This window comes from Chamaea fasciata, unplaced genomic scaffold, assembly GCF_029207755.1.
Source record: "Chamaea fasciata isolate MVZ Bird 193981 ecotype frontalis unplaced genomic scaffold, bChaFas1.0.hap1 SCAF_1, whole genome shotgun sequence".
Taxonomy (NCBI): domain Eukaryota; kingdom Metazoa; phylum Chordata; class Aves; order Passeriformes; family Sylviidae; genus Chamaea; species Chamaea fasciata.
In genome coordinates, this window is record NW_027094086.1 from 90,661,992 (window position 1) to 90,734,080 (window position 72,089).

At 39.7% G+C, this 72,089-nt stretch overlaps 2 protein-coding genes and 1 long non-coding RNA gene across 6 annotated transcripts in view; 2 read left to right on the forward strand and 1 right to left on the reverse strand.

Annotated features, from left to right (window-relative positions):
• The first annotated feature begins 10,300 nt into the window (after positions 1–10,300).
• RNF182 (ring finger protein 182) lies at positions 10,301–39,861 on the forward strand. Of its 2 annotated transcripts, none has more exons than XM_066187393.1 (3): positions 10,301–10,386; positions 30,742–30,822; positions 36,230–39,861. In XM_066187393.1, the coding sequence occupies exon 3, from the start codon at positions 36,437–36,439 to the stop codon at positions 37,172–37,174; it is 738 nt and encodes a 245-aa protein (XP_066043490.1). In that variant the 5' UTR covers positions 10,301–10,386; positions 30,742–30,822; positions 36,230–36,436; the 3' UTR covers positions 37,175–39,861. The 2 variants fall into 2 exon arrangements, with proteins under 2 accessions (XP_066043490.1, XP_066042839.1); XM_066186742.1 differs by lacking the exon at positions 10,301–10,386 and adding an exon at positions 20,830–20,876.
• Positions 39,862–67,927: 28,066 nt separating this feature from the next.
• On the reverse strand, positions 67,928–70,903 carry LOC136292485 (uncharacterized). Of its 3 annotated transcripts, XR_010721975.1 has the most exons (4): positions 70,678–70,903; positions 70,341–70,406; positions 69,379–69,500; positions 67,928–68,419 (listed from the first exon to the last, which is right to left on the reverse strand). It is a non-coding gene; the product is annotated as an uncharacterized lncRNA (long non-coding RNA). The 3 variants fall into 3 exon arrangements; XR_010722090.1 differs by lacking the exon at positions 70,341–70,406; XR_010721936.1 differs by lacking the exon at positions 70,678–70,903 and having other exon boundaries at positions 70,341–70,574.
• Positions 70,904–71,164: 261 nt separating this feature from the next.
• The window catches only part of MCUR1 (mitochondrial calcium uniporter regulator 1), a 15,095-nt gene continuing 14,170 nt past the window's right edge, over positions 71,165–72,089 (forward strand). The window contains exon 1 of the mRNA XM_066188999.1: positions 71,165–71,505. Coding sequence (XP_066045096.1) covers positions 71,259–71,505 — 247 coding nt within the window. The 5' untranslated portion in view covers positions 71,165–71,258. The remainder of the gene's footprint in view (positions 71,506–72,089) is intronic.

Here is a 72,089-nt window from a genome sequence, read left to right on the forward strand (position 1 = left end):
CTTGTAGCCGGCCAAAGTGTCTGATGGCACCTACAGGATATGATAAACTTCTTTATTACTCTGTCAAAGTGACAAAGCTGTAAACCCGTGTGATTAAATCAGATTGTTTGTGTACTTGACCCATTCACCTGCATGTTGTCAATTAATCTCCTCTGGAGCTACCTCTAGTATTTCAATCCTCTAAGCTATTTTCAAAGATAGGAACTGTCCTTTAAAATGTATCAATGCATCTCTGGAAATCACTTTCTTTTTTCTTACTAAAATGTGGAATTTCCCTTTAAATTATACTGAATCAGATTTCCAGATTCACAGATCTTAGATATCAGATTGATATCTAAATTAGTATCTTATAATACTCTATAAGCCTGTAGGCCGATTTTCAAAATATGTATTTATAAATGAATCAGGATTTATTCTTACTAGGAATATAAAAATATATATATATACATCCTATCCTATCTAGAATAAGAGTGCCCTAAAAAGGAAAAATAGAATTCACTAATCCTTTTAGGTACTTTATTTCAAGGTACTTTGTGTAATGCCTGTTTTTATTAGTTTTTTCTTTCTTTCAATTAAGCAGTAATTTTATTGTACATTTTTCAAAAAGTGGGGACATGATGGCAAAAGTGGTGGAAATGCAATTATAAAAAATGGTTATGTCTATGACATATTGTCCCTCCTCCTGTTTCTTAATTCTTTCTCTTTCAAGACATCAGCATTTTGAACACACCTGGCATATAAGGCTAAAATAAAAAGACTGGTGTATTGGGACTAACACATTTTTCTGCCACCAGCTAGGCTCTTTGGAAGCTTAGGAAGTGCATTGTCAGTGCCAACTATCCCTACAGCAAAAATGGGAGAATGTGTTGCTTGCTGAGAACCCAGTGGGTTTCCAGCTGGAGCTGGGTAGGACATATGCCACAGCCTTACCCAGTGCTGATATGGCAGAATCAATGTGATTACAGGCAGTGAGAACTCAAGTGTAGGAACTGATAGGTATTACATCATGTGTTCTCTAACTCTTCAGTATAAAACCGTGCAGGGGTCTGTTTCCCCATTCCTTTACCCTGTGAGCATCCCTCCACCTTGACTGTCGTCCACATCAGTAAAACTTTCCCACTGATGATTGAAATGTTCCCTGAAACCTGCAAACCAGTACAGTAATCAAAGCTTATCATATCATAAAAGTGCCATGCATGAAGTTGCAAAAAATAACCTTGTCTCTCCAACCACCCAGTGAAACATCAAACCCATAAGTGACATGTCAGATGCCAAATTACGTTTTCAGATGAGGCATCCTATAATAAATAGTTTTCAGAACTTGCTGTTATTTGTTGTAGTTTGTTAGGTTTTTTCTCAAATAGGGTTAGACATTACTTTGTATAGATTAAAGCATTCTGTGTTCTAAATGAAACTGTTTCACGTTTACAATGCAACAGTTTGCCTGTAATATGGAATGTCATATTCTCTACCAGCAGTTCCAGAGAATCCACAGGGGAAAAAATACCAGATTCAAAACAAAACCAAATGTCCACGTGTCCCATAAGTGTAGATTCCTTATTTTTGACCCACCTAAGGAAGCCACTCCATTCCATTTATTCTCAATAGCTGTATCCATTTCAAAATAAGTTTTGCTTGGCAAAAGAGTTACCACCTTTTCAGGAGTTTGCCTTCTACCAGGTTTACCCAAATTTTATTTGGTAGTGCACCACCAGCTTGGAATGGAATAGCTGTTGGTGGCAATGATACAAGCTCTAGGAGAGATTTGGCTGTTTATGGGTGGTTCTATTTCAAACAGCTACTCTCTTCTTCCTTCCACATTACAAGTCTCCATGTGATTTACAATCCTAAATACAACCCCAGTTACTGAAGATGACTTGGAAAGTAAAACCTCTCTGTGACTGATCTATACTAAACTCTCACCACAAGCCGTAGAAGAGTGAAGACCTAAACCAGTCTTGGGCTTTTATGGATTATACAAATTAAAACAGATTTTATGTTTTGTGCTTATCAGGTAAATTAGAGTGAAGCAAAACTCCAAATTAAATATAGATTGTACCAGTTGAGTTCTTTCAATGATAAATAATATTTGAAAACTTTTTTTTTTTTTCCCCCAATGAAAGCCTGTCTTTCTGAATTGCTTCCCTTTTACTCAAGTTCCCTTCAAATCCTGGAGTTACTTTCTCTTCAAAAAAATTTATGCTGTTTTCATTTTTCACTTTGGGTCTCCAATTGACTTTTACCATAAGATAATTTAAGGTTCGTGGTTTGGGGTTTTTCTACAAGGTAAGCAACATTTCACGCAAGATTTATATTTATTATACACGAAGTTGGTTTTAGGACAGTAATCATTAATTAATGGTAAATCATCAATTCAGATATTGAAGTTACTATTGAGGCTTATAGATCTTAGTGATGCAGGTACATTAATTCAACCTATTCTGCCTGCAGTGGCCTTCTTACTATATGCATCGTTAATTCCTTTGTGTGCAGTTAACCAACAAACAAGAAAATAATATATTCAAAGTAAAGAGAAAGTTGAAAGGAAAAGCTATAGTGTCTTCCTTTGGCTTCTCAATTTTGGGGGCTTTAAAGACAGAAGCTGTAGTGTTTTGTTTTCTTGATTTGTTTTCTTGGTTTGACTTTTTCAAACTTTACAGAATCACAGAATAAACAAGGTTGGAAAAGAGCTTTGGGATCATCTAGTCCAACCTGTGACCTAACATAATGTGAATGCTATCACTGTCATGCCACTGATAGACACAGAATCACATCCCAGAGAAAGCTGAGCTACTACTGGATTGCTGTTTTCTTCCTTACTATTGCTTGGGGCAGGGGTGGGGTATGTAATGGTTCATCAACATTTTTACGAAAATTCATCCTGACTCTAAAAAAGCAATAACAACAAAAAAGAACAAAACATTATATGGATAGTGTTGATGGCAAAAGACTATTGAAATGCAATTGTGACAGTTTTCTATGGTTCCTTTAGCTGTGCTATCACATTTTGTGATGTGGATGGGAAATGTGAAGGGGAACAGACATTGCTGGTACCAAATTGGTGCACAGACTCAATCTGTGAACCAGCAATTGAGGTTTTTTATGTGAGGCAAGAAAAGATGGGCACATTTTTTATCTGTTGAAGTGTAGTATAGTTTGGTGAATCTGCTTGAACAATTCATACTGGTCTAACACACAAATAAGCATTGAAAAAACTGTGACTCCCACGTACTAAACAAAGATCTTGAGCTTGAGGATTTGTTTGGATGATGTAGCTTATAAAAGAGTGAGAAGGTGTCGTGATTTAGGAATGTATTCTCCAATTTAGTATTCCCGCTAAAACCACACTGCCGCTCATTCCCCCTTCCCCTGCCTCTGAATGAAACCACGGATGGCAAAGATCGTGGGTTGAGGTAAGAACAATGTACTGGAAACAGCAATGAAATAAGAAAACAAACAGTAACAGCAACAATATTAATAACAAAAGTTATAAGACAAGAAGATTTATGTGGAAAACCACAATAAATACTGACCAGCTTTTCCCGACCCTGTTTCTCACCCAACCAGAAAAGGACACCCTTCTCCTTGGAAGCAAAAGAGATTCCCTTTGCCCAGTCCCTGGCAATGATGTGAGGTGGTACCAAATAATATTAGGGTCTGGCCATGCCCCTCTCCAGGCTACTGAAAAAAGATTAACCCTGTCCTGGCTGAAACTAGGACAGAATGTTACAGGTGTAGTAGAGCTCTCTCCTGCATCATATTTCACTACCAAATTTAAGCATAATTCAGGTTTATATATAAGTAAATCTCTGTGAGGTAGAAGTACTTTTCAGTTGGCTGAACATCTTGGGATATGAGTGTTTTTGTCACATTGTCATCTTTCCCAAGATATATGAAGTCCCTACTCTTTTTGCCAGGCACATTTAGCATGTTGTTGTACTGAATATGAAAAAAATATATCTAAAATTGGTGAATCTATGTTATTATGGGGAAAAGAACTCTCTTAATGTCTCCAGTTGGGAGTTTTATGTTACGAATGACTGCAAGGCTTGAAGTGAAAATTTTGTTGACTGGAGATTGTAACATATTTTTTTAAAATGGAAACATTCTGCCTCTGAGAAACCTGGCTTCTGTTGGTTTTCACCTAGTAAGTTTGCATGTATTTGAAGAAACACTGAAGGGTCACATATTCAAGCTACCTCTGAGCTGGACTGACTGTGAACCACACAACAAGCTACTAGCATCAATAATCAAGAAGTTTTCGAACTGGAATGAGAGGGTCTACTTAGATCATGGATCATACAAGTACAGATCTACACTTGTCACATGGATGTGTCTCTTGATATCTGAGTCCCTGAAGGGAATGAGTTTAATGCAAATGAGTTTTAAAAGAACATTTTGTGGTTTCCCAGCAATGTTGTCCTGGGCAGACAGTGGAAAAAGAAACACCCAAGTGTGCAGTTGGAGAGGATGTTCACTTGGGCACAAATGAGTGACCGTGGCAGTGGGACATGAGCCTTTCCTGGATAAAAAAAATGAATCTGCCTCTCAAATGAGAACTAGTATCATTTTTTGTCTTAGCTTCTCCCTTTAACCATCAGCAGTAAATATGTCAGAAGAAGCTTCAAGAAATTCAATAATTTGCCTGAGATGAGTTTCTGTTAATGATTCTTTCCCTGTCCCTCTGGCTTTATGATAGGCTTATGCATTGAAATATTAACGTTTTTATCCCTTTACATGTTTTACACAATCTAGTCCTTTCTCCAAATTTAATCTCATGTAACAGTGAATGCTTTCACATTAATAGCTAGTATTTCCTTTCATCACTTACAAATTTATATCTTTTTAATTTCACTGGATGAACTCTTGTTCTTAAATTATGAAAAAAGGCGCCTAGAAATGCATCCTTTGTGCCATTCATTATTTTCTGTAAAGGTCTATCATGTCCTTTCTTCATGCCACCCAGATACAAAATTTTCTCTCTCAGCCTCTAATCATTTGCATTGCCTGTCTCCAGATGATCTCTCTGTCCTCTGTATCTATTTTGCAACTGAGTTCCCAGAACTGAACAAAGCGCTCATGCCCTATCAAATAACCAACCTTTGGGAATTGCAATATTTCCAGACTGATGTTTAATTCCCCACTAGGATTTTGTTTAACAGTGATTTAAATTTAGGATTTTAATCCTAAATTTAAATTTAGGATTTTGTTTAAAGTCCACTGAGCTTTCCACAGTAATGCCAGGATTTTTTTTTTTTTCAGAGCAGTTGTACTCGGTTAAGGCCCCAATAGGTTGTACCAGTTACCTTCTGTGTGGGCTGTATGAGTAACCCAAAATATGCCATCCAGTGTTATGCTAACCCAGCATTAATCCCTTTGTCTGCTGTGGTGCTAATTCAGCTCCTTAGGTTAGGCTTCCTTTTACTGAGGCTTTTCAACGGTAAGGAAAATTAAATAGCAGGGTGCAGTCTGTATGTTGCCACATCATTTGATCCCTTTCCAGATCACTAGTATTCTTAACGAGCCCTTTTAACTCAGGTGTTTCCTCTAGATGGCATGTAGTCACAGGAGGCCACCAGGAGTTCAGATTTGGCATCCACACTGCCCCATAGTGTGAACACAAACACAGTCGGGCTGTGTGTAGTGGCCAAGCCAGGTATTGTCTGGTTCTCAGCAGGCTCCTTCACTGCTTTGTTTTCAGTGGCTCTGGTATCTCAGCGCAGCAGTGCATGGTGAAGGGTGGGCATGAGCCTGGCCATGTCGGAAGTCAGCCACACCACAGTCATATTTGCCTTCTGACAGTTTTGAATGCTCAACAGTGCTTTCTCTCCCACCACAAATTGAGTAGAAGCCTTTATAAACCTCTGATAACAATTTTGTTAAATGGTCAGCTGCAAGTCTGGATGTATGTATATGTATGTGTGTGTATGTGTATGTGTATGTGTATGTGTATGTGTATGTGTATGTGTATGTGTATGTGTATGTGTATATGTATATGTATATGCATATGTATATGTATATGTGGATGTATATGTGTATGTGTATGTGTATGTGTATATGTATATGTATATGTGGATGTATATGTATATGTATATGTATATGTATATGTATATGTATATGTATATGTATATGTATATGTATATGTATACATACTGGATTTTCCTTATACCAGCATCTTCGCAATGGGGTTAAAAAAAATATACACACATACACACACACATATATATACAGAAATAGGAAGGTTGTGAATCTGAGAGTGCCCCAGATACCACAAACCTGGCAACTACAGTGCTCCCTCTCAAGTCCTCCTCACCTCAAAAAACTTTTGTGTCGCTCATCCCTGAAAGCCACTTTGAGCTGCTGCTGCAGTGGCTCTGCTCATCCGGAGCTGCCTCTGAGAAGCAGCTGGCGGAGCTGGGAAAAGCCTGTGTCCTTTTGGCACTCCAGTCCTTCTGTACTGCTGTAGCATTGTGTCCTCAGGACATCCAGGAATCTTAAGCAATGGTTTAAAATATTAATTTCTTCCCAAGGTAAAGAAAAAAAAACACTCTGGAGAAAGCATATTTCCTTTTTACAAAAGACAGAGCATACGAATTTATCCCCTGTTTTTTCATATTTGTGTTCTATTCCTTCCTTCAATTATCACTTCATCTCATTTTCCATGTTCCAAAGTCTCTAATTTCCAAAAGGACTACTAGCCTATAGACACAGAAAAATGGTTTTGCACTGTCTCCTGTCAGAATTATTAGTACAATTATTACATTATTTAAAATTTATATTTCACATATCTAAAAGGCTGCAATTAAATTAGGTCCTACTGCACTTGCCAGTACCCAAATGTGTAACCAATGGCATTTCAGGCCCTCAGGAAAAACATTTAATTCTAAGGTAAACTCCTCAGGGTAGAAATTACCCACATTTTTGTTCTGTGGGAAAACAGAACAAAATTGTTGTTGGTACAGCCTAGAGGCCACACCACAATCCTAATAATGACAGTAGTAATGATAATTAATATTACTATTAAATGTTACTTCAGTTTTACCACAGCTTACTCCTATCTTTTGTTTTTGTATGATGCGATAAGAATGTGTTTCATTCCTTCAGCTAAAGAATTCTATATTCAAAGTTTTGGGGCTGGTTAAGGATACTTTGCTCTGCTTCCAGGGAACAAATAGGCCAATAAAATAAGTATTTTGTGGGATGAATGGTGTTCAGAGTGAGAACAAATGGTGAAAGAGAGAGGACACCATCAAAAGCTTTTCTGCTCCACATGAATGTTCACACTTGTTCAATGTCCCACAATGAATTCCTTCAGTACACCTAGTTACTGGAAAAAATCCACTGCACTGAGAAAGACACACACATCACTGCTGAGTCAGAAGATGGCCATGGTCAGCACACATTTTTTCAGTGTTTGTTTTTGGGAGGTTTGTCACCGTTCTCCAAAGAAGTAGATGCACTTTTTTTTTTTTTTTTTCTTTTTTTTTCCCCTGCCAGAAGGCATTCCAGATGTAGATTTTAAACATATTGTCCTTAAGCCAAATTGGGAGATATAGGGACAAAATGTCAAAATGCAAAGGCAGGACAGCTTACTGTTAAAATGTTACAAACTGCAATTGCTGATTTACTACTGATTTATTGCTGCAATGTAAGGGTTTAATATTTGTATGTTTCATTCCCCTCTCTGTAAGTATAGACTTATTGTGACTGCCAAGCAACAACTTGGCATGGTTGCATGTAGTGCCCTACTCTGTAAATGCCATTGCAAAAGTTAAGTTCCAAATTACATTAATCCAGTTAAAATTTTAGAGTTTAAAAAAAAAAAAACCAAAACCAAAAAACAACCAAAAGACATACAGAAAAAACTCTTTACAAGAGCACAAGAACAGTGAACTGGGTAAAGTTCTGTGCTAAAGAAACAGGTTATATCCTGCAAAAGATCCAGGTGATACAGGTTCATCTTTGTGAGTAAAATATCATTGTAATCTTGACAAGAAAAGTAATCTAGAAGGCATGGATATCTTCCCAATGCTAAGGCATGCCCAATTGAGTTTTCCTGCTAGTCCCTTAAAATATCACGCAATTGTCTCAACTGCCCTTCTGGAAATTCTATTCTTTACCTTCAGCCTAGGGAGGGAAATGTTTAGAAGCCTGCGTGTAAAACTGCATTGAAAATTGAAAGCCCCAGGAACACATGAAATGATATCAGTACTCAAGTGCTTTGTATTAATGAAGACCAGACAGTAAGCATGACTTTCCTATAATTTTTCTGTCCCTTCCTGTGTTTCCACCTGGGAGAAAGTGTTATGAATTTATTTTGTAAGAAAAAATGAATAGGCCTTTTAGCAACAGCATTGCTTTCTTGCTGTCAAAATAAAGACCATTTCTTTGAGCAACGTTTTCGTTGCTCAGCTTTCTTTTCTAAATGCATCTTAAGTTTAAAAAGCATCCTTAGTCTTCCAAAAGATTTTAGAATATTAAATGCTTTCCAGTTTTTACAGAGTTTTTGGTTTTGAGGGTTTTTTAAAAATTATATCTATTATGAATATTGACACTCCATTTTATTAAAAGGATGTGAGCATTCTTTTATCTCAGGTAAAATAGGCAGAATTTTTCCTGTGCTATGAGATCCAGGATGTTGCAGATCTTTCACTTCTCTAATGTTACTCTTTCCTCCTCAAAGCAAGCAAATTCCCTATAAGGTAAAACAAACAAGCAAACAAAAAATAAGTTCTGCTATGCTCTGACTGGATTTATATTACTTTATTTTTCTTCTTTTTTTAACTCTTGAATTGGTATTTAGCATGCAAATTAGGTAGATAAATACGTGGTGAGCCCCTGTCTTTCATACCCAAACTTCTCTCTCCCTCATTTGTGCCACCATTGTCATTGGGCTGTGTGATGGCCTGCCAGCAGCTCTGCTGTAAGCTGGGCTGCTTTGTGAAGAGCTCCTGTGGGGGTCTTTCTTGTCTTTGGCAAACCCTTCCTAAAGAGTATTTTCTGCAGTGTGCCAGCAGCTCTTGGCACAGATTCATCAGCTCTCAGTGACTTGCAGTGCGGATACTTAATAGTCATCCCCTGTAGCTTGGCAGTAGCTGAGATGGATAATGCAGCCTCCAAGTTGCTCCTTGCATGTTAGGTTTCTTCTGTGTGGCAAACTTGGAAAGTCCAATTTAATCAATATAAACCAGGGAAAGAGAAAAGGGGAGATCCATCTTGCACTTCACAGGATATTTTATCAACTTTACTATTGTTGAGAGAACAAGAATGTTTCGGGCAGAGGAATTTTCAGAAGAGGATAGATCCAACAAGCCGATACTGCCGACTCCTCAGTGCAGGAGGAGGAAAGGAAGAAGAATGAAGGAACTCCCTCAGCTTTTGTCAGTCAAGTCAAACAGAGAGGATGTGAAGATGGGCATCTCTGACACACCTTAGGCTGTTGCTGTAGGAAAACATACCACTCCCCAGACTCAGGATAACCCTAAATTTCAAAAAAGTCAGGACACAATGATAACTCCCACACACCTGGCTGCTTCACCCTAATCCACTCTCAGCCTTTCCCTCCTCTTCCTTCCAATCACCCATGCTTCCCTTCCTGTTTACGGCACACAGGACAAGCTCTTCAGTTCCTCAACCCTTAGGGCCTGCTGCATCATACTAAATGCTCTGCAGAAAAACCCCGTGGCACCCTTGGAGTGTGAGCTGCCATCCAGAGCAGTCCCAGCAGCAAGTTCCCACACAAAAGCAGTTCATCACCTGAGGATGTGGAGCTAAGCCACTTTCACAAAATGAAAAACTGTTGCTAAAAAGTTTTGTTCTGGCTTCCTGGGGTTTTTGTGGTGATGCTCTGGGACCAAGCAATCTGCAAAGGCAGGAGAGCAAGAGCAAGAGTGCAGGTCACTTTCCATGGTTATTTCATGTCATGGCTGCTCCCTGGGTCCCTGGTGCCCTCGGATCCCTTCTCGTAGTGTGAGTGTACCTCTGTGTGTGTTTTGGGGAGAAGTCTCCCTGAGGAGCCGGGGCTGGAACGGGGATGCTCTGAGCCGAGAGACAACATCCTAGTGCGAGGATGCAGTCGAGGTGAGGGCGGCGAGGCGCCCTCCCAACCTCCGGCCGGGCTGGGCGGTGCCGGGGGCTGGCAGCAGGCGGAGGAGGAGGAAAAGGCCAGGATATTCCTGAATGAACGGCTCGCTCCTCACCCCACACCTCCGCCCGGCTCCCGCCTCCCTCCCGCCACTCGCCGGTGTCTCTTCGAGGCGCAGCCAGTTTCTATAGCGACGGCGCTGATCGCGGCTCTTCCGAGTAGTAACAAAGCCGCCCGCCCGCCCGCTGCCGCGCCGGGGCTGCGGGGGGAAGCGGCTGCCGCTCCCGAGGACACCCCGACAGGTACGGAGCGAGCGAGGGGATGCCCGGCCGCCGCCGCCCGCCCCGGCCAGGGGCTGCTGCCGCCGGGGGCCGCCTGCAGCAGGGACAGGGGCTCCCCGCGGGTCCAGCGGCGGCCGCCGGGGAGATGGGGAGGCGTCCGTCCGTCCGTCCGTCCGTCCGTCCGTCCTTCCGTGCGCTCGCGCCTGTGGCGGGCGATGGACAGTGGGGAGGGCTGCGGGAGGGCTGCCGCAGGTGCGCCCCGGGTGCCCTTTCTCTACTTGTCCCCGGCGCGGCCGCGGGCACCGAGACGGGGCGGCTGCCCCCGGTACCCCCGGTACTGCCCTGCCGGGGCGGCGGAGGCACGGGCGGGCTCCGCGCCCCGGGTGGCAACCGGTGGGCTTGGCTCGCCCCTCTCCGCCGCGGACAGCGCTGCTCCTCGTCTCTTACGGTTACCCCTTCATAGTAATACGGATAATTTCGCTGCTGTTGTTGTTATAAAAAGAAAAAAAAAAAAAAAAAAGACCCCCCCGGAAATTTTGGGGTTGCAGAGTTTCGTTTCTTCAGCTTTATGAAGCAATGATGGATAGGGCAATAGCCTTAAAATGCACTACTTTCTTTTTTAAAAAAAATCTAAAGGCTTGGTGTTGTAGAGTAAACAAGACAATTACTGCTTGTTTTTAGGAGTAAGTGTACCGAAAGGTTTTAGGTAAAACGAGTCCGTAGCTTTCCGAGTCAGAAGGCGAAGATGGTAGAGGTAATAAACCATTGCTTATCTCGGGCAGCCAAGGTTAGGCAAAATAAGCCGTCTTCACCTCCTGAGATACTAATGTCAGAGAGTGGATGGGAAGGTCATTGGCAGGTCATTAGCCCGAGCAGTGCTTGTGGTGACTCTAATCAATAACATCCGAATGGTAGTGGCTGTGTGAATAGACATGGATTTCTGCAGAAGTTTAAAATTCAAAGGAACTTCCTGATGATAAGAGAAGGCTGACCCCGTGTGATGAGGTCCTAGGGAGCAGTCATTGCGGTTCATTGCTGATTGATTTAGGAAATAAACGAGATCCCGGGCCAAAGCAAAATTGTGCTGTGACATGTATACATCCAGCAGCCCGTTCAAGATGGGAATCTTCCTGGCTGTGAACAAGGGGAAAAAGGGAAATAGTACGTGAGATGAGGACACTGTGACTGAGGACATAGTTATTGAGTAGGTGGAAAAGAACTGACGTTTTAACTAATGTGTAATTTGAATATCAGATTATTTGAGATTGAAAACACTATCAGAACTCAAAGGTGAAGCATTGACTGGAAGAAGTTTGAGAAGTATATAAATGAAATGCTGAGTGAAGAGTGGAGTTACCAATACCATTAAGCAAATGATGTGAAAACAGTAGAAAGAGAGGATACAGCTCTTCAGCAATCATGAATACAAGTAGAAAAGAAAATGGAGACAGGCTTCTCTTGCAAGAGATGTATCAATAAAATGAAGTTTTTAATGAGTGTTGATCAAGTTTAAACTTTCCTCAATATACCATTTAAATAAGTAATATCATAACAATATGTGGAGTGGAATTCTAGTTTTTTTAGAAACCTCAGTCACAAAAAAAAAAAAGTGGAATTTCTTAGATATGTTGATTGCAGTGGTTTGCCTGGTGTTTATAAGTGCTTGTCCTTCTCTTCTTTCAAAACTGTCACAACAGTTGCTATGTTGAAAGAGTTATAACCTTCTGGATGACCTCTGTTTCTGTTTTTCATGCAACACTAGAAAGCAAAGTCTTGAGCTTATAAAATGTGTAAAAATGTAGACCTCAGGTCAGCTAAGCATGATGGAAAATAGCATTTCAAGACCACACTGTGGACTATCTGAAATTAAATGAACTTGCAGGAAATAAAAGGTCAGCTGTGTGTAATAAGGGCCTGGATACTTCTACCCCCTTGGCTGCATGGCAGAGAATGACAAGCATCAGAACTCAATATCTTGCCTTAGAAGTGAAAGGGACAAGCAAAATATTTATGGTTATGCTGCCTTGTGGCATTTTAGTCCCAAAATTGTTCCTTGTGGATTAATTGCAAACTCCACTAGACAAAGTTTATCAGCAGAAAAAATGTAGTAGTTGAGGCAGTACCAGGAAAAATGCAGTAGTTCAGTATAGATAATACACCCAATAATATAGCCTGACATGCATAAGGGCTTCTAGTGGTCAACAGTTCTAGCAATCAGATCACAGTCTCTCAGACTGTTGTTTCACATCTTTCTGGTGCTTCTCAGTCCAGACTAGGTTTATGGGAAGCCTGTTGTCAAATTTTCTTGAAAGCATCATCTAAAGCTGTGCACTCTGTGCATTAATATAAAGCCACTGCAGAAGTCTGCTTGCCACTATTCCTTTTGCTGTGTTCAGTCTGAACATTTTTATCTATATCCTGGTTCAATGACTTGCCGTTAAATATTTTTTCTGGAGATGTACATATGCTTGCTGTAGCCAGCAACTCTTTCAAGTATACAGGGACACTTATCACCTGCTGCCTGGAGGCTGTGATTTCAGTCCTCCCAGCAAGGTTGCTAAGGAGTACTAGGGATCCTTGGAGAGCAAAGCTCAGGAAATTCTCCTGTGGCCTTTGCACACACTGTGTGCTGAAGCACTGCCTGTCCGACATAAACTACTGTTCTAACAGTAATGTAGTATGGCCAGATATGTACCTTATATATCACACTGTAACATAAGATAATTGTGACTTTCTAGTAAAAACAAAATATCTGCAAGTCTGAAAGTGCTGTAATAAGCTGCAAAGAGCTCAGGCTGCTTCAAAATGTACCTGAGGTTTAAAATTCATTTACAAAAACAAATCAAGTGCAAGATGTGCAGCCTTTAACCTACTACAGCTCTACACTTTTTAAAACTAAATCCTCTGTGTTTCGTTCAAATTGTTTTTTCCTGCAGAGATGATGCAGCACAGCATTTTAGGCATAATAAATGCCATAATTCAACATACCTTTTCTTTTCCCATTTTATCTTTTCCACCATCAATGAGTGAACACATACATTCAGGAGAAGTTGAAATAACTCAGCAGCACTTTAAGTTTAGTCCAGGTAGCATGAAAACCTGAGATGTTCCAGCTTCTCTAAAGCATTGAGCAGAGACTTCAAATCCATTTAGGTTCTGTCTGGTCTCTCTTGCTATCTCCAAGAAATTAAGCCAAAGTGTTACAAAGCAGTAGTTCTCTGAAAGACTCAGGCTCACAAGTGTTTTGTAGATATATATTGCATTTTGAAAGTAACATCTATAAAGATCACCACCATTGATGGTAGTTCACAAACGGGAGAAAAAAATAGGGACAGATTGTCTTAAATCTCAGCTTTCCCCAAGCTTGGGGAATTGCCCAAGTTGTTTGCAGCAAGGCAGCCTTGTAGAAAAAAGAGGTGTGATAGTCTGGTTTTGAGAATAACTGTAAGGAAACCTGGCAGTGTATGGGGCTGTAATGAGGAAGAAGGTGGGGGCTGATGTGCAGCCCATGGTGTAGACGTAGCCCTGGAGTCAACAGGCATGGTGGGAGAGTACCTGGGACTCGTATGAGGAGTCAGGTTGAGACGGGACTTGGACTGGGACAGGCTGGTGGAGACCCAGCCAGAAAGATCTGATACTAGACTGTGCATCAGTTCCTCCCAGCGGATGGCCCAGCTCAGGGCTGAAGGCTTCTTTTAGACTCCCTTTTGAAAGCCTTCAAGGCTGTATTGGCAATATCCACGGCAGAAGGTGTTGGTCAGGAAACCCAAACCTTTCCATAATATTTTCAGGACAGGTGTTGTTCCAGGCAGGGGAACTGATCTTGGCAGGCAGCGTATGGCAAAGAAAGAAAACTCCCATTTTAGATTGATAGCCAGTCTGTACTCAGGCAGGAGATGTTCTCCTGTAAACAGAAAGAAAATATTCCCCCCTTATTAACTCACAAGCTGATCAGAGTCTGCTTGAAAAAGCATCTGACCTTGAAGCTTCTGCTGTGGAACAGCTTCTTGTGGAAATATGGCTTGACCGCTGAGGAGCTACACTGCAGGTGTTTACCAAGAACCTGCAGATGCCATTTGCCTCCCAATCCATGATGGGGAACCTGGAGTATTTCCACAGAAGTATTCTCTGTTAAAAAACAACATGCTTAAAACTCAAACTGATACTGGCTTTCCATTCTTTAAACAATTCCTACAAGTAACTCTCAAAAAAAGCTTTAAAAGGCTTACCAATGCTTCTACCAATATTGAAAATATTTATTTTATTTAGGTAGAATTTTATAAACATCTTAAACATAAATTTTGAGTAGTGTTTGAATCACCAGGTGGAGTGTTGTATAACATGTATGTAATGAGGGCTTTTATCTTCCTGTATCTTTCAGTTCACTGAATTACACTTCTATGCTGTTGAAGTGACAGCTAAATGAAAGTCAAAAAAATAAACAGTGGTGTGTTTGGTGCCAGGTTCAAATAGTACAATGACTGAATTGCAGGGCCACAGATTATACAATGAGAATAAACCAAAAAAATTCACTAAATAACTGCTGACTATACTGCGAACTTAGTGAAGCTTCCTGTGGAAGAAAATGATGAGTTATTGTATGACTAAAACTGTATTGTAATATATATATTCAGTGGAATGCTGATGTTTTGTCATGCTCCAGTACTTGGATTTGCCTTCAGTATATTACAGATATTTTACTGTGTCCACTGAATCAAACAGCACTTTTGTAGCTGATGCTTATTCCTGTAATCAAGTTTCCTCTCATTCTCTGACAAACTACACAGATTGGGCTCTTTTAATCTTTCCCTTGAAGGAGATTTATTCAGCTCCTGAATATTTTTTTGTGACTATCTCACTGTTCCTGTGAGAAACTGTTCAAAATCCTATATAGATTGTGAACATTGTGACTGTGCAAAACAGTTTAGTTTGACTCTCACCACAGCCCGAAAGGTAATGGTATCTCAGCTGTGTTTCCCTAATCACCTAAACCCTGTTGCTAAAATTCATGTTGCAAAGATCTCACACTCAGATCATTTGTCTCTGTGACTTCTCTATGTCTCTGCTCATTACAGGGGTAGTAGATGACCTTTAAAGGTACATTTCAACCAAAACTGTTCCAATCTATGATTCTGTATTCTCAGTGCAAATTAGGTATCCAGCTTACCTGAGTCGTCACAGCTTTTTCTACAGTAATCTGATACACTAACAATGCAGGTAGCAAGTATTTAAATGTTAAGGAGCTTTTTTTTGTGTGTTAATTCCTCATTTTATTTGTATCACTTGAACAAAGCTCTTAGGTGGAAGTGCTCTCTGTGCTTTTCAAGATTTTTATGTATTTCTCCTTTCTTCTCTGCCATCAGCATGGCAGATCTAGAGTTGTCTTTTCATTCTAATAGGCCTCTGAGATAAGTCCCTGATGTTTGTCCTATTAAATTCAAGGTCAACACCGTGAATAATACTTGTTAAGCAAATGGAAATGAAATATGAACTTACTCATCAGATCTATCTAAAAAGACCATAAAGGGAGAGCATCTTCTGACAATATTTACACTCAGGATGATAGGCATGGGTAGGTGCTCATTTAAAGATCAGCTAACAATGAAAAAATTCATTTCTGGCCCTCTCTGTCTTCTGAAAATTAGGAACAAGTATCTATCCAGTAATATAAAAACTGCCCTCTTTATATTGTAAGTTTTTCTTAGCCTGAAATATCAACCTTAACCTTAAAATGCCATGTCTTCCATTGGACAAAGAGAGAACAGAAAGCATACCAAGGATGAATCATCTGGTTTTGTTATCAGTCATTCAGACCCTTTGGTGATGGATGGGTGAATAGATTGAGCTTAGAGCTGTAAGCCAGCTTGGCAGCTGGCAGGTAAGTCCCTGGAAGTTCACCAAAATGCTTTCTCAAACACCACATTTCTGTTTTACCTGTGGCATTTAGTCAAATCATATCCTAGACTATAAAGTATCCTCTTAAGTCAATAGGATCACACTTAATCATACATCTTCTTTCAGTGGAACTTAAACATATAGAGGTTGTACGTGTGCTCTGGTAGGGATCTGAAGAAGGTTGCTTTTTTGGATGGGGAAATAGAGAAACAGCTCTTACAAGGCTTGGAAAGAGCAAGTCAGAACTGAAAATGAACGCCGTGCAGGTGATGTAAAGGTGAAGTAACAATATTGCATATTGACAAATCTCACAAAAATCCTAAATCAACTAAGTTGCCAGTAAATTTTGTGTCATTTGTTTCTAAAGGATTAATGAAACTTTCTTACATGATGACTGCTTTGCCCAACTATGCCACTTGACAGGCAAGTTAAAAGCATTTTATAAGCCTGGAATGGAGAAGCATTGAGTGGAGTGGTATCTCCCTTCCTACTCCTGGTATACCTCCCAAGACATCTTGTTCCTAAGTAGTGTGCTGTGCTAATGGCAGCATTTGCATTAACAAGATTCTTTTTATGCATTTATTGTAACATGGCCAAAACATCTGCTTCATGCTGAAGTGTGGTTTTCAGACTCTAAGGATAGTTCTCTGTGTGTTCATCAGTGTAAATGTAAGGCTTCAGTAATGCATATTGACACAGATTTATTAAAATACGAATTTTCATTGACTTTGCAACCGAGAGGAGGGAGGAATGGCAAAAAAACACATAGAAACTTTCTGGGGTGGCTCTCTTAAATGCAGTTTTGACATTCAGATATGGCTATGAATAGATTGAACAGCCTTCTGAACTTTATGCCCTTTTAAAAATTAAGTGGCCTGCCTATTTTCTGTTTCAGTAAAATAAAATTATTCATGAAGAGAAATGTCAGTTGTGTCAGTCTTATAATTAATTTTCAATTTTAATAACATTAACAGGATGCTTCACTCACTACTTATCATTTATACAGATAGTATAAATGACATGTAGTGCATGTGTGTGTTTGAAATTCGGTAGGTATCTTGAGAGGGTAACAGCTTTTCTTTAGTCCTAGAACACACACACGTGCATGTACACACATTTATGCGTGGTACCTTCTCAAGACAGCTAGACTATTTTAAATTATGCAAATATATGGACATGTATATTTCTATTTGCCAGACAGACCAAGGGTATAAATTGACATAACAGATACAGGTGTGGAATTCTCTGCATTCAGTGATGCAGATTACTTTACAAACACATTCATCCCTGTAACCTTTTGTTTGCCTTTTGCTCAAGGAAGAGAAACAATTTCACACAGTATGATCTGTAAAGTGCAGCTGTGGACATAATTCTATGCAGGTGTCCAAACCAGAATTATCTATCCACTGACTGTAAAATAGTAACTTATAATAAAAAATCCTACTGCATATTTCATACCTCCTCCTTTTTACTGTAATCATGCTGCACTTCTTTCATTAGCAGTATTACGTCTTTACGCTTAACTTTTCCCCTCTTTATTCCACTTACAGTCTTGTCTGTCTGCATGCAAGAAAGCCAACCTCATTGGAACAGAGATTTTTTTTTTAAGTTGTTTCATAGTGTTACCCTATATGTTTTATTTTGCTGCTCACACGTGAGCAATGTTAACCGAAGCACAGATAAAGAGCAAAAAGAGGTATGAAATAATACTATGAGAAATAGTAAATACTGGGAAATAAAAAATATACAATGATCAGCACATGGCTGTCTGTATTGAAAAGTAAGGCTCATTTCACTCCATTACTGGTGGCCCAGAGATCCTTTGATCATGTTAGAAGAGTTGCATTTGTCTGGGAATGTTTGGAGGTTTGATATGGGTCGACTTCTACCAACACTTGCTTATAAGTTTGTATATTCATAAAACTTAAAATTCAAATGTGTATGTGTGTGTTATAGTAATGCACATAGCTGATAGATTAGATTCATTATTTGCTGTTAAAACATTAGCAATAACTTTCAAGGCAAGACACAGTAACACAAATTTTGCTGGGCAAAATATAGTGTCTAAACAGATGGAAGTGCAATAAGTAGGGTATGTCAGAAAATTCCAAAGGAGGAGATGGTAGTATTTGGCATCAGTTTTGAGTTGCAGTGGATTGGAGTGGTTTGCTGTGTGTTGTGGGGGTTTTTGTTTGTTTTGGCTTGTGCTTTTTTATGGTGGGGAAGATGGATGATAAAGATCTTTCAGGAAGAAATATTAATTACAAGTGGGATTTCTGCACTGGCATGTGGATGAGAGGAAATTTCTGCCCTGGCAGTATGCCTGTTAAAATACCTAATTTTGCACTACCAGACACACTGCAATGCTTATATCAAATTTTCTAGAGAATACACTGAAGGAGTATGAAGCACTCGGACAATGGGCAAAGCCTGAAAGACTTGTAGAAAAAAAAATCAAACTGAACCCATAAATTGCAAGATCATATTGTCCTGAGAGAAGAAACAAATCTTGGGAAAGCAATTTCATTCAGCATTCATAGCACTAAGCAGGTCCAGTTCCTGTGCTGCCAGCTCTAGGACTGACGTCATCTGTCCACCATGACATACTGGGCCACTCAGACTGGCACACAAATACTGAGCAGCTGCCTCACACAAACCCAGTTGCATATATCTAGCAAAAGAAAGACTCTAGTCAGATATATGAATGGTTATTCACCCATCTGCAAAAAGAAATGCAGTGTGCTAGGCAGCAAACAGCAAGCATCATACGTTCACTGATGAGCAAAGTGATAATGGGGAAACCACAGGGAATTGTGTTGATAGGAAATGGGTAAATATTGGGGGTCTGTTCAGCTCAATCCACTGGTTCCAGGGAGGACACTTGACAAAGCTCACATCCTGCATACAGCTCCAGATGTCCATGAAACCTGGGGGGGGGTTCCCTCTGATTTTTCTGTCTGCTGCAAGTCTGAGAGAAAAGGAACTGAAGCCCTGGGTCTCTGCTCTGCTTCTCCAGAGTGCCAGCTGCCCTGGAAAGACTGAAGTTAAGTTTTTGTGTTCCTGCAGCTGGCATTTAGGCTCTGGGATATGACAGGCAAGATATGCACAGGTCACACCAGTTTTTGGGTTTCTTTCTGTTACACTGGAACCAAAAAGGGCCATTGTTAAGGAATAGACAGTACAGAAACATCTTTGATCCCCTGCCTAGACTGAGTGAATTAGCTAAATGGTGAATATCTCACACTGTGCAATCATTATTGTTCATCATTGTGACAGGCCGGAAAGAGCAAACATAATAATTAATATTCAGCATTGTGATAATGCCATTGTGTCCCAGCTTTAAATTGTTCAAACAAAGCTTCTCTTTTATTTAACTCCCTAATAATTCTGTTAAATCTTCCTTTTCTTCAGTCTTGAATCAACTTTTCAATAGAGACATCTTGTATCCTCTGGTGAAGTGGGCTTAAAGGTGGGGAATGTCTGTGTGTGTCACTCCCTTTCAAGCAGTCACTGTAGAGCACAGCTATGACTGAATTATTTTCTTCAAATATCAGATAAAATTATCCAGCTAAACATGGTTTTACATGTACATATTGTATATGTACAATGTATTGTATATTGTATATATGTAGATTAAAGTGTTAATATATTATTGTAATGTTTAAAGAAATATATTGAGCTACTTTACATGGAATCATAGAATGGTTTGGATTGGAGGGGACTTCAGAGATCGTATAGTTCCAACCCTTCTGCCAAGGTCAGGGGCATTGTCCACTAGACCAGGTGGTTCAAAGCCCCATCCAACCTGGCCTTGAATTTCTACTTATTTTTTTCTGTATTTTCAGAAATGCAGTGTTTTATTCCGGTTGAACAGCAGTCACTAGCAACAATAGTCTATCTAATATGGTCTCTTTTATGAAATGCTCATAGTGCTCATTTTCAATGTGAAAATTGCAATTTCAGCTTTTATCTATGCATTTTCCTGAATATATCATAATGGATTTATAAGTATGGAAGCATAGTGTGTAAAACAACAAACTCCCTCCATTGTAACACTTGCTGGAGTGTCAGATCTGCTTTTGAAAATCAGACTACTCAAAGACATAATAAATTATAAAGAAAAATACCTGAAAATGTGAATGTTCTTGTTAAAATATATGCATATAAATTTTATCTTTATTTGATAGTGGAGTTTTCAAGGGTGGGTGAAATAAAAGTACATTCCTCACTGTGAGTCACTGCCCGGGGGCTTTGAGAACCCTCCAGCATCAGGAGGGTTCATAGAGCTCAAATGGACAAAGGGCTTAAAAGGCCCTTCAGACCTGTTTCTACTTTTGTTGAGAATTGTAGTGGGCACCTTGGTGAGAATGGGATTTAATGGGTGTAGAAGCGAGAAGGGCCGTGAAAATGGCCCCCAGATGAGGTCATCAAGATAACAGCACACAGCTATGTGATCTTCCAAGGACACCCACTTGGGGAGACAGGTCAGTCAGTAAAGCCTGATGACTCACAGCAGTGGGTGGGAAGAATAAATTGTTTGCTGTTGCCTAAAGACAACAGAAATGCACAACCAGCAGTAGCACGTGTTTGCCAACCCAACAAGAAAGGAGGATGAGGCAAGTCCTGTTCACCATGTCATTGCAAGGACTGTATTATAATTGTATCTCCATTATCAATGCTGAACAGGCTTTTGGTTACCTATGTCTCAGTGCTTGTGAGTGCAAGGATTGGAGTGTGATCAGCACCCTCCCATTCTGTAAGATCTCACATTGAGCTCTTCTAAGTTCTTGGTACACAGTGCTGCAATTTCGAGACTTTTCAGGGTGTGAGGTTTAAGCCAGTTGATTTCCAGAGGTTCCTTCCAATGTAAACTGTTCTGTAATTCTGTCACTTGAGAGCAGGAGTATGTTCCATGAACTTCACTGCACAGGTGACAAGATTAGTATAGTATAGTTTTATGGTAATTTCTTGAATCTTACACTTTTATCTTTGTTTGTTTGAACTAACCATGTTTTGTTTTTTTAAAAAATGGGTTTGAGTCACCTAGGTACAAAAAAAAAAAAAAGCATTTCTGAGCATAAAAGTTAGTTTCAAAATAATCTTGCACTTGAAAAAAAATTCATTCAGAGTATCTTTCTGATCAGAAGGCTGTAAACCTCTGAACTTCAGGGACCTGGGATTGAAATGTCATCTTTGTTGTTGGCTGAGACAGGATCAATCACAAACAATGAGGATTATGTACCCACTTAAAAAAAAATACAGTGCCCAGACTGAACTCTCCAATTTGCAGACCTCATCTTGTCGTATTCTTTATGGTGCTAAGCTGATTGTATGAGGCTGGAGCCACAAGTAATCTCTCTCATTCAGCTCTGCTGCAATGTTGCTGGACATACAGAATGAAAGCATGTTACTCAAAATCATGCACATGTGTCAGCTCTAGTGCAGGCCAGGAGTTGTGCATTTGGTTTGCTACTTGTCTGACAAAATACGATTTCTTTAAAACCCTGAAGAATCTGTTGTGAACCCCACCAGCCTTTACCCTTAGTAGAATTCTCTGTTAAATGAACTGAGCCATTTGTCATGGTGGTGGTCTGACAATTCAAGGAGTAAATGTACAACTAAATAAAACAGCTTTCTCCTGAACTTTGCTATTTCACTGTAGCTGTTTTACTGGTATTTTCAGTATCAAAATGAATGCTACGTTTTGATCCCAAATACTTTTGTGTTCTATCATTCTATTACTATTTAACCTATTCATTCTCATCAGTGTGGTGGTAACAGAAGGTGTATTTCATCACTCCATTTCTTTTCATATTCAGATTACTACCAAATTTTTGTATCATCTCTTCTTGTAAAACACACATTTTCCTCACCTCCCACCTCTGTCTGTGCCTTAATACTTTCTTAATTTGATTTCTGTCACTTGTAACATACACTTTGTAACCTACACTTTCCTAGCTGATTTGACACTTCCATTGCTTCCCTTCGTCTTACCTAGCCCCCTTGTACCTCTTTGTGGCCATCTTCCTAAAGTGTATAGTTCTGCTTCTTTGAAATCCCCCACAGATTCACCTGGTGTTGTCTATCAAACTTGGTTTTACTCCACTCAGTCCTTCTCCCCCTGTACATGCTTCCTGCTGTGTTTCCTTAGCATGCTAAGTTAGAAAGCTGTTTCCTAAATTTTCTTCGCTTGCACTTAGCCATCTCTGTCCACTTCCTACAGCAAAGTCTTTCCAATTCATCATACTGCTGCTCTCTTTTCTCTGATTCACAACTCTCCTCTGTAAGGATCCCAAGACCCTCAGGTAAGAATCACAATGGATTTTGTTCTGTGATCAGTTTCACTCAGGCAACATCAGTAACACAATGGAATTGGGCCCAGTGGCTTTGTACAAGTATAAGCAAGAGAGAAAAGATAATGAGCATTTACTTTGAAGGTCCTTTCTTCCTCCATTTAAATCTTGCGCTTAATGATGTGGTTTTTAAGGTGTTGCTGTAAGATGCCTTATAGGCTTTAAAGACAATTATAATGTGTAGTGCTTTAGTTTGTTTCTCTTAAGTAGCTGAGGTAAAATCTTCTGGTGTGAAATGGTTAAGGATTGTTATGGATGGCGAGTGGGATCTCAAGTTCTTTCACAACCACTGGTGTAATAATTCAGTGGTTCCACCTGGTATCTTCACAGAATATAAGACACTTCTGAGACTGCAGTGTCTCATTTGGACGTGATACTGAGTCTGTGTATCAAATACTTCATTCACATAATGTTCAATCAGAAAGTCCTTCAGACTTGATATCCTGCCAATGGGGCTGCCACAATCCGTGTATTCATAAACAGTGTCCTTGAGATCTTGTCTGCTCCTTTCTGCACAACCCAGTGTATTAAAAGAACTTTATCATTTTGGGGAAGGGAACAGTATCCTGTGGTTTTTATGAATGGCTAGATGCCATCATAGTTGTTTACTGATGATGTTCCCTGGTTGGAGTTACATATTATGAAGCACAGTTGTTTCCAAGATTTAATAATGTGACAATTAAATTTATTTTCTTTTTCTGTAGCAGACCCAAGGAGAAATTAATGGTTGCTTGTGTCAGTTTTCTAATCAATTCAGTATGACTTTTGCCTTAGCAGAGATTACAGATTTAGGAACTGAATAAATGAGGCAGTAACAAATGTTAGAAATGTCAAAAAGGTGTCCTATGAAATAGCAATCAAGAAGAACATACAGTAGTAGTTTAATTCTATCAACTTTCTCCCTGTTACCCAAATAAATAAGTATTTTGCCTGAGAAAGGCCTGCATGTGCATCCTAAGAAAATGTTTGCTTCCAAGATATAATTCCTGCTGTCATTTTATAAGGTAAACTCAGTGACAAGTTTTGACAAAAAAATCCCTCAAGTAAAGTTTTTCTTAACACATCTTTAGAGCTTCAGGCTACCATAAGGAAAGCAAGAGGAAAACTACTCTTTTTTTCTCAAACAAAGGGATTTTTAAGACAAGCCGATGTGATTTGTTGACTTATTTTTAAGTGTTGCATCTTCTTTGGTTGAATCACTCTTGATTTACACAAGAGGATCTTTGTCTAATGAATTATCCATGTGCCGTGTTGCCATTTTTCTTACCCAAAGACTTGTGATCATTCTGACCGAAAAGGAGAGAATGCTTTTCTTGCTGTAGGGTACCATAAATGCATCTCTGAAAATGCTGTGCAGAGCTTTTGATTTTATGCAATTCAGTGGGATCATTGAAAGCTAGATATTTGGGCATAGACAGCATGATATACCACCGCCTTTTGCTGTGGACAAGGAGTGATTCATTAATAAGACAAAATGGGCACTAGGGCTGTCTAGTGAATCTACTTAACATAAAATTCACTATTGAAGCAGCTGCTTTTCCTTCAGTCCACCTCAGTCTTGTGATCTGCCCATACAGCAGTGTTCTGTGAAGCCCAATCAGAAACAGGATTGTCTCGGGTGAAAAATCATGAAAATTCAAGTTTTTCAAGCCTTCTACTGCAAGTCTTGTCACTTCAAACACACAAGGTGTTTATGGGCAGGAAAAAACTTTGGAAGGCATCTGTATGGAGGAGCGCTGACAGACATTGTGTGAATAGCAACATTTGCATAAACTTTTTAGTAAGTGGAGATGAAAGTCTCCATTTTCCATGGTTACTGGATATCCTCAGATATCCAGTTCAAACAGACATATCTGAGAATGAAAAGTACAACTTTTGCAGTCTTTTAGGGTATCTCCTATCACATTTCAAAGTGCAGTCTTCTGTAGCTTAACACTCTACAGTGATGGCTTACAGATAGGCAAGATATACTGGCACAGGCTGTAGACAAAGCTTAACATATTAGCACAGGATGATAGAGTGTGAAATGGTACATAAGGTTGGCTGATTCTCCTACAAGCCAGATTAATTCAGCTCATCCATGGCTACGTGCTATTATAGCTAGGTTGGCTCCAGTATGAATCCAGCTCAATTATATCAACACTGCGCTGCAGTGTAAAGTGTAGATGTACTCACTGTTGCAAAATATATCCACCACAATTACTGAGAAATGCCCCTCAGAGTGCACTTTCTTTGGGTGCACTTTCTGAAAGAGTCCTCCAGAAGCAGAGAAGGACAAACATGAACTCAGAAGCTCTCAAGTAATATTGCAGTCATTTGACTCTGGAGCAGAATTGGATTTTAATCAATTTCACGGAGAGTTCTTTCTGTCAAGAAACCAAGCCCAAGGAAAAAGGTATATTTTAATTTGCTGCAAATTATGTGGTTGGTGTTTGCAGCAATGTGAAAAAGTCAGATTCCCAGTGGATGCTGCCTTTTGCACCAATTATTCGTGCAAAAGTCGGTAACTTTCATAAACTTTGGTTTAGTAGGCTAACAAACAGCAATGTTCTGTCCTGGTTCTTCAAACATGGGGCTTTCAGTGAAAAAGTAATAGCAAAAATAAAGACTAATGCTTCTTAGCTTTTGAATAGAGAATACATCTATGTAGGATTCTTTTCCTAGGTCTTCAGTCTTTGCCGATTATATGCATTCAGCACAACGGAAATGAAAAACAGTGAAATATGTTATCCCCTAATGTCTAGGTAATTAGTTCACTTCCTAGCACGTCTTTCTAGTATCACTTTTTAGAAAAGAGACTTACACAGTGGAACATTCAGAAGCCTTATATTCACTTGCTTAAGTGAACGCAGAGCAGAGGAGATTCATTATTTAAAATAGTTTAAAGAAAGCTGTCATTTAAAACATCTGGTATTTTAAAGTGTTCCTGGTTATGTTTCTGTTCTGTCAAAAAAATATTTTCTTACTTAGTGGAAGGTATGAAATGTTTTTAATTTCCTACATTAGTCCATAAGCCTTAGCCAAGCTGCTCAATTGTGATATTATATAGAAAACTTGATATCCCTGGGAATACTTGCTGAAGAGCTGCTGTGCTGATGTTGGGATTTTTATTACACTAAGTACATTCATAACCTGTTAGTATTCTTCTTTCTAGTCTTGTAGTACATGTTGCAAAACACTTAAAACTAAAATCCCCATTGATTATTACCAGTTAAGAAAATACCAATACCTGGTCTCAGTTCTTAATTTACACTAAACTAAATTTATAGGTTAATAGGGGAGTGTTATGGCTCTCTATGAACTGTGTTGCTTTTTAAACCTTTAGAGTTACATTTTATGTACTTTCTCACTGTTTTGTGTGTGGGTTAGTTGGGGTTTTTTTCTAATTGGTTTAATATACAAGCTGTGTTTCTGAATATGTCTTGATTACTTCCAAAATTTCTGAAGCAATGCTTTCCTCTCATGCATTTTGTATTTTGAATATGCTCGACAGGCAGACTTCAAACTTGTTCATTCCGTTTAACCTTTCAACCACTGTAGTTGCAAATGACATCAAAATGCCGTAGCTCTGCTCAAAGAAGAGACAGTTGCATACCCTTCATTGAGTTTGTGAGACTTAACCAGTGTAACTCTTTTGAATGATGGGAAATTTGTCAAGTCCAAGCTGCCCTTGTCCCAGAATAGAATTATGCAGCTCTTGCTGAAACACATTTCCTCAGTGCAGATTTTCCGATTTTTGCAGGTTCATATTGATCTGATTCAGACCTGATTGGATTATCTGCTGCTGTGGCAGTGTATTTCTATCAGAAACACATGGGAGGGAGATACACTGCATTCTTAACTGGATTCTGATACATCCCATGAATAAATTGCAGCTTCTTTCTTCTCCTCTTATCCAGTCCAAAGGGCACTGTATATAGAGTCTCAGCCCATAAGGTTTCTGCCCTTCGCTTGAAATATTCTAGCAGCACTTCAACTTTTTCACTGATGGTTCAGAATGGGTAAAAAAATTACCACATTTCACTGCTAAATAACAGTTAAAGCTGAGCAATTCATATCAGTCCCCCTGAAGTTTAATTGCTTTATAAGCATTAATCTGAGTTAAGTCTCACCAGCAGAACACTCCAGTGATTCTGACATTGGTAGTGTAGCAATTTATGGAGCTCTGACAGTCCCCAATCATCCCCAGTAGCTACAAAGATACTTCCAGGCTAATAGTTAAAGCTGCTCTTGTTTCACATGTTTCCTATATTCCTTAAAAGAATAGAATAAAAGCTCTCTGTATCATTTGACACAAATTAATTTCACTCCTTCCGTCTGCTTTTTCAATGCCTGCAGTTTTATTTCATGTACCTGCATCTAGAATGGTGGGTGTGCATGCAGTAACTGCTCTTTGCATGTTGTGTATAAATCAGGTCAAATGGAATTTTTCTACAAACCTTTTGAAAGAGGGCAGTACCTGTTGCTGTCAAAATAATGTCTCCTTACTGACACTTGTCTGTTAGGATTGTTCATTTCCCATGAATGCAGTTGAAGACATACAACTTTACTGCATGTCAACCACATCTACGAAATACTGTACTTGTATAGCATCTGAGGGTTTTTGTGCTTGCTCTTTTTCAAATAAGATTTTTTTAAAAAAAATTCTTAGTTACACTGAAATTCTAGTGATGATAACTATGTTATAATAATAATAATAATAAAAATAATAATAATAATGTCAGTTGAGGTGGGCTTATATGCCAACTTTGCTCTATTGCTAAAATAAGAATAATCTTTATCCCAGAAATAACGGGTTTTAGGTGTGTGCTTTAGGGGAATGAAATTAAATATTAAAATTACACTTTATGAATCCAGTTTATAGTGTTGTTTCCTCATACCCCTCACTTTTCAAGCTATTGGGACTATTTGCAGCATCAGCTGGATCAGACTTTAGTTGCCAGTGTTTCAAAAAGTACATGATGATAGAAGACCAGGTCTGAAAATGTTGTTTGCAAATGGAAGTCTGTATTGGATTTGCATTATTTTGATGTAGAGTTTTCAAATATTCTTGTGACTGAAATAACTGCAGTTGTTTTTTACTATTTCCTTTCTGCACAGGGTAAGATGCAAATTCTGATCAGTAGTTACAGCAGAAAACCTTGTATGAAAACTAAATTTATGTAAAAAATACATAAAATCCAGTATCAGTACTGCCCTGTGTAATATCCACCCTTTTTATTTCCTGTTTGCATTATTGACATAAAATAGGCAATATAGTAAAATCTTTGTATGTAGTCATATCCTCAAAAATGTCTGAAACGGAATATACTAAGTTAAACATACTTGTATTAGGTGGATTTTTCTTAATTACAATAGAAAAAGCTTATTTTTCTATTCTGGGATTGTTTTCAGCTCCATTAGGACAAAGCTAATGCCACACTTACTTTCTATTAAATCTTTTGAAGGTTAATTGGAACTTATTATAATGCATTAAAATTATTCCCCTATGTGGAGAGAAATTTTTCACTGAATGATGTAATAGAGATAAATTTTCTGTCATTTTGTCTCACCTGGTCTCTCCCAAATTATGTAACATAGAAAATATGTGTGAAAAGAGAGAATTCTGTTATCTTTTGGGGATGTTACATTTTGAGTATGTCACAATATATCTTCTATTAGAAGCAATTTTTATTTCAAAAGCAGAAGTTATTTTCTTGTATTTCTGGACTTATTTTAATTACTTTCATTTAAGCATAGAGTAGCAAGCAGAGCAAGGATGTAGAATTCTATGGTGCTCTCTTCAAGTGTTCTGAAACTTAATACAAAATCGTATTGGCTTTTAATAGTGTCTAATATAAAGATAAATGCTAGACATATCTGTGGACCATATGATTAAATATTTATGCCTACATTAAGAAATACTGGGAAGCTTTTTATTTATTTATAATTTTGTATCTTTTCAAGTCATATTCTAGAACCAATGTCCTACAGACTGTTCAACTCTCAGAAGAGCTCCTAAAGGGCACAAGCACTAAAGCAGAGGAGCAGAACTCTACCTTATTTGATAAAGCTACCAAAATCCACCCCTACTACCAAAGAGGATAATGTCTAACCTTTCCCTGTAATAGTAGTAAGGTCATGAGTTCTGTTGTGACACACAAATTTTAACTGAGTAGATTGCTTTCTGGTTTCAGAGTTATAAAGGAAAAGCCATTAGCAGTGAGAAAACTGTGCAAGAGAAAATGCCTAACAGCCCAAGTAAGCAGGTTGTGAAAGAATTAAAAATAATTTTAAAGGAATTAATTCTGTTTAACTAGCATATTTCCAAAATTAAGTGTTACCATTTTAGATACAAATTTCAAGCAATCTCTTTTTACTTATCAATTTAATCTAATTAAGCCAGTTTAAATCAAGACAGCTAATAAAAGCTCAGATCCTTTGTCCTTTATTACTTTTATTCTTAAACAGCTACAAAGCAGCCCACAACCGTATGTCACATTGAGTAGTCACTTGGCATATTACTATATAAATAGCTCATGAATTCTATATGAGGGAAAAATTCTTCTTAAGAGATATTGGAAGAGGTTTTGTTTTTGTCTACAAGCCTAAATAATAAAACATTTTTTTCTACACCACAGTTGCAGGATTCATATCAATACTGTAGTAGCCTGTAGCTAGAAAGTACGTAATTGAGAATAGTAGGGTTTCAATAAGGGATTTACTTTGTTTTCATACCATTTTCCACTACTACCTGACACATAATGTGAGTTACTGGAATAAGAAAAAAGTATTCCAAATGATATTGTTAGTAAGAAATAGAGTCTGATGATTTCTGAATATGTACAGGCAAAGGATGCAAAAAGAGCCTGTGTCAAACACCGAATTAAGTGAACACTGTTACATTAAAATCTCCCTGCTAACTTAACAGGATGGGGAGGAGGAATAATAATAATAAAAAAGACTGTTTATTTTCTTTTTTTTCTAGTATGAGATGGCACATTAATATTACATTACTTGTCATACTATATAATTGGAGACCATGAATTCCATTTTAAATATGAAAAACTATAATTTTCTGTGTCTTGATTTTTGTGCAGGGTTGTAGAGGATTGAAAGAGATCAAGCAAAGACCTAAATATTGCAACAGTAACTTCTGATAAGAATGCTTCTCTTTCATATTAGTCTCAGCAGTCAGTAATGCACAACTTTTTACTGTATATGTTGTGGGGTTTCTCTTTCATGCATAGTTATTGGAGGAATAACCTCATTACCTATGCTGTTGAAAACTAAGCTTTTGTGAAAAGAATGGAGGCATTTTTCATAGCAGTTTACACAGCTGACCATAAGCCAAGCATGGATCAGTACATCACATTCTGTAACTCCTGTGCAAAGTCTCGCATTGATCGGAGTTGACAGGGAAATGCCCATTGTTAAAACCCATCCACTGTTAGCAGAAATGTGGCATGAAACAGGTTGAACATGTGATAGCTGCTGGCACTTTGAACGTTGTCTATTCAAATGCCAGATTAGTAAAGCACTTTGGGGTGGGGTTTTTTGCACTGGGCTTAGCACAAACTGGAAAAATCTAGTGCAATGGTCATTTCCTGCTGAGTCAGAATGCAGCAAAGCTCCTCCAACAGGAATGCAGTGGCCCACAGGAGATGGTTGCTTTCTGATCTGCGCTGAGGAAGAGACTACACTGTGTTTGGAAACTTAGAAATGATCAAAGAGCTTCTGTGACATTTGTGAAGGAAAGTATTTCAATATGTTTTTACAACTCTTCTTTCAGAACACAGTTTATCTCTTCGGATGCTCTGCCTTTAGGTTGGGTTTTTTTAGTGAATTGCTAACATTTGTGACTATGTGGTTGCTAGAAGAGATAGCACTTCAGAGTGTTTAGCACATAATATTGAAAGAGGCTTAAAATCAACAACAGATCTGTAAAGATAACTGGATTATGTTACAGAAATAATTTTAGTAAATGAGATTTACCCAATATATTTCTCTAAACAGAAATCTCAACATATGGCTATTTCTATCCAAACTAGAGGAGTTGGACTCCTTCCTCTCTTACAGAGAAAATAGACTGAAAATTCTCCCAGCTGTATTCCTTGTCTACTAATTTTGTTTCCCTCCTTTCTACCAGTTTTTGCCCATGTGGAGAAGAAAAGGCATTTCTTGTGTTCCCTGCAAGTGAACCCTTGCAAGAAGTTCTTTTTCATGGAAAGTAAGTTTCTCTGTATTTATTTATCTATCTATATTTTTTTCCTTATCTTCTTTCCTAAATATGCTTAGCTTGTATTTAAAGGAAACTTAAAAACCTTTGAAAATATCACACGTTGAGTAGGTCCATGGATGATATCTTATGGAAATTGCTGAGCTCATATATTAATTTTAGGTTATATGTGAAATATTGGCAAATTCCCTAAAAAAAAAAAAAAAAAAGTGAGAGATGAATGATAAAAGGTTGGTTTGACGAACTGGGCAAAGATGATCTTCCATTAGGGAAGAGAGGCACAAGTTTCCCATCTACTTTGCCCTGTCAGCATGACTGAGCTCCAATACTGAGAGTTTCATCTACAAGTAATTGCTTCTGGCCTCTCGTAAGAACACTTTGTCTACACAGTGTTTGATAGATGAGTGCAAAGAAGGGCCATAAGATGTTGCACAGCCCATTCACCTTTCTTTCCACGCCTGGAAAGAAAGTCTGCAGCTCCAGAGCAGTGATGAGTACAAAACCGATCAATGGCCAGTGGCCTGTTTGGGCTCATGATCCACTGCACTCTGTCTGGCTATGTGGGGTCATAGATAAGAGCTTGCTATTATTAACTCAGTCTGGTCCTGTGGGTCACCTCCTCTCGCCATCAAGGGAGGTTATTCCCCCTCATTCTGGGTTTGCCCTCCAGCAGTCACATGGAGCACTGGAGGGACTGCTTGTGTCTTCTGCCTTCCAGAGGATGCCTCTCTTCAGCTTTTAGTAAAAGTTTCAAGTAGAGGAGTTCATGAGGTAGAGGACAGGTGGCACTAGGTTGGAAAGAGAGGGAGTCAGAGCTCAAGCAGCAACAAGAATGATGGATTGACTCCTGTGATGCTTAGTCAGGACTCTTACAAAAGGCAAGTGCTTGTCATAGGATAACAGATGTGCTTGTTCTTGAATAAATTGCAGTGGGTACTGTCATCATTGGACGTGTCAAGTAGTTTATATTTTGTTCAGAAAGCTGCTATGTGCTACATAATACTCATGGGTATGAAATGTTCTGCAATTGCATTGTGCTGATCCCATCAGATGGATTCTGTGGAAGGCAGGATAGCAGGATTCTAGGTTTTGTAAAAATTAATTCATATGTTAAATAAAAGAATTGTTATCTAGGAGACCTGTGTATCTATGAAAACAATTGTTAACTTGATTCTTTATTCAGTAAGAGATAAAGCTTTTCAAACAGATCACACAGAGTGAGTTCAGGATAACAAAACATTGAATCATAGAGCAGTTTGTTTTAGAAAGAATCTCCAGGAAAATCCAGTTCCTTTTGCTTAAAGCAGGGCTCAGTTCCAAGGTAGAATGGCCTGACCAGGGTTGTATCCAGTCAAGGATATCTGTAAGGTTGCATGTTTCTTTTACATCTGTCTTGAAGCGTGTTTAGTGTTTGAGTACCTTGTGTACTATTTGTTTTTTCTAATCTGTAATTGAAATTTCCTGAGCTACAACTTGTGTCTCTTGGTATCAAACAAGCAGGTGAGACAAGTCTAAGTTCAGGTGAAAAACTGGATGTAAGAAGCAGTTTAAAGTCATGACAAATACCAGAATTAATAAAAATACACACAGTACTTTAGAAATAGACATGGGACTTCACTTTGATCTCCAGTCACTACAAATTTTGTGCTTGAAGTGAAAGAGGTTAGATTCATCATGACTGCCCCTGAATTTTAAGGTCAGAAAAAACATGTGGGTTGCAGCTCAATATTTAAAATAGCCCAAATATTAATGGAGCACATAATAGGGACATACCTTCTCGTGGCATCATAGAAAAATGTGTCTCAAAGAGGAGGACAAAACATGGAACATATAGACACAATCTCTTTTTTTTCTGCATAATGTTGCTTTTAACACTCAAAAAGTAGAAGTATATGAATTGTAATACTTTAGGTGAGGGAGCAGGATTCAGAGGGGCAGTAGTTAACCTCTTCCTTTCTTCAATTTCTTATCCTGCCTGCTTTCAGTAAATACTCACCTGGGAAGCATGCAAAAGACCAGACAGAAAATCACTGATATAGAGCAGAATTTCCTTGAAGAAGTAGCTGGCCATATTTCTCAATAAATGCTTCATTTTCTCAAGAAATAGGAATAATTTGAAGCCAACTTTCTTTAAAAGCCTCGGTTTCCATATATTTTTAATAAGTCTCTAATCAGAGAACTTTTTAGTGTATGTGATATATATAATAGAAGCGCATCTTTAATTAAACCCCAAAAAGTAGCAGTTCCCAGGAGAGAAAAAAAAAGAGCAGGAAAGTGGATACTGAGAGGGAAAATTTTCCATAAGAAATCAGGAAAGCAAAAAAGAGAGAGGAAGCATCTAAAACCACCATAGAGCTGAGAGGGTAAAAAATGCATGAAAAGCATTTATAGGAACTAGTGATTAAATTTTAATTTTCAGAGGAAAGGATGTATAAATTACAAATAGTAATAAGCAGTATTCACACTAAAACATGTAAGGAGAAATCCAACATCAAAAGTTAGCTGAAGAAAATACAATCAATAATGTTTTATTATAGACAGACATTTTTTTCAGAGGCTCTGTGAAGTGAGAAAGATGGTGAAAGTTGCTCTTTCTTGTACTATAGATAATATTCAAAAAAGTTTGAAAAAAATTTGTAGAATAGCTCATGACGCAAACTACAATAGGAGGATCACTGTGCTCTGGAAATTGAGCTAATGATCCCACTTTAGCAACTGGGACATTGCTAGTCCCAGAGACTTGTTATTCCTTGTATTAATGTCAAATTTTGGCACTTAAAGGAAGTGGAAAACACATTCAGTTTGAAAACTGGTTCAGGGGGAGGTGATCCATGTCTGAATAGAATTGGTTGGAAAGTGTGTTGGGCTTTGTAAAAAGCCTGGAAATATTAATTAGGAGGATAAACACTAAAATATCAAGGTTTTTCGAGTTGGAAGTTTTCAGAAAAAGGTTATGATTTTCCGTGAGAAGAAGACACATACTTTGGAAGATTTTTGGTTAATCAGGAATCTAGTTTTATGTTGTAGGATGTTGTTTGCCAGCAGATCACTAACAGTACCTTGTTAGTAATCTTAATCCACCTCAGGTACAGAAGGTAAATGATACCCAAGATGTGGAAGCTCAAAACCATCGCTTTTTTGTTTGGCTTCTTAATTTTACAGCAGTTCTTTGCCTTCCTCTAGGCTGGCATTTCACTTTCTTTGGTGCATTTTGTGGTTTGTTCATCCTTTGGAAAGTTAGCATCTCGTGACATTTATATCTACCTAAAAGTCATCTAGAAGAAGATATTTGGAATGAAATAAAAAGAGTAGTAGAATTTAATAAGGAAGCACACAGTGTAACGAAGGATGAAGGATGAATTGTAAGTTCTGTAAAAGATGTTCCTTTCGTGTCTTAGAAGATGTCTTGCTTGTACACTTTGAAAACTGTGGATGGTCTTATGTTTGCTTTGCCGGATGCAACATGCCACAGATATATCCACAGCACAAATACTAAAAACAACAGTAAGGCAGAGATGAAAACCTTTAGAGCACTAAAGACATTAATTGGAAGAGGCAGGAAAGGAGTTATTGAAGCAATTGAATGGGAAGGAGGCCATGTCTGTAATAATTCTTAGAGAAATACGGGCGGTTTTTTTCACTATGTTGTCATGGTATTTTGTTACTGCATTGTCTGATGTTTACATCTTTGTTTTAAAATCCTGGAGGTGAGTTTTACAAATTACGTTGCTAGAGAAGTTATATATCCACCTCTCTCATATCTCTCCATCTTCTCCTGGATATGCAGAAATGGAAAATACTTAAAGCACAGTAAGAACAAGAGGCCCGTGAAAGAGACTTCACTGATGGTTGGCAGGTAAAATGTATTGACAGAAGGAACATATTGCTTAAATGAGTGGCTTCCTGCCTTGTCCTCATAAAAAAAAGAAGAAGAATCTGAATGCTAGGAGTGAGTAATAACTTCCCAATGGAAAGGGAGAGAAATCACACATTTACTAAAACAAGTAGTCAAGAAATAACTTTCTTGAAATAGGCCACTTTTCATATTCAGTGTGCCTGACACTTATTGATAATGCAAGAGGCAGCTGGATACAAGTGCTGACTTTGCCCATCATTTGACTGTGGCCAATTCCTTGCTACTCTAGCAATGAAGGGATGAGTTTGAAAACCAGAAAAATGCAGCTCTGCCCTCATTTCTGTGAGCAAGCATGCGCTTGAATCTGGAAGAAGTTTTTATCTTCTGGCAGATAAGCGCTGGTTTTGTAAATGCTGGTTAGTGATTCCCAGAGCACATACTCCTGGTTAACGCTTTGTTTATTATACATGCACTGTTTCCTGAAGTCATGTTACAAAATGTGACAAGACATTTGTTTAAGTGAGGCAGATGAGTGTGGTGGCAAAACTGCTGTGCAGAGTGGCAGTGCAGCAGGGCAAGCGTGCCACGGAGCTCTCCTTAGCTGAGGTGTGAAACAGCTGTCACAGCCATGACACCCTTAAAAACCAGAGCATCTGCTGAATGCCCTTGGAAGACACATTAGCCTTCACCCCAGCAGCCCCATATTGAAGGACACATTTGTTGCAAGCTAAAGACCTCTTATTTTTGTAATTGTGTGTCCAGCAGCTAGGTGGAGAAAAAGAAATGGGCTGCTCCACCAACAGAAAAATTAACAAAGCCTAATCCAGATTTGACCTAGGTTCGCCACATTACTCCTTGCAATAACCCTGTACCTCTTTCATACCCATTCCACTCCCCCAAACTTTTTATTTCCCCAGAGTTTCACCAGCTTCCCCCTGGGTTGCCCTCCTCTCTGGCTGAGCTACAGGCAGCATGCTGCCTGTTCAGAGCAGAGGCTGGTGTGTGCTGACCACCCATTGCCCTCCAGGATAACTGGAGAAATATCTCTACCCAATTGCCAGGGTTTATTTCTTTTTAGCAACTTAATTATCTTCAGTACTGTGGCCCCTCTGCTGATTTGTTTGAAATTGGACAGCAGGTTCACAACTTACCAGGAAAGACCAAGAAGTCCAGGTGTCAAGTCTCATTTCCTTGGGAAACCAGAGTTTAAATAAATGGTCACAGATGAGTGATTAGATTGCAGCTTCTGCTGAAAACTTCATGGGTTGAGCCACTCAGAGTTCAACTCTAAAATAAATCCATGCAGCATGATCCTAAGTTTCATCAGCATGACTGTTATACAGGCCTTGTATGCCACAGAAAAAAGCTACCTTAGAGGTAGTTTTAGCAAAGGAAGCTGAGTTATAAAATGCAGAACTTGAGCATTTCATTTGCTAAAGCTTTCCCTCTCTGTTTTCCTCTTTCCCTTTTCTTTTCCCCTTCCCCTTTCCTTTCCTGTTTTTACTTTTGCTTTCAACAAAAATTCCACTTTGGCTTTTTCAGATGGATGCCTGGCTCGAAGTAAAGGACATGCAGTGCGCAATCCCTTGCAGAAGCTGAAAATGGATGATGTGTACTGATGCTATTCAATGATGTCATCTCCTCTTTTTCTGTTTGAGATGGGTGATAGGAAAATGTTCTAAAATAAGACTGAGTGACCTCTTCATCCCTTGACTTCTCTTTCCACAAGCCTAAAAACCATCTAAAGAAATGACCACCCAGCTACCAGAGGAGTCCGTGGAGACGCAGAGCTCAGATGAGCTCGAGTGCAAGATCTGTTACAACCGCTATAACCTGCGGCAGAGAAAACCCAAAGTGCTGGAGTGTTGTCACAGAGTGTGTGCCAAATGCCTTTGCAAGATCATAGACTTTGGTGATTCCCCGCAAGGAGTCATAGTGTGCCCATTCTGCAGGTTTGAAACGTGCCTGCCAGATGATGAGGTTGGTAGTCTTCCTGATGACAACAACATCCTTCTGAATTTAGCTTGTGGGGGAAAGGGAAAGAAGTGCCTACCAGACAACCCAACAGAACTGTTGCTGACTCCCAAAAGGCTGGCATCTCTGGTTAGCCCTTCCCACACCTCTTCTAATTGCCTGGTTATAACAATCATGGAAGTACAAAGAGAAAGTCCCCAGACTCTGAACTCAACACCCGTGGTGGAATTTTACAGGCCTACAAGTTTTGACTCTGTTGCAACTGTGTCCCACAACTGGACAGTGTGGAACTGCACATCTTTGCTCTTCCAGACCTCGATTCGGGTGCTAGTGTGGTTGCTAGGGTTGCTCTACTTTAGCTCCTTGCCTTTAGGGATTTATTTACTGGTATCCAAGAAAGTCACCCTTGGGGTTGTCTTTGTAAGCCTTGTTCCTTCGAGCCTTGTTATTCTCATGATTTATGGCTTTTGCCAGTGTGTTTGCCATGAAGTTCTAGACTGCATGTCATCCTGATAACAAATGCAGTAAAATAAGGTGTATTACCAGATGTGTAGCATAGTTGATTTATCCTGGTTTTGTATTCTTTGTATTCTTATTTATTCTTATTGTCCATCCCACTAAATGGAAGCAGTGGCCCTAGTTACATGGTCCCTTTTTTCCAACTGAATTTGACCCTCCTCACCCTGAGCTTTTTTTGAGCTAATAATTGAAAATAGAAAATACATGTTAATTTTGAAGGGCTGAATTTTAGAAAGGGGTAAAGCAAAATCGCCAAACTTGATGCCTGCTGCTGCTGCTACCGCTACCGTTCAGATGAGTAGAACTTTGCTTTCTGTTGGCTTGATCAAGTCAGTTCAGGCTGTAGGATTCACCCAAGAAGAAATTACTGCAGCAGACACCTTCCAGATGCAAGTACTGCATCTCTTCACCCAACGCAGCTCATGCTCTGAAATACCTGTTATTATAATCCATCAACATTTATAGCAAATTAAATCACTCTATTAGTTAATATTATAAGAAGAATAAAGCTACCTTTTTTTTTTTTTTAGTTCTTATTATAGCAAAAATACTTGTGGGAGGCCAACTTTTTTTTTTTTTTTGAATGTTAAAAACTTGTCTCCAGAACACTTTCCCCAAAGAGAAGCCCATTTTTTCTTGTCACACAGTTGCAGCTCACTGCTAATGAGTACTTCTGGGGACCCAGCCCTGTGTTTGCTGTTCTCCAGGTGCACTTATTTCAGTGTATGCACCTTAAGCTTCCCTCTGAGGGTTCAGAGCTCTGCAGATTTCTGTGCCTATGTTCTGTTATGTTTACCCTCTCTGCCAGCATTTCCACCACCACTGGTGATATTTCCAAGCCACCAATCCTTCCTAATGGATGACCAACCTCATGCACAAGTATTCTGTGGTAGCTGTGCTGGAGAATTTGGCTTATGTGACTTTAGCTGTCAAGACAGACTTTTACTCCCAACCATTAGGAAACAGATCTTCAATCACTAATACAAATTCAAGAAAAAAAATTCTGAAATGGTTAACTAGCATTTTGTTTGGTTGGTTTTTTGGGGCTGGGGTTTTGTTTGTTTTTTTGTTCTGAGTTCACAGAATGAGCATTGTAAGGAGATACTGTGACTTTGGGAAGGTTTCTGTTTAAGGCATAGTCCTTCAAAATGTTTAATACTCTGAACTCTGCCTGTCACCACTGTGAGTTGATGGCAATCTAGATGTGGCAATTAGCATGTCTCCGTTGGTGGAGCTTGGAGGAATTACTGATACTTTACCATTCCACAAATAGAACCAGGCCCTGTAAGGCTTACTTGTTTGTTGCATGGTTTAGGCTACTTTAAGAACTACAGGAAGAACACAAAAATAAGTAATATTTAATGTTTATGTGTATAACTAGGTCTAGAAACACCACAGCTGCAAACTGGTTTTCTTGTGCACATCAGGGTGGAGTTGAGCAGTGCAAGCCTGGTTTTTGAGTCTGGCACAAGATTTAGTCATTTCAGGGCAGTGTAAAAGGGAGAGGGGTTTGTTGCATGAAAATTGAATGTATGGCCTAACAGTATACTCTTAGAGCAAACAGACTTTGGTAAGAATGAAAAAAATGACAGTGGGAAAAGCAGAGCCTGTCAAGAGGATTTGAAGTTAAAGCTGGTTCAGTTTTTGTGGATAGCACAGGTGGTATCTTCAGTTTTATTCCTATTGCAAAGAGAGAAAATGTGGAAATGTAAAGGTCCTGCTTTTCTTGACACTCATTTTATTATAGTGCATATATATGTGTGTGTATGTACATATAGACACATATGTAAGAAGAAAACTTATAGTGAAATTATAGTTTTCAAGTGTATGGAGTTATGGAGCTATGTATTGAATGATTAAAGGAAATGTTTCAGACTTTTCTGTAATGACAATAATTATACCTAAAATATTTTCAGAATTGCTAGAAAATACTATTCCTAAGTAATTGTTTTTAATGTTTGTGATAAAGCACATGTAGTTAGAAGAGGAATCATCTCCAGTCAAGGTTTGACTTGTCTATGAACTCATAAATTTTAAGTATCCAACAACAATCATGTGAAAAAAAAAAAGAAAAACAGAAACCTATGTGGGTTTATAGAACTTCATAACTTTTGGAAAGATGTATTTGTAGTGTTAAGGGTTTATATGTTTTAGGATTTGTTCAATTTGTCTGAATATAGTGTCTCTAATAAAGGGCTAACAGAGGATATAGGTATTACAAATGTGTGATATATATGAATTACCTCTGCACAACGTGTTCTACAGTGCTACCTGTTGTCTTTTCCTTTTGATTTTCAGCTGATTATCTTAGTGCCAGCACCAGGTATTTTGTACTCTGTTTTAAAACAGAGCCTAATTGTAGCAAAATTACAGTGGTATCAATTACACATCACAGCACAAATTAATACACCTGTTGTTGTACTTCTCTACTTTTCAGATTGCCAGCCCATTAAATTTATGTTGTTATTTCAGGCTGTGCTGCAATACAAACCCACTCAAAGATGCAAGCCTGCAAAAGCATATTGATTGTACAGCTATGCTGCCACTCAGCCAGAGCACGCTATTGCAGCTTTGGGGTCATAAAATATCTATATGACTTGCAATATGGCCATTGAGAATTGCTGGGAGATAAATCTCAATTATTTGTGGAGAAGAATTTTTGCTGTGTGACTGAGACTAGAAGAACTTCAGATATTACTCTTTCCTTATTTTTATTCTCTACCATCCTTTATACTTTGAACTGAAAACTCTTGTGTCCTCTGCAGTGGAATAACTGCACTGAAATTCATGTAAATGGGGCTAAAATCAAGACTTGCATACTTCTCTGCCTGCTTTTCCTTCCTTTTCTCTTACTGTTTTTCTCTCCTTGGAAAGTAATGGCTCCTGGGATTGTAAAATACTGCCTGCACACCAAGGCAATTCCCTTTCAGTGGGATTTATTCCTGCTATGCCCAGACATGACTCAACCAAGTACAAAGTGCTAGAAATTCATTACTACAGGATTAATTTAGTCCAAATGAGATTTTTTTGTTTTGTTTTTAATTCCTGCTTATCCTATGGATGCAGACTGTATCCTCAACAGCTGCTCATTTACTGTATGTTATCGTGGTATCCCCTGAGGGCTGGGGCAGGATGATGCAGGAGCAGCTGCTGGGCACAGCTTAGGAAGGTTGTGCTGAGCTGTACCATCCTGTGAGCAGGACTCAGTGAGGGATGAAGCTCTGCAGGTGTGACTTGAGCCCAGAGCTCAAAGGGGAATTAACAGAGTGTGGGTTAACGGAGTCTGTGAGTTCTTACATAGGATGTGGGGCTGGGGTTGGGCTGACTGAGAAGCTGAGCAAAGCAGAGAGGGGGTTTTGTCTGTGCCTGGGACAAAGGGACTGTGTTTTGAATAAATATTTTGAGGTAGAGCTGCTGCAAACAGTTTAACATTTTTCATACTGACCCTTCTGGGGTTTAAAATTAATTTGGTAGTTAAATTAATTCACTACTGTTATTACAGTAAAGTACATTTACTTCCCAAATGGCAAAGTGTTGAACTTCATTCTAATTTAAACAGATCCTTAGATTTGGGCATACTCCCACTGTTACGTTAACTATTTAAAGCTACAGGACTGGCCAAAGTAAGGGCTTTGATGTCTTTGATTTAGTTGCATTGTGAGCTTTGGTAGATCCTGCTATATTGATTATAGGCCCACAAAACCGTATATGCTAATATAAAATGCTTAAAATAGGCAAACTCTTGTCCTGATAACATCACTGGCAAACTTCAGGGTTGCCAGTATTTTACAATGTACCTGAAAATAGACTCTTCCAAAGAGACTTGATTACCTGAAGATACAGATACCTGAAGGTACAGATAAGTTGGTCAGCTGTGATGCTGATAACGCCAAGGTCATGGCTTTGATCCCTTTATGGACCATTCACTTAAAAGTTGGACTCGATAATTCTTGTGGGTCCCTTCCAAATCAAAGAATTCTCTGATTCTGCGGAGTCCAGCAGCACACAGTCAGATAGACAAGCTCAGAACAGGAAAACACAGCTTTCCACCTAAGTGGCTGCACTTCAACCCGAGGAAGAGGAACTGAGGAGGTTCACAGGAAGGTGGATGATGTTTCTGAATGAGTTCCTTGTTATTGGGTACAGGGTCATTGTTTTTCTTAATTTTAGCCAGTCCTAATGGTAGATTCAACTCACTATTCCTCTTACATTTCTGCTCCCTCTCATGAAACAAGTCTACGTGAAACTGTGGATAAACAGTATTTTGAAATGAAGCAATCTTTTCTACTACACTGAGTTTGCAGCCCAGTCCAGCACAGCAAGGCTAATACTGAAAATATGGCAAATTGCAGACAGGATGCAAGAGTGAACAGGGTAAATGGCAGCATGTTGTTAAAACAGTTTTGATGTCAAAGCAAGGAAAACATGGCTATAACCTGCCTTGTCTTGGCTGATTCAAAATTACTAAGAGGTTGTCCTAAGCCTGAGGGCCACCATGGCTCAACACCCATCCCTGCATCACCTCTGGGACAGTTCACTTCAACTGTGCATCTTCATTTTTTGTACAGGAGTTCTACATCATGATTTCATCTTCCTGCATGGATGATGGGTGGAGTGAAAGATCCACAGTGTTGCACTCTTAAACATTTTGACTATCCTAAGGTTTCTCAGGGTTGGGGTTTTTTCCATTTCTTCATATTTATTTCTACAAAGACAGCGCACTTTAAATAGAGTAATGCCTTCAAGGATTTTAAAAAAAAAAAGAAAGAAGAGAAAAAGAAAAAATGTGGGTAAGAAGAATTGAAAATTATGAAATTATTTTAAGATATTCAAAGTGATAGAAATAGACTGGGACTCTTTTTACTTTCATACTAGCAGACTAGATGTTATCCTTTGAATGACATCAGTAAATATTTAGTGCTGGAGATTCCCAAGGGAATTGATAAGTCTGGCAGACCTTAGGCACAGACCCTGTGCTCCACTACTTTTCTGTAAAGCAGCATTCTTCCTTTAGCATCAGTCACCTCTCTCAAAGTTGAACCATCACAGTTCACAAAGACTTCTGGCACAAAGGATAAATCCCCAGTCTGGGGACAGTAAATCATCTTTTTAGAGACGTGTGAAAGTAGCAAAGCTTTCAGTCTTAGACCTTAAACAAAGAGAAGTCATCTTGCAGTCTGAATTGCTAGCATAAATTTAATTTTAAATCAAGTTTCATTGTGCTGGGAAACACTACAACTAGAAAACTTTATTTTGTTTTTCTGCCTTTTGCTATACAAATGTGGTTTGCATTTTTTAAAAAGTATAAAATTGTAGAAATCAGAGATGGATAGGAAGAAGCCTAATAAGTAATTGTATCCATTTCCTCTGCCACTGTAGAGATGAATGCTTTGTCTAGTCTGGTTTTAAATGTCTAAAGTGATGAGGCCTCCACCTCTTCCCACAAGGGATTTTTCAGCCATTTAATAGGCTTCTTTGTTAGGAAATACTTGCCTCATACTGATCCCATTTTTTTTTTTCTTCTGCATAATGCAGTCCCTTTCTTCTGTGCCCACTATTTTAACTTTTATGAAATCTGGGAAATGTATCGTATTTATCCATTTCATACTGTAGCTGAATAATTCATAATCCTTGTTGTTCAAGTAACAGAAGAGATAAGCAACCAGTAGTTGAACAGCTAATACTTCTCTGAAATGGTGTACCATGTACCAGAGGGTATATTTCCTGGCAAGTCCTGGCTGACACTGCTTTCTGCCTTAGGGAGTGAAAAATGTCAAGAATGTCAAGTGAAACTGAAGAAATGCATCTTCCCCAAGTGCATGCACGGCAATATTACTGAAATTTCAAGAGGTGCTGAGGCAAACAGCCTACTTCTTTGGATAGAGCTTTTCTTTCTAAAAGTGGATGATTTTATTAAAAGTACACTTTCAAAAAGCATTTTAATTTTCTTTTCATAAGCAAACCTCTAGATGAGAACCACACTATGTCAAAACTCTTTAACTTGTTGAGAGACAAGGCTGGATTGATTGCCACTCACTGCTAAGCAGTTTTTGCTGACAGCTTAGCTCAAAAGAAAAAAATTATTCCAGCGTTATAGAGTTTGAAAAGATGCCTTTGCAACTGTGTCACTGGAATCAGATCTGTGCATGAAAAAATGACTCATGTCTTGACAACAGTAACTGCATTTCTGATTTAATTACAACATATTAGATAATCCTCTGCCTCAACTCAAAGGACAAGAAGGAGCAGTGTGACTAAGGAAATCCTAGGTGGACAGCTAGATTTTCTGTGGTTTTGCATTCAAAAGCTACTTTTAAAAAGCGGTGCTATGCTTTATGCTGACCCTGGGCCAGGTGGGAGGTCTGCTGGGTCTCTCTAACCTCTGAACTGTAGTGGATGCACATGAAAAGGTATATGGACAGCCCATATGGATGTAGAACTCCTCATACACCTCCTAATATATGGCAATCCACAGTTTGGAGATCTCTTGAGATGGAGATTGTGTCTGTGGCTTTGATCCTTGCCTATGGACTTCTTTGGATTCCTTTAAATGTTACGTTTAACCCACTTATAGCCTTGGCACCTATAAATTCTTACAGCATAAAGTCCCACAATTTAATTCCGTACTTGGTGGAAAAGGTCTGCTTGTCTTAAAAACCCCTGAGATGCTTGTTACATCTGCCCTACTTATTCCAATAAGGAAAGCAGTTCTGAGTTATGACGGCACATTGTTTTCTCTACACTCCTCAGAACTTCATCTATCCTTGGGGATGTTAACATCATGGTTTTATTACTCATACTTCTCCTTGGCTGTCTTTTGTCCAAGCTGTACATCCTAGTCTATTTGATCTTGCTTCAGCAGCAGGCTTTCCATGCTCACCACCAGCCACTGCACTTGCCTGAACCTTTTCTACAGTTTCTTCTTTTTCACTTTGAGGTGGGATGAAGCATTTAGAAATAGATTCTAATCAGTGCCATTTGTTGATAAGCCATGTGACCACATAAGACACCTCTACTCCTACGGCCATGGAAATCACTTTGCAATTTTTATTGCTCGTGACAGCAGATCTGAGGTGTTACACTTGATTGTTGTTGGTTTATATGCTGTATGGATGTGCACTGATAAACTCGCTAACATGTATTCATCCTGTGCATTCTAACATCCCCATTTGAATTGTCTGGTTTACATGGGTGCAGGAGACAGTAGATTCCAGAGAAGGTTTAATTTAATCTTGGCAGAGACTGGACTATGGATTTTAGCTCTTTTAAGCACATGGCCTAGACTGAGCAGCCACGCATCATCTCTCTCTGCCATAGTGGTGGCAGCTACCTCACCCACTTGTTGCAGCCATCCCAATCTACAGCCTAGAACTTTTTTTATTGCAAGAAAACATTTTTCTTTTAAGCACTTTTACTGAATCTTTTATTTCTTTAAGACCTGTGGCCTTCTTCATCTCCTTCCTTCTTCATTCTAAGAAGAGGAGGTGCTCTCAGATAAAATTATTAATAATTATGCTGTTTAGACAGTAAGCCCATTACATTGAGTTCTTCATATTGCTGAGCAGGGCAAAAGTTTGGGGTCTCTTTCTTCAGATGTCCTACCAGACATAAGCAGGGACCTCAGCATCCTGCTGTCCTGGGCCTCACAGAAGGCTTCTTCCAGCCCCTGGAGGTCTTCATGCTGATGCTCTTTACATCAGTGTCCCATCTTTTAGATAGAAAAACTCAGTGTCTCTAAGGAAACATTTTTATTGCATTAAAACTAGATAGAGCTTATTTTCTTTCATCAAAGAATGAAATTCTGAGGCTGAAACTTTTGGGGGCACTTCCAGGGCCAGCTGCAAATCTTTAATTACATTTTTGTTGTTTTAGTAATTAAACACAATAATAACACGAAGTCAGTGAGGCTACATGAATCATGCAGGTAGTTGATGAAATGTCACAAGTAGGTGCTGAAAATTTGGTGGTGGGGGGGGTGGGCAAGGACAAGAGGTTTTAAACAAAATAAGAAAATGGAGAAAAAGGCTTGATCACACAATAGGACTTGGGTGGAGAGGGCAAACAGCTGTAGATCTTCTACAAGAGATTGCAGAAATAATGCACAAAGGCAGGTAGAATGTGAAAAATGTGTGCGTATGCTTCAGTGAATTATGGACATATTGTAGAGTGAAATTCTCAACCCAACAAACTTGAAAAAAGGAAGTTTTAATCATATATTGCTTTACTTTTTACTTTGTCACCAAAAATCCATAGGTTTTAAATTTCAGATCAATTTGAGGCTTACCAAGTGTAACGAGTTTTATGAGAGGAGTTTGGCTGCTGTAACTTTGCCTTCTATAACTGTCTTTTTTAGATTTATGAGGAAAAGTCGTAGTGTGGAAACTTCTTTTTGTGTTTATTTCATGAGTGGAACGATGAAATCTACCATAATCTTGCAGACAAGGAAACCATGACATGGTAGCAAATGGCAAAAATATAACCATTCCTATTTGAAATAATGAAGTACTAATGTAAAAGCAATTGTTTCACTCAATAAAACTTTAATTTTTCAGTAAAGATTTGTCATGATAAGCATATTTCTTAATGTCTGAGTTTGAAAGTCTTTCAGATTTTATTCCTGTTACTCATTGGAACAGTTTTAAAAATAGACTGAAGGTGAGTATGTGAAGTGTTTTAACCAAATAGACAAAATATTTTTGTTTACTGCACAAGTATGTAAAGTGTTTTGTGCAAAGGAAGACTGCAAAAACCTAAGTGAAAACTAGACAAATTTCTAGGTGGTCACTCAACCACGTATTTTTAAAATAACATGACAGCATGTATGAGGGAGCATTCCAGGTAGCAGCCAGAAAGTAATTTGCAGTGCGTACTTTGCATTGGAGTCCTGCATCTTCTGGCCTTGGCAACTGGCTGTTATTAAAACCAGAGGGCTGATTCCTGGTTTAGAGAAGGATGTCCTTGCCTGGAAACCCTTATTCCAAGCACCTCTAAAGCCTGAGTGCACCAGTGTCTGCTGCTTTAGGAGGCTGCGAGCTGCAGGCTGTCCATCCCTCACATTGTCAGAGAAGGGTCTGTGGAGCCTGGCCGCAGGGGACATGGATGTGATTTGCACACACATGCACAGGGAAATGGAGCTGCTCAGTGAACACACACTCCTCTGGCATGAATTATTCCTTCTTTTAGCAGGACTGCAAGGAGTAAGTGTGTTGTAACTCTGCTGGCTTCAGGTGCAGCTAGACCATAACAGAGTGCAACTCTCAGTGGTGCGGTATGTGATCTTGTAGAAGTGGACAGACTAGGAAGATTTATTCACATTAGCCAGTTTTGGTCACTGGTGTAATTTGCATTTTGAATGGATGAGACTTTGGTTTAGTGATGGCTAGATATATAACTTTATTTTTTAGATTGCAAAACCTTCCCTGCCATGCTTTGCTTCCTTTTCCTCTGTTAAGCTGGGGGATGGCCCAGAACTGATCAGCTTTCTGATATCCAGATCTCATGAGCCTCTAAGCCTGCAGATATTTGAACCCTGGATTGTAGGCCATACCCACTCTGAGCTGAAAGTAACCCATCCTTGGAAAAAGGTGGGCGTGTACTGTCTATTCCTCTTTCTAGTATAGAAATACAAGCTCAGATTAAAATCTAAGCTTTTGTTTTGTTCCATGGTAAATTCAAACTTGAAGTCTCTTTTCAACTTCATTTTTGCCACCTCAGAATTTCATATAATTCTCCTGGTTTTTCCTGACAAAACTTTATGCATAAGTTTAGAAAATCAAGTGCAGTACATAAACAAATGAGAGAGAATGTGGTCTTCACTTGCAAGTTCTTTGTTTCTTTATAGAACAGTACTCATAAAAGCAACATAAAAAATAAATTGGGAAAACAGGCAGCATTGTTAGATACCTAGACTGAACTTTTATCACTTAGCCAGCATTGCTGGAACCTCCAAAGAGGAAAATAAGTGAAGTTTAGATGAATATTATTGATACATTAAGGCTAAAAGTTAGCTCTCTTCCTCCTCAAACACAAAAACATCAGTAGCTCCTTACGTGTGGCAAAGGGATGAAAACCTCCTTCTCTTGCCATTGACACATTGTTTGAAAGGTGAATTATCTGATGGTTAGTTTTGCTGGAGGCATTGGTGTTTTGATTTTGAGGGAGTGCACCTCAACATCACCTGGTTGTCCGTCCCTGTGCCAACAAGGGGTGTGGAGGGCTGGGAACACTGAGACTCCCACACCCTGAACAATGACCTTAGAGACTTTAGAAGGAAGCATTTAGAGATGCTTCTTGAAGGATGTTACCTGCCAGCTGTGTCTGCTTGTCTGAAACATGAATCACGGCTGTCTCCTTGACCAAGGAGATACAGCTGAACTGTGTGGTGCCAGACACCTCTGGGAAATCCTACAGTGCAAATTGAGTTGGCTTCAAAGGGAGAAAATTGGGAGGAAGAGCCTTGTGGGTATCTTTACACAGCAGCAAGGGAAGCAGTCCTGTGTTCCCGTTAACAAGAAGAGAGATGGTGCATTTCATTCCCAGCACTGTGTATGGTTGCCTGGTACACCTGGCTTGTGTTGCATGAAGCATTCTGCCCCGCTGCAGCGCCCTGCACTGGTGGTGCAGCACAGACTCACATTGCCTGCACAGCTTTATCCTCTTCCACACTGCACAGTCATTAGAGCTGTAGGGCACCTGGGCAGTGGCACAGACAGCGCCTCCTCCCATCCTGTCCCCATGGCCTGCACACACACAGCCCCTCCTTTTCCAGAGGCCAGCACCATGACTCCCCTTGCCTGTCCCCCTCCCAGCTCTCTGCACCTCCTACCTGCCTCAGTGCTGGGTGTCCTTAAGGTTGTATAGGATTGGAGGAAATTTATCTGAAATGAGAATGATTATTCTTAGACAGAAAAAAATCTTTGCAATTTTGACATATATGGAGGCTTCAGGTTTCTGGACATGGTAAAGTAAGAGTAAGGTATATGTCCCATGTCATCCCTGCAGATGGCTGACCCAGCAGCCTGTGCCACACATGCTGCTCTTTCTTGTGAGCACACCACTAGACTACAAGAAAAACTTCTTCAGACCTCCTTGCATGTTGGTCAGTGGTGGTTTCCAAACCCCCACAGAATAAACACGGTAATGTGAATGCTGCTGCTCCAGGGCTTTGCTACTTGGAAAGTATAGGGCAGCATCCATGAGAAAGCAAAGGGAAGTGGGGGAGCAGGAGTGGGGGCCCTCAGAGGGGACAGTGATGCGTCATGAGTGGGGAAGGCTGTGTGGTGGGGAGGTGAAACCGGGAGGTGGAGTCTAATGAAAACTCAAGTCCCATCCTGAACTGAAAAGCCTCCTGGAAAGCCCCTTTATGCGTCAGTCTTCCTTAAGGAAAATTTGTGATCAAATGGCTCGTGAAATTAGTACCAGTGACAGATAAATAGGGCAAGAAAAAGTAAATCACCACTGGTTTGCTTGGAGACTTTCCAGTCAGGCATGTCAGATAAGTTTTTCCTAGGCTAAAAATCCTGTTAAAGCTGCCTCAGACCTATCAGTGGCCCTCTTCAAAAATTGAGGAAGGATAGAAAAAATATCAGGAAGAAGTGAAAAGACATGTTTATACTTTTCAAAGAGGAGTGGGTAGGAGCAGGTCAGCTCTTTGCAGCTCTTCCCCTGATCAAGCCTCTTCTACTTGAAGGTATATGCGGGACTACCCATTGCTCCTGCCATGACTGTGTCTCTGAATGATTGAAAAATTCCATATTTGTTATGGTAAAGGAAAAATCCAAGTTGAAGGTAAAAGCATAAAGGGAAAAATCTATTATAAAAAATGCACTGTGGGAGTTGCATGCCTCTGAATCACCTAGGATTCGTTTAATAACCAATGGTTTTGGTAAAACTGTAGTAAAAGAAATTTCCTATTGACATGGGTTTACTTCAGCAGCTGCCAAGCACAAATCAAGGAATATTTACTTTGGTGCCTTTGTCTGACAGAGAAGGATTGTTTCTGGCAAGCACTTTATATTGTATTAAGATATCAGTCAAAACAAACAAGAATGTGAAAATTGCATTTCAAAAGTAATCTAAAGCCACCATGCAGAGTCTCAAATATTAAAGGACACAGTGAGGGTAGGTGTGTTGGTATATTCAAAGAATGGCAATATATTTGCCTCTTTTTAAGTTCTTGATGTGAGTGAAACTGTTCTTGATCTATGAATCTATTTTTTTAGCACAGAGAATAGTGCTCAGACTTTACGATGGAAATGAGTGTTTCTCCCTGCACCTGGATATCCCAAAACACAAACAATGTGTTTGTGCAAAAATTTTTGATAGGCAATTTAGCTGCACACAAGTCTTAAGTAACTCCCGTATTTCCACCATCAAATACCTGAAGGGTTAGAGAAAAGGGAAAACAGCAGATCAAAGCAGTAACATTAATATATTTAAAATCCTTTCCAGTTAACAATTTATCTATTTCATATAGCAAACAACAAGTTAAAAATATTTCAGGTATGTAATTTCTTCTTTTAGCTTTACATAGTTTTCTTAACACATGACTGTTGAAAGAGATTTTCGTGAGTGATTTTTTTTCCAGTTGCTTTGCTGTACAACTTCACCTTTCAGTTCTTCAAGCTGACAAAAGCTTCAGTAGCTCAGTGTGCCAGAAGCTCCTGCTGTTAGTCCCACTAGAGCATCTAAAGTGCAAACCAGAGATGATAGCTCATGTTCAAAGAGCACAGACAGAGGTACGACCAGTGATCTATCTGAGCTCTGTTACAGTGTGAAGTCTTTCTGGGAATGCTGCAGGCTAACAGAGAGAGAACAAAAATTAAAAATGGTGTATCAAGAGTGCTCCCCAAACCAAGGGAGGGGCGTACAGCTTCTTCGGGTATGAAAAGCTGTACACTCCATCTATCCTCAGGCACAGCACCACACCAAGATGTGCCTGTATGTGGAGTGCCTGATGTTACTGAAGTCACTGACGAGGTTTTCTCATTTCTTTTCTGTGAGTAGGGGAACGAGTGTATAGGATGCCTCCTACATCTAGTGGATGACAATGACAACCCACTGGCATGCCTTAAAAACATAAACATATAAGATTGTCATCATGTTATATTGTCACACAGTCAAAGAAATGCCCCTTGCAGCTGCAGCAGCAAGGGGTGAAGCATGAAGATGGAGGATGGCAAAGTGTCTTCCCAGAGCAGTTTGTTAGAACCCAGAAGAAGGTTCAAGGGAAGCTCTGCCTGCCACACAAGTGAGTCCTGCTCCTACCTGAAACTTCCATGGTGCTGGAAAAGGAACCTCAACAAACCAGTCTTGGGTAAACTTCCAGTTACCATAAACCATGGGGTACATGAATGTTAAACCTAAAAACCCAACATTCAGGAAAGTATTTTAGAGGAGACAGCAGAGAGATAATTTAGATTTGCTGAGAAGACCTGCTGTTTTAGCATGATGACCTAAGGAGTTTTCCCAGCCTGAAATCTCAATCTGAAACCTGAAACGTTTGCCTCCTCACCTGTATCAGGCAGCTACAACTCAATGGACACAAGGATGATTGGCTGAAGCTACATCACTGCTTACCAGAATGTGGCCATCCCTGAGCCAGAAGTGATGGAAAACAGGAGGCACAAAAGCTGCAGCATGAGGCAGCAACACACACATACCAATGCTGCATTGCAAAGTGATGCAATTTAGGATCAGAGACTTGTACTGTACAAGCTGAGGCAGTAAATCAGTGAGGGCAGCACTGTAACAGCACAATCCTCTCTGAAAGCTTCCCACTGCCGTGTCATGGGATCCATCTGACACAGGTATTTCTTTTTCCTGATCCAGTCCCACAGATAAGTACTGGACCTTAATGGTGATCCTTGAGCCTATGCTGTTGTCTTGGTTTAGATAGACAGGTATCTGCCAGGGAGGGTTGGAGTCTCCCTTAAAATGTAAGCCCCTCTCCCCCTTTTCCAAATTATCATAAATTTGCAATTAAAAGGCTGTCAGGCAAAGATTTTGGGAATAGGTATAGCAGTTCTTTACTAGGGATATAAAAATACAGATGTTGTAGTACAGAAGAATAAGCAGACAAATAAACAAACAAGAAATCCTAGAAAAATCTGACAGAGTCAGAAACACAACCTGACACCCTGTTGGTCAGGGTGTTGGAAGCAGTCCAAAGTAAACCCTCCTGGAGTGGCAGATGTGGTTCTGTTGGAATAGAGATGGTCCCGTTGAAGGAAAAAAAGGGTCCAGTAATGGTGAGATGGGTCAGATCTTCCTCCAGGGATCCGGTGGAAAAACTCAATACCTAGTGGGACTGTGGCTCCTTTTTATCTAGGTTAAGATGGTTTGGCTCCTCCTCCCTGTGTGGAGCAGCTTGCAATAGTGCACTGTAATGTGTAATGTCACTGATGAGCTTTTAATGGTCTATTAGCAGAAGACATTCCCAGGGAAGTAGTGAAACAATGAAGAGAGATAAGTAGCACTCCACCATCGGATAAGTGACACTGACCCATTTGAGCAAAGATAAGCAATTCTGCTCCACCCAGATGGAATAGAATAATATGCTCTTTAAAAACCCATGACAGCTGTCTAACCAGCTCACTCAGAAAGACAGATGGAAAGGAGGTGGAGACAGATTTGGGTCTTCATGGAGACAGATTTGAGTCCTGGGGGTCTTCAAGGGTGAGTCCTCCTGCAGCAAGGATGGTCCCTGTTAACCACTGAGCTTTTTTATCTTTCTAAGATACTTTGCTGAATAGGTGCACATGCCCTGCCACTTCCATCAGGCAAATGGTGCCATGCATTGGTCAGCAGAATTGAAGGCCCACAGCAGAGTCTAGAAAGGTGTCAGAGTTAGCATTTCTATGTGGAGTATTTATTTGAATTTGAACTTTGCACAGTCTACTACATTAGGTAATCCTGCCATTGGCCTCCAGCTGTCTTTGATGAGCTCCTCTTATTCTTCTAATTTGTTGTTCAGCTTACAAAATCAGTAACTTCCTGTTAAGACTGGTATCCCTTGCCATCTTTCTAAAATACAATTAGAAGGTCCATAAAAGGCAGGGAATTCACAATTTTATAGAATCAGATCAGCCCTGAATCTTCACAGTAGTCTCTCCATAGGTCCTTACTACACATGAATAAAACTGGCCTCCTTTTATTGGATTTGTTTTGGAGAGAAGCGTGGTTTACATTATAATATTCCTGTTAGTGAGGTGACTCTGAATTCTCATCTGCCTTGCTCAGAAGGGGTTTAAAATAAAGATTGTATCCTTGTGGCTCTAAGTCAGGAAAATATTCATGTGTGTGCTGCTGTAAGAAATGGGGTCTTAGCACACGCTACTGTCAAGCATATGTTTAGGAAATTTATTTTTAGACAGAGGTGAATTTAAACAGCATGTTAAAACCTGTCTTGAACTGGGACACAATAGATAGCATTAACCTGGCTAGATTTCCCTACTGGCATTCAGTTTACCTAAGCCATTTGAATCACTAGCAAAAAGAAAAAAAAATGGTATTAAAACTTTGCTAGAAATGGTGTTCATGTATACTGTAAATATGTCATCAGTTGCCTTTTGATAGCGTTTGTAACACTGAATTGTTAATTACAGTCTTGTGTAATCTCCAATCAGTAATTACAGTTTGGTATAACCTAACTCTTTAAATACTTTTTATTGTTATTATTTGCATTTTTATTTTAACAAATTCGCTGGTGTTGTATAAGCTTTTCATTAGTACTTGTCACTGTTGGCATCAAAAGTAAGTAAATTTAGCACAATACACTAATGTGCAAATAGAATCCTTCTGAATGAGTCTTTGGGGGATTTTTTAGATCATCCCTTTTTCCCCCCTTAGGACTACAGCAGCACTACAAAGCATCTCATCTTTACCTTCCAAAGGTGGTGACTGCCTTCATGCATGCTTGCAGCCTTCTGCTGTGTTTCCACAGCACCAGCAATCTTCACAGTTCACACAATAAAATTATTAAGTAAACTGCCATAATATTATAGTAAGATAAATCTATCCACCTGGCCACACACAGTTCATTTGCATTTTACAAATCATCAACAAATTTTATGCAGAACATGAAAAAACAAAATGCTTTTGAGAAGAGATGGAGATGATTTTGGAGTTCTTTATTAGTGTGGATGACAGTAACAGAAGAGGTATAAGATAGTAATAGACACATTTGCAGCACTAAGCATTGTTTAAATCAGCTCAAATAGAAATCAGCCCAAAGAATTCTGTGGCATTCTGTCTTAGGTGCTTAGAATGAAAAGGATAGAGAATGAGGAGCTGAACAAAAGGTGGTTACCTAACCTCTCTGAGTCCTGAAAGCCTGTAAATTGCAGGTTATTACAGTGCCTAAATGATAGGAATGTTTTTGATAAAAACTTTCTTCTACCTCACTGAAAAGCCACAGATCAGAAAGCAATGCTGGGGTACAGGGGATCAAAATCAACTTAGGCTGGCTGCTTTGTTTATTTTTATGTCTTTGCATTTTCAAAACGGGTTCTAATTGTTTCTTGAAATGCTCCTGCCTTTAGCTCTATACTTATGAATTCAGTTTCTTTTAAGAATTTGGTCTGGTTCATTTACCACCAAACTCCCAGATAAAAACAATGCAGGATGCCACAGCAGCTCTTTATTTCTAGAACATATAATCAATACAATTCTTAGAGAAAGGAGTAGAATGTATTTTTCTAACAAAAACGAGAGAATTATTAACAGGAAAACCACACTAAGCTAAAAGTGAGTAAGTGTGAGCTGGGTGTTATTCTGTGTTTGCAGCTCCCTCAGGAGTGAAGAAGAGCAGAATCATGTTACCAAATGGGTCTGGTCCCATTTAAACACAACATTTATAGCAGTTCTCACAAATGTCTACAAAGACTGGTCTTGTGTATGAGTTCAGTGATAAAATACAGGATTCAAAGGTATAGGATCTACTGAAATAAATCACAGCTACTCTGAACTACATTTCACATATCATTTGAAATTACTGACTGCACGATTCCAGTCACTGTCAAGTTTCTGTGCTCTGTGGCATCTTTGGAGTTCCAGTAGTGTAACTGAGGGGAGCTTACAGTTTCTTTTCAGCACTAGGCAGAAAGCCATTGCTGTCACTACCTTCATGTTATTCCATCAGCTCCCATTTCTTTGTGTCACCAATATTCCTGACTCCCTGACCACCTTCTCAGAAGTTGTGCCGATCCCGCCTGCTAGCAGAACACACACATAGGTCTTCAGGGCTGTCAGTTATTCAGTGTGACCTGACTGATGAACAAACTTGTATCAATTCACCCCTAAGAAGTCATTTCATTGAAGTGGTTTGAACCATACCCAGACACTCTACCAGTATAGATTAATTAGGAGGCGACTTCATCTTTTATTTCAGATTCCCAGCTCTACTTTTATTTTTTTGTTTAAATTTCTGGTTTTTTAAAAATCTTACCAAAAAAAAAAATTATCAGAGAATTCAAAGTCAACAGAAGTGTCTGCAGAAACAGAGATGGGACTTGTCAGAGCACCTACATTGTCAGGAGAGGCAGTATGCGATGGAAGAGCTGGAACAGAAACTGGGGTTGTTATCTTGCATTACTGTGCAAGAAGATGGAATCAAACTCACATAAACACCTGATGGAAAAACAACAACAAACAGAAAGAAGATGCTAATGATAGGCATGAATTAGAACCATAGTTATCTGCAGAGCTAACAAAAGCTATTTCTTAAATGGAAAAGAGGAAATACTTCATAAAAAGACCAATGAAAAATCTGTGCAATTAGCTTCTCAGCACAGATGTTACTCAATTGAATTCAAATTAGGGAGTACCAATTCCTAAGCTTGCTAAGATTCATCTGAATTTGAAGTATAAGATTCAAATGTAGATGATCAAACAACAGTGTGATTTATCTGTTAGATGTATCAAAAGAACTGAGCCGGGGGTTTGAATGCATGCATGGCTTTAAGCCACTTTGTACAACATGGTATTTCTGCTCTCTCTGATCATTTCTTCATCTTTCTTTTTCATTTTTTTGATTTCTTTTTGTGTCACAAGCAAAGTACACTGCCTATTCATAAGGGGATTGCTCAAATCCCAAGTTCTTTATTTCTGATTTCATTTGTGTGAATGTTTTACTCAATTCCTTCCCATTCTGGAGAAAGAGGAACCATGTGGAGATTCCTGCTGTCTACTCCAGCTGGCCCTGGATCAGCCATGATCCAAGCCTTAAACTCTCCCCTACTGCTCTGCTCTCAACTTGCCACTCTCAGAAATGGCCAAGCATCTTCCATAAGGATGTGAGCCACTTTGACTCCTACCAACTTGACAACACAACTTCTTCTCCCAGGATTTTGGCCTGACAGAATTCTGTGTACAGAGGGCATTAGGAATGCATTAGTGTTGTAAAGTGTTCTTCCTGAGACATCTGTGGAAAGCACTTTTTAAACCTGTAAGGCTGTATTTCTGAATTGTAGAAAAGAAGTGTGTTTTCCCCTAAGTATTTCATTATCTGTGTAAAAAATGCTGCTTCTCTTCTTTAGTGTCTTAAGGGACAAATGCCTTTCCTCACGATAATTATTTATTATAAACAGAACTTCCCAGAGCATTAGAGAAGATGAGAAAACCAACTTGGACCAGATGTTAGTTACATTTTTTAATGCATTATTGCATTAAATAGTGTAACTAACATTAATATCACCACATCAGATCTTGTGGTGATGGCCATCGTATAAAAAGCTATGCAAAGTAGAAACTAGCAAGCAAGAAGCTTTTGAGGTGAAATGAAAATAGAATTAAATTGTCCAACTGTGCATCTCTGATATTCTATTTTCTTGTGTGTAGTCTGATAGGCTTTACTCTGTTCTGCAGAATACTTCATTGGACCAAATTCATTTGTGTGTAACTTCACTGACTTTAATATATTCATAGAAGAGATAAGCTTGATCTGTTGGATGTTGGATGTTTTATGCATACGGCACCATTCCTAGGAGAAGATTACTTAAAGATAAAAGTGTTAGCTACATTTCAAGCCATGGTCCATCTTTCACTTGAGACTCAAGAGAGTAAAATAAAAATGTCAACAAATTAAGAGTTGGCAGTTGTCCAGGAAAATAAGTTTTAATGTTTTTAATTTTTTTTTTTCCATAGTTCCTTGAGAAACGTTTCTATGATGTTGGAGAGAAAGCTGTTTCGTGTGAGAGTTTTGTTTATCCTATATTTAATTCATTTCTGTCTACATGATTTAAACCTTAAGTCAGCTACAGAGACTAATTAGGCAATGCTATAACAAGGATTACTGAACTGTAATTATTATTTTTTCAAATCAGTGGAAGAATTACCAGGGCTTATGTTAATAGAACCTAATGGAAGAAGAAGCAAAGGAGGCCAGTAGTGATTTTAATTGCATATTGTTATAATTTAACTGCACATTGTCAGCCACCCCAGCAGTGAAAAAGTAGCTATCTAATTGACACTCTGAAATCGGGGCCTGCTGCTGTTGGCTTGTGAGTTATTAATTTCAACCATAATTTTTAAAAATTACATCCTTTTAAAGAAAAATCATTGGGGAAATTTCATATATAGGATATGAACACTAGTATTATTAGCTGGTTGATGAAATAAACTGCCAGGAAAAAGCTACAGAGATATATTTGCCTGATATTTTCACTATATTTAAAATGTGTGGGTTTTTGCTCATTCTCTGCAAGACTCCAGACTGCTTAATTGCGGCAAGTGCCCACAGCTTTTCATTTGCAGTTTTAACCCACCAGTTACTTCCCAGCTGCACTTCTACCATTCAAAAAGCCAATTCCGGCTGCATTTTAATTTCACTGAAAAGTTTCAACACTCCCCAAACAGAAGAGTGCCCAGATGAACTGCCCAAGGGTCCTCTTCCCCTCGCCCCCTTCCCTCTGAACAAATTCCAGCTAACGAACTTGTCAGGGCTGGTGCAGTCTACAGGCGCAATATAGTACCAGGGTTTAATCCAGGCAAAGATCCTGATCTACCCTGGCTGATGCAGAACAGATACATTCTCCTCTGACCTAGCATGAAATACATTGGTTCAGTCGAAGAAAAACATTCTCATTCTGGTCAATCCAAAAATATTTCCATTTTACCCAATCAGGTAAAAATTGAGATTTTGTGTAAACTGTCTTGCATTTAGTTGTACTTTCTGGAAATGGGGCCCAATGTCACTTAGGACTCTAGGTCCTAGTAATGAAAAGAGAAGAGGCAGCCATTTAAAGCTGCAGTTCTGTTTCTAGTTCTTCCCTACTCTCAAGTTTCCTGGATCCCAGATTCATTTCTCTGTCTCTCTGTTAATGTTACTCCTCCGAAGTCACAGGACATAAAGAAAGCAGGACATGTGTGTGTGTAATTTCAACAATGTGGGGAAAATCAATATGTAAAATCACCTTATAAAAGATGATTTTTCCATTTGATAAAGAAGAGATGTGCTTGCTTTCCTCCGATGCAGCCTCAGGTCATGTGCATTTCTCTAACTTCATATGTGTACAAAAGGAAGGGCACTTGGCAGGGCACAATCACAGCCTAGAAGGGTATCACAAAAACTTGAGATGTAGAAATGGCCAGGGCATGACTGCATGAAGAAAAGTTCAGTGTATAGCACCCTGAAGTCTCCTACACTCCCGCAAATTTGGGGACTGTCTGCTACCGCAGGGATCCAAGAGCTAAAATCCTCTTCTCTCAATGAAAGCACAGTTGTCACTCTCAGGCTAGTGAAATCTTGGGCCTCCAGCAACGTATCACCACAACTATGAGATTTGAGAGACGGGTGCATTTGCCTTTACCTCCACAAATATGTGCCCTCACTGTCCATTTACTGGAACTATGCAGTGTCTTCAGTACTAGCCTAACAATTCATAATGATTTCCTTGCTTCTAGTAGTTTGCCACCTTCAGTTCAATCCTGAAGATAAAGGTGATAAAAGTTAGTGTCCAGATGGATTATATGTATTGAAAACACAATTTTATATTGTTAGTTCCATATAATGTGTCTGATTTTTTTGTGTCTGAGCGCCAAAATGCTGCAACAAAGATGTGGTTTTGCTACATAATCTTCTTATTTGTTTTTTTAATCTTTCATTCAGATTTATGCAGATGTTCAGTCTGCAGCTATGCAAAATTTCAGATGGTTGTAGACATAGAAAACAAGATCACAAGTGTGTACATAAGCAAAATGCCTCAGCAATGCTGATTTGAAAACCTGAGTTGACTGTCCCCACTTCATCTCTGCATAGCTGGCTGATTAGGATTTAGTTTTTAACTTACCTCTTCAAAGTACAGCAAGTGTACAGCTTGGTTCTTCTGAAGCATTTATGAGTTTTTACATGGCATCTGAAATGGAACTTCAGATATCATCACACCTACCCCATCTGTCCTCAAGCCAATGTGAAAAGAAACTGCTGATACACACTTCCACACTCAGAAAAATGTTCCTGGTCTTTCTGACAGACATTGCTCTGTTTCAACCACTGCTGTTATAAAAGCCCCTTGGAACAAAGACATCCTTTTTATTTTTGTGTGGCACTTAGCATCGTAATGTCCTAGCCTGTGACTAGGGCCCTGAGATGAAATGGGAATAGAAATAATGTTGTAATACAGGCACTTGGAAAATTCTGCTCAGCTGGCTTTCTCTTGCTAGAATTTGGCTTTGCTCTTGATGAGGTCATGTGAAAGGAGCATTTATTTATTTTATTTATTCATTATTTTTGCATATGTACAAAAGGGTTCTGGAAGTGCCTCCTCAGCACCTTTTACACAGCTACAAATTATCTTTATAAAAATAACACTAAAGCAAAGTGCAGAGCAGCCACTCAAAAATAAATAGTTAAAAATACACTTGGCAAATGAAAAGCTGGAATCACATTTCTATATCAGTGAGATTCTTCCCCGAGCACAGTCCTGTTCAGGGAAAAATAAGGTCTTTATACCGAACCCATAGAGTCAACAGATAGGATGTCTTTCAGAGTCTGAGAACTCGATGAGTTCCAGAGCCTAAAGGCCAGATGTAAACTCCATGGAATGGCTTCAGATTTCAAGTGACTTTTGTGACAGAGCAAAGATGGGTGGTATCTGTGTGTGTGTGAAATTCCCCTGATTTTCTGTGTTTCTATCAATCAAGAAATTACATCTATTTTTCCAGCTGTTCATGTCCTCAATATTATATCAAAATAAGAAGAACAAGACTCACAGTGGATGGAAAATATTGAGATAATTTTGCCATCAACAGCTGTAGGAAAGTAAAGATATTACAAAAAATGCTGGGTCCTCACTGGGTTAGGGTCTCTCCTAAGACAGAAATTATGTCTATCAGCTTCTGTTGCATTTCAAAGTGTTTATTTGGATTAGTTATACAAAAAAAATCTAAATACTTCATGGAAGGAGTTTTGCTGAAAGTTTTAAATCACCTTCTGGGTGATATTCTTTGTGAACACAGCATTGTAATCTGGAAAGATTTAATGATTTAGTCATTTGGGCCAGCTAGTTTTGTCAGGCACTGCCAGTTGAGTGATCTTCCTTAGGAGCAGTATTTAGGGTTTCTTTGTTTTAAACATAAATTCTTTTGTTTTAAATATAAAGTAACTTTTTACCTTGTTTTGTTAAAAAATGCACATACATCATTTGTCATTCCTCCAGGAGAAAAGCATATGAAGCAAAAAATGTCAAACTTCTTCAGACATTCGCAGTAACCTTAACAATAGTGAGATAAATGTATAATGAGTTTCTACTTCTACTGAATGGTAGGGGTTTTCCTTGTTGATGAAAATACATTTAAAAAGTCAGCAACTATAATTTAGGGGCTTTACATCTGCAATATGGGAATTATAATAATACTGACATTTCTCACAGCAGTTCCAAAAAAGGATATTCATCAGTGTTTAGCAGGCAGAGTACATACCTACATAATACTCTCAATGAAAAGATGTAAAATGAAAGTCTTCAGTGTGCATAAACTTCCAAAAGCCAGAGTACCTCGCTTCATCAGATGACCAAGTCATAACTGAAGTAACTTCATCTTTTTAAAATCTGTTTTTTCATTTTGGCACTCCAGCAGCATTTCACATCAATTAGGTACACATTTCAGTAGCTGTACCTTACCTAAATGTATTTAGATGAATGCAAAGACTACTTTTGTCAGATTTTTACAAAATCAACCAGCTTGAACCTTACAGCAACAACACGGATATTCTGTAGGGTTTCTGCCAATTCTGGAAAATGTATTTTCTGCTGACAAGCAATTAGCTTTCTGCTATTATTAAAAATTATTCAATGGCATTTTTGCCATCTGTTATGGTGTGTACTCTTTTTTAATGCAATGAAATTTCACACTTAAGTGCAGGGGAGAAAGATTTCTACACAAACAAGACCTATCTCAAAAAAACTAGGCACCCAAAGCTGTAATTTCTTTTCACATATTGTCAAAAATGCAACGTTGCACACACAGTTATGTCCCCAAATGACCTTACTGATGCAAAATCTTTTATGGGACTGCTTTCTTTCATCTGGAAATGCTATGAAATGTTATGAGCCAGACTACTGGTCAGTAACAAAAGGATACATGTTACTTCTTCCAGCCACAGTAATAATTCATAATACCTTGCAGTTAGGAGGTGAAGTTTAATTTTCTGAGTGATCTGGATTTTATTTAAAAAGGAATTGTGGTCTAACAGAATCCTAAAGAAATGGGGCTTAACTTTTAGCTGGTAATTTGCTTTCTCTTTCTGAATAGTTAAGCAGTTATCGCTCACAAGTTAAAGATGTCTTCTACCAAGTCTTTTGGCCTCACAATATTTATTTTTGGAAATCTCTAGGTGAGGTCGACATTTTAATGTTTTTTCCAAATTTATGGGCATTTATTTCATGCAATTTTTATGGTTATAAAGTAAATTGTATCTCAGTCCTCCTGTGAGTCACTCCAAGTGCACCCCAGCAGAGATCACTCTTGATGTCAGCTGTAGAGGGGAACGTCCCCTATTTTTAGATGAGTCTACAGTGCTCTGTAGAGCAACCAGTCCCAGACACACAGTCAGTTTCTGGCGTTTATGTCACCTCCCCAGGGAGTCTATGACCAGGTCTCATATTTAAGTCATGATTAGAAGAAACAAAGCATTAGATAACATCTAGGGTATTTGAAGTAACTAATGCTTGCATCTGTCTTGCCTACGCACCATTCCTCGGGTGGAATTCCCCAAGGAATTTTCCAATTCCTTGGTCCTCACACAGACTTAGTGAGGGTTCAGAGGAGACATTCCTGCAAAAGCACCTGACACTTCAGAAAGTACCTCATGGACCTCACTGGCGTTCCTCAGAGTTTGTAGAGTCACTGGTCATTCCTAAACAAATAATGCTTCCAGGCTCAAAAGGAGTTTGATTTCATGTCCTCAAGGACATTGGTTTGGCCATGTTTTTATAGGTCTTCAGTGTCAGTGAACAGGCATCTGCCTAGAAGCTAAAGTTTTCTGAATTGAAACATTGCAGCTGTCCAGAAAATGCTTCCACAACCAGCTCAATCTACAGTTTCTACGGAATATTACACAAAAGCGGAACACTTCATCTCTGGACTACAGAGTTTGCACTTTTCCATGGAGGCAAAAAGAATAATTTGTATCCAACATGAGAGTACATTTGACAGTATCTTGCAATATATTAATAATTATCAACCGCAAAGCCTTGGGTCCAGAGCCAGCCTCTAGTCTAGATGTACTAAGGACATCTGCAAATACTGGAGGATGCCAGGAGGCAGGTCAGAGTTAAGGGAAGCAATTTCCTAAACTTGAACTACAGCCAAAGGTATTGCTTGCTGCCAAGGGGTGAAAAAACCCACTCTGGAGTTACGTGAAAGGAAACGAGGTTGTTTATTCCCCTTTTTCTGTGTTTTAGTAAACAACATTATGAGTTTTTCTTCTGATTCATGTTGACAAAATTTCCTCCCTCTATCCACAGCTTTAAAACTCTTTGAACACTGATCAGTGTTGCCAAACAACAGTGATACCTACAATGTCAGACACCGCTATGGTGGCAGACATTTAGGACTTCTGCATCTTCGTCTTGAGGCGTATACATAATTTTTAGTTTTAAGGATCTGTATTAGTTTGAAATCAAACAAGTGGGAGAATGTAGGTCAGAATTATAATTTTATAGGGGGAAAAAATAAAATAAATAAATAAATGCAGTAGTACAAGAACACTGAAAACACAGAATACAACCTGACACCCTATGGTGGTAGCAGTCCAAGCAGAGTGGTTCTGTTGAAGCGGTGATCTTGTAGAAATAATGGGTCTGAAGATCTAGCAGTAGCTCTTGTCCTCTGGGAGTCCAGTAGGTAAGCGCTGCTCTGGTGTTCAGAGTCTCAGCTTATATCCAGGCTGGAATGCTTGGTTCCTCCCTCTGGGCAGAGCATCTCACAATGGGATGGTGAGTCATGTGATAAGGCCTGATGGGCCCATTAACAGGAGATGGTCCAGGAGGGAATTTTCTGTGAATCATGTGGCAAGGTGCTAATGGGCCCATTAACAGAAGATAATCCAGAGCGCGGGAGGCAGGGAGCACTGCCTCACCTGGTTTCAACAGTTCATGAAGATGGTGATAGAATATACTTCAACCCAGGACAGGATCTTTAAACATCGTTGGGGATAAGAAAGAAAGAAGGTTTAACACTAACATAGCATTAAACCAATAACATGAAATTAAATTCAGCCAAACAAACTCCACAGTTCTAATAGAAAATAATTCTAGGATAGAGGTATCTGGAAAGAAAGCAGCAGTGAAAGAAACAAATTAACGGTGTTGAACGCCTGTTTTGAAAGCAAACACCCAGTTTGTGCCATTTTGAACAGAGCATGCCACAGATATGCCCTGCTCCCTAAAATGAGTTTCTAGCTGAAATGAAAATGTGGAGAAGTCTGCAGGAACCTTAAAAAAAACCCTAGATGCCCGATGAAAATTATATATGTAGATGCAAAGACCAATGAAAAGCATCTGTGTGAATAACTGATTAATATTGATTCCAGTTCTCATACCTTAAAGGGGGAAAAAAAAAAAGAGGAAATGTTTAGTTTTAACTGGCAGCTTTGCCCCAGCACAATCTTCCAAAATAAAGAAACTGTGCAAGCAGGAGACTAATGCAGCTGAAATTGCATCTCTTGCCTTAATAATTTCTGCATATTTTCCACACAGAAAATATTTTCTATTCATGTGTATACTGTACCTGCATAATGCCTAGTTGCATGGCTGGGTGCTTATAAAAGCAGCGCTAGCTAACTTCAGCAGCCCTGACCCTCAGCATAAAGATCTTGTCACATCACCTTAGAGATAATCCTGTGTAATTAAAACTGATTGCATGTGCCAGATTTGATTCTGATGTGCTGCACCAAAATTGTGACAGAAAGCAACAGACAAGAGCAACTACCAAGAGCTGAAGCTAACATTCTCTATTTCAAATGAGAACAGGAGTTTATAGCATTGTTAACATAGCTGACCAGAAGTATGGTGGCATTGTATCCAACCACAACAGCCTGCTTCAGCTCCAGAAGATCCCATTTTCCTTTAAACTTACTTCCATGTCATATTTTTCTATTTTGCTTATTTATTTATTATGCTTTTTAACAGTATTGTCTAATGCATTAAGACACTTATGTTACTGGTTTCACAACACTTTCACTAAAAACATATGAATAGCTATTACTCTGTTTAGATTATTATCATCAGAACATATAACTTTATCTCTCTAATCAACAAATATGACATTAACCTTGTTGGTAAAAAACAGTAATTGCTTCAATTGAACCTATATCTTGACTTGTGTGAAAAACATGTTTTAGACACAAATATTTTGTGTTTGCATTGCAGCATTGACCAAAGAGGAGGCTATAGGCAGACAGACTTCTTCACTATTGTTCTTCTGAGCTGTAGTGAGAAATATAGCAAACTTAACCTTGGTGGGGCAGGGGAACGGGAGCAGCAAGAGTGGCTTTTTTCCAGCCATCTTAAGAATCCAACTAGAGTTGGAATAGATAATAGTTGGAAGAATCTAGTTCAGAATTTCTTCTCAGATGGATCCAGAAGCAAGCCAATAAATCACAGGATTAGAGGGAAGTGTTGACTAGGTAAAGGGACTGAGTGTTTAACTGGTAAAACATGTTGTTTCCTTAAAGATGTTACAGATTCCTTTCTCTCTTGCAGGGTTTTTGGGGTTTAGCTTATTTAGCTTTTTTTTTTCTTTCTATTTTTAAAGAAAAAATGATACAGCATATTGTGTCCTCTGTATAAGTCAGTATATTTCATTGATACCACAGGAATGAAGACTTGGAAATTTGTTTTCCACCACCTTGGGGTCTGCCTTGCATTTTTGTCTGTTTAAAGTAAGACAGATGTCACTTGAAGCAGAATCCTTACACTTGACACTATCAGGGAGTGTAGTATCCAAAAAGTCAGTTGTTTTTCATCCAGCTGTAACTGTAGAGACAACTGACAAAATGGAAACATTTCTCTGCTGATGGTTGACTGCTACTTTTTAGAGGTGGAAACCAACGTAAGGCAGAGGAGAATCCAGCCTTCAGTCTCTTTGGTAGAAAGTACAGAGTTTGACCCTGAGTAATCAAGGGGCCATGAACAACCCTGAGCCTCTCTGTGCTGCTTAGACAACTCCAGACACCATGAGGTCCTTCTACATCCCACCTCTCAGAGCCACAGAGTTGTCTCTGAACTTCCTTTATCTCAGGTCCATGTTCCCAGTGAAGGAAGGCTTGGTAGAGACACAGGCTTCCTCTGCTCTGCTTCTTCAATGGCTTCAGCACCTACTGCAACACAGGTTAGTCTAGCCCAAAGAGATGGATGAGAGGTTGTCAAAAAGGGTCTGACAACTGGTGCAGGACTTGTGTCTTCATTAGTTTTGCACTTGTTTTAATGGTTTTGTTTTGCATTTTTTTTCTGTGCATGAAGCTGCCTCAGACATGCCGCTTATCACAAAGGAAGATTCTGCATAATTAATTCTCAGCATTATGGTCCCACTTGATAATTAATGTATTAATTCTCTTGCTGTATAACTGTTTCTCTACTTAACCGACTGACTTTGGTAATAGTTCTCCGCATAATTGATTCATATTGCTGTTGATTCTCCCCATTTTTATTTAATAACAGAAAAGATTTGCTTTATAACTGCCTCATTGCTTAACTCATTATCTACACAATTGCTTGGTATCATAATTGATTCACTGCTTAACTGTCTCACAGGATAATGAACAGCAACTTCTGGCATTCCACTTTCCACCTCCATTTCCCTTCCCTACATCTGCCTCTTTCTTTCTTTACATGACAACCCAAATCTTGCTTGACATCCATTTTAGCCCCTCAGCCCAGTACAAAGTGTCAGTGCTACTATCAGTTCCTTGGCCTATATTCAGATTCCTACGGCCCCCTTTAGTGTCTTTCCCCATTGCTCTCCCTGCTGCATCACACAGAGTCAGCACAGCTTCAGCTCTGGGTCTGTTGTATATTCTCAACATATTCCCAGCCTGTTTTTCAAACCTTTATGCTCATCTCTTCTGTCCTCTTTTCACCACTTTAAGTTCATGTCTGTCCCCTCTAGAGACATTTTTTACCTACTACTAACTATAGTAACCTTTCCTTTGCATGTTTACACCTGGAAAACACCTCTGGACTACTCCACAAAACCTTTTCTCTGCCTCCTCCTTAAAATCTTCCCTCAAACCCACACTTTCTGCACTGCACACAAGGCCTGCTACACCAGAGGCCACTACAGTATTACTGTCCTCATATGACAGTGGTAAAACTCTAAAACTGCTGGCAATACACCCAGATTGCTCATGCATCCTTGCACACACCATCACACAGCTCCTAATCCTAATTCTCTTCACAGCATATCATGTCCTTCTTAAAAAGCACACATAGGCTGCTGACTTTGTCTTGTATATTTGCACTGCCCTGCCTGAGATAACTGGGAAAAACTGTAAATAATAGATGCATTTCCAGAAAGTTAAAAAGCCAATGCACAATAATCCCTAAAGAGGAAAGAAAGGTTCCACCAGTAGAGATGAGCCCCAAATTCCAATCTACTCCTTCCCTTTTCACTTGCCTGCAAATTATATTTTTTTCCAAATCTTCTGCCAGTATGAACCAGATCTCTGAGGAGCAATTAAAATGCAGCACAGAAAGTCCTGCCTGGAAATCCCACTGCAGGATTCCTTTAGGAAAGAAGTAAGACCAGGGTTGTGGGGACATGAAATTCTTATTTGCAACTTATATGATTCCCAGCATGCAAAGATAAAAAAAAGAAGAAACTCCTATGGATAATCTCCTCCCTGTCTTCTGTCTTCCTGCTTACAGCAGTCAAAAGCAGCTGCTGCTGCCCCTCTATATCATGACAACAATTCCTCCTGCCTTTATTCAGTCAAAGGTGGTGAATACATAAGTATTTTGTATATAAGGTAATTCTTGGGTTAGCAGGAAGGAATATTGGTCCAAATATGAAATTGTAATGGCACTCAGTTTTGATAGCTCTAAACACAGATGTTATTTATCTGTTCATTCTATAGGAAAAACACATCCGATGAGAAGATCGCAGGATTTAATATTCTAATACAAATGCTATTTCTTACTGCTGTCAACCATAGCGCTTGAATAAATATTTTACCTCCTTCCTTCAAGAAATCACAGCAGGGTTATTTCTGGTAATTGAACCAGCTTCCAGGGAGATGCACTCTGCTGGTGGTTTCTGCAAGGAGTTCAGTGCATGACCCCATTTTAAGATCTCTGGAATAGCTGTTTAGCGACTCAGAGGAACAGGTCAATTGGTTTAAACCTCGTCTGGGTCCCAAGGCTGAATTGGAGCGGCACTGACAGGCAGCACCAGCAGCAGTTACTGCTGCCACCTATGGGTACCATCATTTTGGCTTCATTCCTCAGCGATCCTTTCTTCCTGTCAAGCCATCTATACCTGTTGGCATGCATAAACAAGTATAACGGAAGAAATCTCATACCCATCACTGATTTGTCCCCTAAAAAGAAAACAAAATAACAGAGGAAGGACTTCATCTATGCATCCCCCTGAAAAGAATTGGAGAAGATTTTGAACACATAAAATTATTATCTCCTATAGATAAGGAAAACAACGGTATCTTTTTATTTTCTGCCTTCGGTGTTTTGGGTAATGCCTTCACTTTAAAATCACTGGAGTACGCTCATCCCTGACATAACAGCACTGAAATTACTTGAAATGCACCTTATCTTTTTATATTCATGCAAAAGCTGCTACATCCCTTTTCATCCATTCAAAGTGGGAAAGCATTCATGCATTGGTGACTCTCATTCTTTTACATACTGGGAGGTTTTTAGCTTTTTCCACTAAGAATTAAGAACGGTTTGGGGCATTCATAACCCCTGACAGCTGTTAATCCCCCTGAACTCTATACAATTACTGAGGTCAAATATTTTAAGTAAGTAACAGTACTAGTTAATGCTATTTTGGATTGCACTTGTGGGACCTTTAGTTCATTAGTCCGTCTCTGACAGTGGCTAGTCCCAGATGCTTGAGGTGCAAAGTGAAGAACCTCAACAGCAGAGAATTAACACAAGGGCACAGGAACCAGTCCCTTGCTATTATAGGGAACTGTAGTGTAAAATCCCTTTCACAAGCGAACCACACCCACCTAAGAACTGATTTCAGTTTTTGATCCCGCCTGATTCCTGTGGAAAAACTTTTCACGAGCTAAACTGTTGAGCAAAAAAACTTTTAATTTCCAATCTACATTTATTTACAGCCCCTTTACACCAAATGTTCTTTTACCAGTAATGTTCTTTCACAAAAACCGTAGTTCTTTTTTTATTATTATTTTTACTCTTCCATTTTGCTTACAGATGAAAACAAGAACCCCTCTCAAGCTTTGTTTTTTCTTAGTTAAACAAGCCAGTTTCTTTTTAATCACCTGTGACTGAAAGGATGCTTCACTCCCCTTAATTATCCTGTTTACACAAGCATCTCAGTTTCAATTGGATTCATCTTTACTGTACTGAAGTGACCAGAAATGTATTTCATACTTGAAATTATATTATACTCAAGGTTCAGTGAAACTTTCCATGTGAATCACTGAAAATATCCTACTTGATACACCTTGGGGTTAGATTTGCTTTCTTTGCAGCCATTGCACATTGGTCGGTTAACTAATATGTCCCAGAGCTCACTTTGGCCTCCCTCAGTTTTCACCTAGAAGTACAGAAAATGTTGTAATTAGTCCTTATTTTGCACTTTGCATTACTTTGCCATTTCTGTTACCCTAATTTCTAAGGTCATTCACCACTTGTTCTTGCTCTGCAGATCTCACTTTTACAACCAAGGGGGTTGTAACTCCATAGATCAGTGAATGTTGTGTGCCTGCAGGGATGAAGTTTTCAGGACATGAAGCATTTGCTTCATTTATACTCTTTAAGCAGGCTCTATCAGCTTTCAAGGAGTAACAGATAGATTAAAGCCAAGCATTAAGGAACTCAGAATCATGAAATAGTAGAAAGTTTTTTGTCCTGTTGACTCTCCTGGCTTGCAACTGCACTGTTTCTGCCTTTTCATACAGAAATTAGTCTCCAATGCTCAGTTATCAAAACTGATAACTCTGAAGTTACTGTAGCCTACTGAAGGTGCCTCCAGAACTCAGGGAATCTACCTGCTGGTAGTACACAACAATCTTTAACATGGAGAAAATGGTAAAAAATAGGCTGTGGAAGATCATAGAATCATGGAAGGTTGGAAGGCACCTTAAAGAGCATCTGGTTCCAGCCCCCCTGCCATAGGCCTTAACATCTTCCATTAGACCAGGTTGCTCAAAACTCCACCCAACCTGGCCTCAAGCACTGCCAGGGATGGGGCATCCATGGCCACTCTGGGCAACCTATCCCACTGCTTCATCCCCCTCACAGTAAGGAATTTTTTTACCAATATCTAGTATAAACCAACTCTCTTTCAAGATTAAAGTCATTCCCCTCTGACCTGCCACTACATGCCCTTGTAATTAGTCTCCCTATCATTCTTGTGGTACTGGAAGGTGCTACAAGCTCTCCCTGGAGCCCTCTCTTCTTCAGGGTGAACAATCCCAATTCTTTCAGCCTGTTCTCCTGTAGAAGAGGTTCTCCAGCCCCCTGATCATGTTCACGACCTTATTCTGAACTCACTCTGGCATGTCCATGTCCTTCATCCATTGGGGACCCCTGAGCTGGATGTACTACTGCAGGTGGGGTTCCACAAGAGCTGAGTAGAGGGAAAGAATCACCTCCCTCAACTTGGTGACATGACACTGGAAAATGAAAAAAAAAAAAAAAAAGTTGGTCTCTAACACAAAGAAAGTCATCTGCCCTAGAAGATCTCTGTAGCATGTGATAGTGACTTTGCTTTCACCAGAGAAGATGAAAACGGGCACTGTGTGATAGCCCAGCATGTGTGAGTGCATCAGATCCTGAATGGGCTGGCTCTAGTTGCAGTCAGAGCCTCCATCTGTACAGCACTTCTTGCACCATTATCTGCCATCATGTCTAGGCACAAAAAACAACTGCAAAATGCAAACTGGCAGATGATATAAAAGAATATGCCTCAATAGTCATAGTTCTGCCTTTCAATTGCCATAACAAGCGCAGGGCTTTGAAAGGGATCATTGAAGAAAGTATCAAGGAAAATACACTGCACCAGTTTCTGAATCATCCATTGAATGAAAAGACAACTGCCTGCAGACTCACAAATGTCAGCAATTAGTGCTGTGCTACTGCCAGGCAGTGTGCATGGAACAGTCAAGCAGATGCAGTGAACTTATTAGGCATATTTCTGCTTTAACTTACAATGAAAACAAACATGGCTGTGCGAGTCAGCCCGCTGATGTCCCTGACCATCAACAGCGCAAGTGGTTTAAGAAATGGCTGTTCATACAATCTGCAATTATAATGATATCTCTCTGATCCACAGAAGTAATATTTATAGTTTATTTTGTAAAAACACCAAGGGCTTCTACTGTTCTGCTTTATCACCACAGCAGCTGGAGGGAGATGCTGCTAAAGCCCTGCTGGCCTTGTGTTTGCACAGCCTCAGCCGCAGTGACACTGCTGTGCTGCTGCGACACTGCCATGTGCCGCGGTGGGTCACCTACCTTTGCACTTACACAGATACACCTGAATGCTGCCATCTTCGTGCTGATTTGCTGTAATTATTGATTCTAGTAGGAAGAAGAAAAGGTGCTGCATGCTTTTTCCTGTGAATTTGTATCTAACAGAAAAAATATCAACTTGCTCTGAAATAAGTGCTGCCTGAAGAAAATGGCAGTGGGATGGTTAACTAAGTTAACCATCTAAGTTGGTTAACTTGTCCTTATAATTTCCTACAAATATTAAGTAATGTGTCTTCACAACAGCACATAAAGATAAAACCCTGTTTTCCTATATTCCCCAGAAACTCGTATTTTTGGCAGAACCAAACCAAGAGCACACCTGACCCAGTCTAGCGGGGGCACCTATGCCACCTGTTCAGTGGTTAAGGCTCCAGATCCACCAAGTTGCTCAATCCCGGGCATTACTCGGTTAATAAGTTCAAGCCTCGAAATCTGAGTCCCCCTGCAGAGCGACAAGCTCTGTCTGAAATTGTCTGGTTTAGTGGTTACAGCGACGGTGCTGCACTGACGGTAGGACTAGATGACCTCAAAAGTCTCTCCCAGCCTTGACGATCCCACGATTTTATGGTCCTATGACCGGGGGAGTGTCCGTCTCCGCCGCGTGGAGCCCGCACCACCCCTCGCAAGCACCGCCCCGCCGAAACCCGGCCCGCCTGCGCCGCTCTTCTCGCCGCAGCCGCTCCGTGAGCCGTAGAATCAATCGCCGTCGCTGGCGGCGTCACCTGCCGTGTTTGGCTGCGTCCCGGAGGCGGAAGCGGGATAGCGCCGGTGGCGGAAGTGAGCCGCCGGGGCGGCGTGCGCTCGGTGATGGCAGCGCAGTAGTGGCGACGGCAGCAGCGGCAGCAGCGGTTTCCCTCCTTCCCCTTCCCTATTCCGCCGTCGGGACCGGGTGGCGCGGCCATGGCCGGGGCCCAGGCGGCCGTGAGCGGCGGGGGGCGCGCGTTGCTGCTGCTGCTGCTGCGGCCGCGGCCGCGCGGCTCGGACGGCGCCTCACGTGACGGCCGCGCGCCCGCGTCCCCCGGGCGCCGCTGCCTCGGCGACTGGCGGTGCCCGCCCGCAGCGCAGCCGGGCCCCGGCGGCGGCGCCGTGTGGGGAAGGGGCGGCGGGAGCGGCGGAGGGAGCCGGCGGAGAGAGCGCGGGGAGCGGGGTGAGCCCGTGGGCGTGGCGTGTCTTGAGTGCACGGAGAGTTCGGGCACCCGGGATGGGGAAGGGTCTGCAGCGCCCGTCCCGTGCGGAGCAGCTGAGGGAGCTGGGGGTGTTGAGCCTGGAGAAAAGGAGGTTCTCTAGAACTGCTCGAAACGAGCGTGTAGTAAAGTGCAGGTCGGCCCCTTCACCGAGACAACCAGCGACAGGATGAGAGGACGTAGCCTCAAGCTGTGCCGGGAGAGGTTTAGGTTGGACATTAGGAAGAATTTCTTCACAGAAAAGGTGGCTGTACTATGGACTGGGCCGCCCAGGGCGGTGGTGGAGTCACCGTCCCTAGGGGTGTTTAAGGACGTGGCCATGGTCTGCTTCACGGCGTGATGTTCGGTCAAAGGTTGGACTCGATGATCGCAAAGGTCTCTTCCAACCTAATTGATTCGCAGATTCTGCCTCTTTGCGCTTCACCTCATGCCCCAACTCGCCTTCATTCTGTCAGGGTAGTTTATACACTACGCATCCCAGTGGAAACAATGCAGTGTCTTAGACTGGCTTTCAGCGTTGAAAGTGTTTTCTGCAAAAACAGTAAAT

Coding starts and splice junctions, on each gene's coding strand:
- RNF182 (XM_066187393.1), top strand. CDS start 36,437: ATGACCACCCAGCTACCAGAGGAGTCCGTGGAGACGCAGAGCTCAGAT.